General features: G+C 37.2%; 4 protein-coding genes and 1 pseudogene across 9 annotated transcripts; 2 read left to right on the forward strand and 3 right to left on the reverse strand.

Annotated features, from left to right (window-relative positions):
- Nucleotides 1-7,984: 7,984 nt before the first annotated feature.
- Nucleotides 7,985-11,293, reverse strand: LOC103930287. The gene is made up of 2 exons (XM_009339599.3): nucleotides 10,417-11,293; nucleotides 7,985-8,463 (listed from the first exon to the last, which is right to left on the reverse strand). The coding sequence occupies exons 1-2, from the start codon at nucleotides 11,267-11,269 to the stop codon at nucleotides 8,069-8,071; spliced, it is 1,248 nt and encodes a 415-aa protein (XP_009337874.2). The 5' UTR covers nucleotides 11,270-11,293; the 3' UTR covers nucleotides 7,985-8,068.
- Nucleotides 11,294-15,766: 4,473 nt separating this feature from the next.
- LOC103930292 (outer envelope protein 64, mitochondrial) lies at nucleotides 15,767-21,582 on the reverse strand. 2 transcript variants are annotated; one of them, XM_048581024.1, is made up of 13 exons: nucleotides 21,223-21,581; nucleotides 20,960-21,112; nucleotides 20,724-20,848; nucleotides 20,318-20,443; nucleotides 20,047-20,229; nucleotides 19,708-19,852; nucleotides 19,402-19,570; nucleotides 18,287-18,421; nucleotides 17,991-18,191; nucleotides 17,464-17,591; nucleotides 17,327-17,378; nucleotides 16,267-16,336; nucleotides 15,767-16,067 (listed from the first exon to the last, which is right to left on the reverse strand). In XM_048581024.1, exons 1-13 carry the CDS (start codon nucleotides 21,486-21,488, stop codon nucleotides 15,985-15,987), a joined length of 1,836 nt encoding a protein of 611 aa, XP_048436981.1. In that variant the 5' UTR covers nucleotides 21,489-21,581; the 3' UTR covers nucleotides 15,767-15,984. The 2 variants fall into 2 exon arrangements, with proteins under 2 accessions (XP_048436981.1, XP_048436982.1); XM_048581025.1 differs by lacking the exons at nucleotides 15,767-16,067; nucleotides 16,267-16,336 and adding an exon at nucleotides 17,062-17,094 and having other exon boundaries at nucleotides 21,223-21,582.
- Nucleotides 21,583-21,685: 103 nt separating this feature from the next.
- On the forward strand, nucleotides 21,686-24,314 carry LOC103930291. 4 transcript variants are annotated; one of them, XM_009339605.3, is made up of 5 exons: nucleotides 21,686-21,797; nucleotides 22,055-22,316; nucleotides 22,450-22,582; nucleotides 23,563-23,731; nucleotides 23,904-24,314. In XM_009339605.3, the coding sequence occupies exons 2-5, from the start codon at nucleotides 22,107-22,109 to the stop codon at nucleotides 24,118-24,120; spliced, it is 729 nt and encodes a 242-aa protein (XP_009337880.2). In that variant the 5' UTR covers nucleotides 21,686-21,797; nucleotides 22,055-22,106; the 3' UTR covers nucleotides 24,121-24,314. The 4 variants fall into 4 exon arrangements, with proteins under 4 accessions (XP_009337880.2, XP_009337879.2, XP_048436984.1 ...); XM_009339604.3 differs by having other exon boundaries at nucleotides 21,711-21,863; XM_048581027.1 differs by having other exon boundaries at nucleotides 21,742-21,802.
- A 6,793-nt stretch (nucleotides 24,315-31,107) lies between these two features.
- Nucleotides 31,108-34,215, forward strand: LOC103930306 (annotated as a pseudogene).
- A 171-nt stretch (nucleotides 34,216-34,386) lies between these two features.
- Nucleotides 34,387-42,742, reverse strand: LOC103930289 (calmodulin-binding transcription activator 2). 2 transcript variants are annotated; one of them, XM_009339602.3, is made up of 13 exons: nucleotides 42,609-42,742; nucleotides 42,396-42,515; nucleotides 41,849-41,964; nucleotides 41,556-41,644; nucleotides 41,275-41,317; nucleotides 40,077-40,254; nucleotides 39,803-39,916; nucleotides 39,360-39,658; nucleotides 38,396-38,896; nucleotides 37,095-37,786; nucleotides 36,146-36,725; nucleotides 35,314-35,637; nucleotides 34,387-34,936 (listed from the first exon to the last, which is right to left on the reverse strand). In XM_009339602.3, exons 1-13 carry the CDS (start codon nucleotides 42,646-42,648, stop codon nucleotides 34,802-34,804), a joined length of 3,231 nt encoding a protein of 1,076 aa, XP_009337877.2. In that variant the 5' UTR covers nucleotides 42,649-42,742; the 3' UTR covers nucleotides 34,387-34,801. The 2 variants fall into 2 exon arrangements, with proteins under 2 accessions (XP_009337877.2, XP_009337876.2); XM_009339601.3 differs by having other exon boundaries at nucleotides 34,387-34,939.
- Nucleotides 42,743-55,652: the final 12,910 nt, after the last annotated feature.

Raw genomic sequence — 55,652 nt, forward strand, 5'->3', positions numbered from 1 at the left:
TTTTTATTTTTTTATGTTTCATATAGAAAATATATGTGTATTCTGTTGTCATATTCTTATTCAGAGTATCTTGAATAGGCCTTTTGAATAAGCTCGTAAGAGAGTAAACCCATGAAGAACCTCCGATGCCAAAGTTAGAATTTAGAGAGAAAAAGTGTTTGGAGAGTTTTTGGAGTTTTACAAGAGTGTGGAACTAGTCTTTCAAATAAAATGGAGTCCTATTTATAGAGCATGGCCGGCCCTTGGATGTTTTTTGGGGTGTAATGGTGATTAATTTGGTGATTAATGGATTAATAATTAATCCATTAATTAGCCTAATTAATTTAATTTATATGGAAGGTTTTGAAGGTTATGAAATGATTTCCTTGTAAAGGATATGGAGTAAAGATGGATGAGATAAATTTGAACTTGTTACCTATTTTGGGCACTCTTGACTCGGTTGATGGATAATTCTCCACTGCTCATGTGTAGGAAACCCAGTGTGTGTCGAGGGTAATTTTGTCATCTTCACCTAAAAATTCACGTGTCGCCTCTTGATTATTTTTGGCTCCACAATTGCGTCCCCACCTTGTATTGAGCTTGCCTCTAAATGTGGTGCATGTTGTGATTTTGAAGTCTTTTATGAGCTAGTTGTCATGTTTTGGCCTTTAACAGTGTTTATTCATAGATTGTTGAAGATGGGAGGTTTAGGTCTTTATCTTTCAAGAGAATTCTAGTGTCATTTGAAAAGCATATTAGCCACGTGTGAAACGTCTATTAGTGGGGGCTGTAAATCCTTAGCTGGTGTTCCAGATAGGTCAAAAATTGTCTCCAAAATGTAAATGTAAATATACTTGTGATAATCTTGTCCGAAGTACTTTATTTACATGAGCTGCGATTGGCCATTTTAGGCGTACGCCAGTTCTTGCTTCACGAATTATTTGGCGCATAACATTGGGCAGATAGTCGTACGTCAATCTGGGATCATTTTCCATTGCTTGGATAAAGCTACAAGTCAAGGTGCCGGTTGAAATGTATCCTGATAAAGCTTGAACAATCCCATCAAATTTGTGTCATTTTACCTTGCATTTGTTTTTTTATTTAAATTCAATTGTGGAAGAAAGATCTCCTATCCCAACTGCTATGGTACTAATACAAAATTCAAATATGGTAATGGTAATATAAACTAACACAGTAATGGTAAGATCTCCTCCCCCAACAACCCCACCTATTTGGTGGAGTAAACCAGTGCAATTTTTCCCCTTTTCTTGTTTAAGGCATGCTCCGCCCTAAGCAAACCAAAAATAAAAAATAAAATACAATTTCGTATAATATAATGTGGAAGAGAAGACCAGAAGCTTTTATATGATTAACTACCTAGCACCTGCCCTACCCCTTACGTACAATTACTGACGTCGTTAATTATACATCATGCATGGTGGTGCACCCAAAGTTTTCGAGAAGCGTTACAAAGCGAGCATAGGAGGCATGGAGGTTGGGCCAATCAGAAGACGAGCAATGTGTGAAGTGGTGTTGAGTTTTGGTTTTAAATCTTGTATTGTATTTCTCATCATCTTTACAAGAGTGAAAGGCAACTCTTATAGAGAGCTGAAAAGAAGACTACAAAAGGAAGGTTAACAGCCATACCTCACTACCAAATCAGTCCTAACAAGTGGACAAGATAAATATTAATAACAAGTAAAATGGTTCCTAGAAATAAGGAAGAAAGATTGACAAAAGACCTATGTGGTTGAGAAAATCACTTTAACCCATGACTTAGCAAGAGTGATGTTTACAACCATACTTGTGACATTTGCTTTACAACCATACTTGTGACATATACAAGCAACTAGCAACTAGTATTCAGTTTGTTTCAATACTCCCCCTTAAGCTAGATCAATGGGCTTAACTGATCCAAGCTTGCACAAGAAACGCTGGAACTGAGTAGAATCTAGGGCTTTTGTTAATAAATCAGCCAGTTGATCGTGGCTTCGTGTGAACACCGTGTCGATCACCTGGATTTAACTTGAGCACGAATGTAATGGAAATCAACTTCAATATGTTTAGTCCTATCATGAAACACTGGATTAGAGGCAATATGCATGCCAGCTTGGTTGTCACAAAACAAAGACATTGGTGTGTTGATTGTGAAACCAAGATCAAAGAGATGACCTTTTAGCCATATAAGTTCACATGTTGTCGCTGCCATGGCCCTATACTTAGCTTCTGCACTGGACCGTGCAATTACGGTTTGCTTCTTGCTCTTCCAAGTGACAAGATTACCTCCAACAAATGTGCAAAAACCTGTGGTAGACTTTCGATCAATGGCATTTCCAGCCCAATCAACATCGGTGTAAGCCATGATGTGATTTGAATCATTGTTCTTCATAACTATTCCTCTACCTACTGAGCTCTTAAGATAACGAAGTATTCTTTTGACAATTTCCCAGTGAACTAGTGTAAGAGAGTGCATAAACTAATTGGCTAGGCTTATTGAATAAGAAATATCAAGCCTAGTAATGGTGAGATAAATGAGTATCCCAACCACTCTCTGATAAACATTAGGATCCTAAAAAGGTTCACCTTTTTCATGCAACTAAAGTTTGCTAGTTAGGGCTTTTGAGCTGGCTTACATTCCATCATGTTAGCTTCATCCAGAAGATCTAGAACATACCTTCTTTGATTCAAGAATAACCCTTTTGAAGAGGTGGCCACCTTAATTCCAAGAAAGTATTTCAAGGTCCCCAAGTCTTTAATGGAAAATTTTTGATGAAGTGATTGCATAAGAGCCATGATTTCACTCACATTATTACCTATAATAATAAGATCATCAACATATATAAGTACCACTAATTTCCCAGTATTACCACTTCAAACAAACAAGGAAGAGTCAACATGACTCCTTTTGAACCCTGCAGCTTCAAGAACTGAACTAAGCTTTGAATACCAAGCTCTAGGGGACTGTTTGAGACCTTATATGGCTTAGTAAAGTCTGCAGACCTTGTTGGATTCCTTTTCTCTTAGATGACCTGAAGGCAACTTCATGTACACTTCTTCTTTAAGCTCCCCATGAAGAAATGCATTCTTCACATCCATTTGGAATAAGGGTTATGCATTATTGACTACCACAGATAACAATATCCTAACAATGTTCATTTTGGCAACTGGAGCAAAGGTCTCCTTATAGTTAATGCCATAGGTTTGTGTAAAACTTTGAGCTATTAACCGTGCCTTGTGTCTCTCAACGCTTCCATTGGAGTTGAACTTGGTCTTATATATCCACATACTTCCCACTGCCTTCTTGTCCTTTGGAAGATCCACCACACTACAAGTCTAGTTTTCAGTCAGAGCTTAGAGGTCTTGAGTCAAGCATCTTGCCACTTAGGCATGCATGAGGCTTCATGAAAATTCCTTGGTTCAAAAGTGTTGGATAATTTGTTAAGAAAATAAGCATAAGATGATGAGTTTTTGTGATAAGAAATGGTTACAGAGATATAATGCCTTTCGGTGTAAGTAATGTACTCTTGTAACCTTACTGGTGGATGTTTGTCTTGTGCAGGATTTCTTTTGGTGCACTTATAGCTTGCTAAGTTGGTTCAGGTTCTAATGGTCCTGAAGAGCTAGGCATGCCCTCATTTACACTCTTAGTGGGGTAAGACTTCTCAGTGTTGGTATGAGCAAGAATGACTTCATGAACTTCTGCTAGAGTAGGCAATGGAAATAGGTCTATAAGATCTTCCCTATTGGAATTAGTCTTCAACCTTTGTGGAAATAAGGTGAATATTCATCAAATCAAACATCTCTAGAAATTGCCAACTTCCCAGTATTAGGATTGTACATTTTGTAACCCTTTTGAGAACTGGAGTATCCCATAAACATACATTTGATAGCCAAGGGTTGAGTTTGTCATGATGGGAAGCTTGAATGTGCACATAACAAGTGCAACCAAAGGTCCTGAGGCGAAACAAGTCTATAGACCTGCCCTTCATGACTTTGAAGGGAGATTTAGTATTCAAAACACGAGTTGGCAATCCGTTAATGATGTAAGTGGCAGTGAGTAGGGCTTGAGACCAAAATTTCTTGGGAACATTCATTTGGATCATAAGTGATTGAGTATTTTCCAATAAGTTTCGATTCTTTCTCTCTACCACACCATTTTGTTATGGAGTACCAACACAACTAGTTTGATGCAAAATTCCATGAGTGCTCAAGTAACTACTCATGTTATTGAAAGTGTACTCAGTGCCATTATCTGATCTTAACATATATAACTTAGATGAGAAATGATTTGTGATTCGGTTGTGAAAGTCTTTAAAAGTATCAAACAATTCACTTTTAAACTTTAAAAGATACAACCTAGGTCACTCTAGAATAGTCATCAACAAATGTAAGATAATATCTATACCCATCACAAGATTCTACACGAGAAAAACCCCAGATAGCTGAATAAACAACCTCAAAAAGTCTACTGGTTCTAGAATTAGAGGAAACAAAAGGAAGCCTAGTGGCTTTTGACATTTGACAAGTTTCACACTCAAGTGTGTTTTCAAAAAAAGGGAAACAACTTGGTCATCATAGGTTCTGAGGGATAGGCAAGATGTTGGTGCCAGAGTTGGTGTTCCTGAGCTTGACTTAGGTTAACACTGAGTTTTTTGACAAATTTGGACTCCTTTGAGAGGTAGTAGAGTCCATTAAAGAAGAACCCTTCACCAATCTTCTTATGTGTAACTCGATCCTTAAACACAACATTGTGAGGGGAAAATATGACAAGACAGTCTAAAGTTTTTGTGATTCTTCCTATGGCAAAAAGCTGAAAAGGAAAGGAAGGCACATATAGGGTAGTGGAATCAGTATGCTCACTCAGCAATCTAACTTTCCTTTTCCTTAGAATAGGTTCCCCTTTCCCTTTTGCAACAGACACATGAATTGGATCACTAGTTTTTTGAAATTCATGTAGACTAGAGGATTTATTAGTTATATGATTAGTGGCACCTGAGTCAATAATCCAAAAATCATGTGTAACATTAGCATTAAGAGCAGTGGAAATGGCACTAATTATACCTGGAATATTGCCTTTCGATGTGTTCTCCGAATCAACCAAGAAACCAGCAAATTTCTCTAGCATTGCAGTACTATTTTTAGTCATCACTTCCTCATGCTCAATGCTTCCTTGCTTCTTTTTAAGAAAAAAAATGCAAACTCATTGATCAAGGAAATGGGGTTTGTTGAGAAATTTTCCATCCCATCAACTGAGGAACAAGCTAAGTGAAAGGCTTTTGGAGTGACTATCTTCACATCTTTGATCATTCGGCCTTCCCTATCAAACTTAGGTTTTTACTCCTGATGTAGGATCCAACATTTTTCTCTCAAATGTCCCTTCATGTTACAATAAGAACATTTCCAGTCTGCTTTCTTCCTAAGCACTCTATCACCAGTTGTCTTGTGATTAGTTGTGAAAACCCTAGCCTTAGAGTGGGATTTGGGCTCAACATTCTTCACTCTTCATCGAGTACCCTCTCTCTGGACTGTATGACACACACTAGTAAATAAGGCAGCTCTGGAGTCATTAACAAATGACTAAGCAAGTCTTTATACTCATCTCCCAAGCTTGCAAAGAGTTGAAACACCTTGTCTTCATCAGCCCTATTCAGAAGCACAACGGAATCAGTCGTGTGTGGATAGTACATATCAAGTTCATTCCACATGGATTTCAAGCTTCTAAGATGTTGAACAAAAAAGTGATCACCTTGCTTTAGACTAGCAACATTCTTCTTTAGTTGAAAGATACGAACTGAGTTGTTTAGGCTACCATACATGTCTTTGACAGACTCTTTTAGAAGAAGGGAAGATTCTGAGTAGCTGAAGAGCTTAGACAACTTTGGCTCTATGGAGTTAAGTATCCAGGACATGACCAGCTGGTCAGTAGTGTGCCATGCATCATAGGTTGATGAAGTGAATTCTGGAGCCTCCGAGCTTCCATTGATAAACCCTAGTTTCGATCTTCCTCCTAAAGCAAGCGATACAGCTCTTGACTAAGGTAGGTAGTTGAACTCGTTCAGTAGCACCGAGCACAGTCGTTGATTTGGGTTGTTCTCACCCCCTTGAGTTAAGTTGGAAGGTGAAGATGAGGAGCAATCAGCACTAGAGACATTTTCTTCTGCCATCTCTTTCAATGATGAGAAAACGAAGAAGAAAAAAAAATGGACAGAGTCAAGACCCTATGGTTCCTACTCTAATACCATGTTGAGTTTTGGTTTTAAATCTTGTATTGTATTTCTCATCATCTTTACAAAAGTGAAAGGCAACTCTTATAGAGAGTCGAAAAGAAGACTACAAGAGGAAGGTTAATAGTCATACCTCACTACCAAATCAGTCCTAACAAGTGGACAAGACAAATATTAATAACAAGTAAAGTGGTTCCTAGAAACAAGGAAGAAAGATTGACAAAAGACCTAAGTGAGTGACAAGGTATGGAAGACTAGAGTATGGTTGAGAAAATCACTTTAACCCATGACTTAGCTAGAGTAATGTTTACAACCGTACTTGTGACATTTACTTTACAACCATACTTGTGACATATACAAGCAACTAGCAACTATTATTCGGTTTGTTTCAATAAGTGGTGAAGCCACAATGATAGCACTTTCTCTTGATCCTTTTCCTCTTCCAACATCTCTATCGTCGCTTCCAACACTCTCTCCAGCTCAGCCTTCCATCGATGCTCAAAACCAGGACATCGGTTCCGTTGCTGGCTCGGCATAACAATGGCAGCCACAACATTAACGTCTGCACCTCTGTTAGCTTGTGTTGCTCTTGCTTACTTTCGTCGTCAGTTTCATCCATTCCCAAGTGTTTAGCCTGCTTGAACAACAGTGATGCACGAAAGGGTTTATCAGCTAGGGTTATATTTGGCTAAATGTAAATAAGTCAAGCCTATATTTAGCTCAATAAAAACAAGGGGTGTGCTATCCACACACCCCTTTTTACTTCTCGCACACCATTTGTTAAATTCTGTCCGTTGATCTTCTTTATTTCATCCGATCTGACGTCCGAAAATTAAAGGATGTGTGAGTGCAAAAAACACTAAACAAGCCAAACTCGAGTAAGGTAATACTCGGTTGAGTAAGGTAGTACTCGGTTGAGCGCAATAACGATCCCAATTATAAATGTGTATATCGAAAATATGTCATGTCGTTGTTGAAGGAGGAACGCCTCCCTCCTTACACATAAAGAGCCAAGCACTTTCCAGTATAGAATTCCTGAATGAGGTGATGTCTTGTACGAAATTAATATTCTCTACAGGAAATGTGGACTTCTTTAAATGGACAGCTTATAGGACGCAAGGTACTTTAAAAACAGAAGTGTGTTCTTCTAAACATAAAATTTGATTAATGGTGGATCAACCAGTAAGCAGTTTTTCTTTCTTCTTGTTTAGCACCCCCTTCCCCCACCCCCCAAACAATTAAGCAAACTAAAAATAAAAATACAATTCAATTTCATATGATATAATGTGGAAGGAGAAGACCAGAAGTTTTTATATGATTCACTACCTGGTACCTGCCCTACCCCCTATGTACTATTACTGACATCGTTAACTATACATCATTCATGGTGGTGCAGCAAAAGATTCCGAGAAGCGTTACATACAGCGAGCATAGGAGGCATGGAGGTTGGGCCAATCAGAGGACAAGCAATGTGTGTATCGAAGTTATGTCATGTCGTTGTTGAAGGAGGAACGCCTCCCTCCTTACACATAAAGAGCCAAGTAGTTTCTAGTATAGAATTCCTAAATGAAGTGATGTCTTGTACGAAATTGATATTCTCTACAGGAAATGTGGACTTGTTTAAATGGACAGCTTATAGGGGTTATAGGACTCGAGGTACTTTAAAAACAGAAGTGTGTTCTTCTAAACATAAAATTTGATTAAATGGTGGATCAAACAGTAAGCAGTTATTCTTTTTTTCTTGTTTAGGAACCACACCCCACACCCACCCCCCCTCCCAATAAAAATACAATTCAATTTCGTATGATATAATGTGGAAGGAGAAGACCAGAAGCTTTTATATGATTCACTACCTAGTACCTGACCTACCCCATACATAATATTCTGACGTCGTTAATTATACATCGTTCATGGTGGTGCAGCAAAAGCTTCCGAGAAGCGTTACACCAGCGAGCATAGGAGGCATGGAGGTTGGGCCAATCAGAGGACGAGCAATGTGTGAAGTGGTGAAGCCACAACGACAGCACTTTCTCTTGATCCTCTTCCTCTTCCAGCATCTCTATCGTCTCTTCCAATACTCTCTCCAGCTCAGCCCTTTCTTTGATGCTCAATACTGGGACATCGGTTCCGTTGCTGGCTCTGCATAGCAATGGCAGCCACGACATTAACATCTGCATCTTTGTTTGCTTGTGTTGCTCTTTCTTACTTTCATCGTCAGTTTCATCCATTCCCAAGTGTTTGGCATGCTTGAACAACAATGCTGCACGAAAGGGTTTATTAGGGTTATATTTGGCTCCATAAGAAACAAGTCAAGCCTATATTTGGCTCAATAAAAAACAAGCCAAGGTTGAAAATTGGTATTTAAGAGGGAGATTGATACTTTATCACTTCATCTTTCTTTTGTTACTAAATAAACTACACGCATGAAAAAAGAAACGGACGTTTCTGTGACTATGTTAACAAGAATAGACTAGCTTATTGCAGTCATTAACTCGAAACAGTTTGAGCTCAGCTCAGTATTGAGCTCAAAGTTTATAAGCTTGCTCCGCCCATATGAGAAGCAAGCCAAGCTGAGTTTGCGCTCAAAAAACACTAAACAAGCCAAACTCGAGTAAGGTAATATTCGGTTTGATTTGACTAATTTACAGCCTTAAGCACACCTGAGGTCCATCGAGATGACATCTGATGAGTGCACGGAGTGCGGTGTTTCAAAAGCATGGCTTATTTCAAAAAAATTAATAAAATAGCCATACGGAATACTCGATAATAGACTGTTTTACAGCTTAACGTGAAAATTAAGAATGCACAAGCTTATAGAAGTTTTTCTCATAATTTTGGTTTAGCTCCATAATGACTAAATATGGGATTAAAGATGGTTAAAAAATGCAAAAAATTTTGTAGCTCAATTAAGTAAATTGTAATCGAATTAACGAGTCTGATTCCTCACACTCCTTATTGTTTGTGTAAAGAAACAAATGTTAGGGAGATCAAATTTTTAAATCATCCACATGATGCGGCGGTTGATGATTGGACTCATTTTTTTAATAATTTAAAGAATAAATCCAACCATTAATCGTCGCATCATGTAGTTTCAAAATATGATTAAAATTTTGATCTCTATAGCATCACCTATAAAAAAAAATAAATATAAAAAAAAATATATATATATATATATTCCATTAACTGTGAAAGTGCTATAAATTTTGATTTCAGTAGCTTTACCCTAAAATCAAGAAAACTTATTTTCCCAAATTGAAAAGTCAAACAGAGAGGAGATAGCCGTACGTAATTTATGAAACTTTCCATCTACCACTCCAAATCTTAAATGGCGATCTCAAATTCTTAATCATCAATTCTAACAAATATATAAATATATAACAAAAGAGAAGAGATATTCAAAATTGTAGTGCTCCCACGCCAGCAGAAAATCATAATTTTTAACCAAGAATGCAAGTCCACTATCATTCGCTAATGAAGATTCCACGTCACATCCCGGTCCGGGTGGGATTACTTTGCGGGCCCGACTCCACCGTAGCACAATATTGTCCGTTTTGGGCCCCGACCACGCCCTCACGGTTTTATTTCTAGGAACTCACACGAGAACTTCCTAATGGATCACCCATCCTGGAATTGCTCTCGCACGCTACTCGCTTAACTTCGGAGTTCCTACGGAATCCGAAGCCAGTGAGCTCCCAAGAGGTCTCGTGCTAGGTAGAAATGAGAATATACATATAAGAATCACTTCCCTGGGGATGTGGGATGTTACAATCCACCCTCCTTACGGGCCCAACATCCTCGTCGGCACACACGCGACCAGGGTTAGGCTCTGATACCAAATTGTCACATTCCGTCCCGGGCTGGGATGTGACATTCCAGATTTCTTCCTTTAGCTAAATATATTGTATTTAACGTAGATTGATTTGTATATGATTTCCATCCTCGTTAGGAGTTAGGACTTTATGTAATTTCTTCTATATAATGTAATATTCAATAAATCAATGAATAATGTGGAAAATAGATATGCACATGAAATTGAATATGTAATATATTTTTTTCAACAGTAAGTAATACGAAATAATATTAGTAATTTAAGTTTTTCCTTTCAATTTTTTTGTGTTTCTCTTAAATGGAAAAGATTATCTCTATCGCTATTTAAAAAAAAATTGAAGGAAGAAAAACTTGAAAATTAAAATGATTGTGTAGAAGAACTTACCCGAAACCTTGACCAAGAATGCTTGTAAGTGCGGCTCAACCGAAAGAGAGAGCCAAGCTAAATTAACGGCCGCAGCCCATCTCCGCACAGCTTCATCAGCCGAATCACAAGCTGCCAGCTTCTCAGCCAACCAAAGCACCTCAGCCGCCAGTTTCTCCGCCGAGCTCCTCGTCCCGCTCGCCCTCGTCCCTCTTATCCACGTCACGTCCCCAATCGATCGAACCGCCCGTAGAACCCGCCTCAACCGGTATTCTGCCGGTCGAGCGGGCCCCAACAAATCAACGCCATCACCTCCCCGCACATCTCCTTGTTCGAGGGCGGCGGCGGCTTCAAGCTGGCTAAGAGTAGTGGAAAAAGCCGCGGAGAGAACAGTACGGTTGACTTGACGTAAAGCCTCAACGCCCTCTTTTTGGTTGTCGTCGATGAGGCTCTCTGCTAAAGATCGAACCACTTGGTACTTGCGGGAGGTTACGGGGATGTCGTTGACGAGGGACAACAGCTGCGAAAGCGCTCGGCCGATAGCAGAGTCGCCGCCGCAAGTAATAGTAGCAGCACCGCCGCTTGAGGCGGGAGTGTAATCGTAATGATCATGAGTAGTGCTGTGGTTACTAGACTTGTTGAAAGTGGGAGGCTTATAGTGATAGGGTTGGGTATTGTTAGGGTTTAGAGGAGGAAGCAAACGGAGGAGGAAGATGAAGGAAGTGACGAAAACGTAGCGAAGGAGTTGGAGGAGTTTGGATTTCTGAGACAAGTTTAGGAAGGATTTGTCTGCGAAGATAAAGACGGAGGCTACAAGGTTGCGAAGAAGCAAAGGAGATACGGTGGTTGGAGACCAGCCTTCCATCATCACCATCCTCCTAAATTAGGGTTTTTCTGTTCTTTTTTGTTTGTTTGGTCAGAAAGGTTGTTGGGGTTCAGATTACTTGCGTGAGTATATACAAGGAAGGTAAGGTGTGTGGTGTAAACTTTAGAGGAAGAAAATGAATGAGGATCGAGTGGAGGGATTAAAAATGGGTGGTGTTCTTTTATCCGGCCAGTTGTTGGACCATGACGACGACAATTATGTTTTCTAGTCAATTCTAGGCCTATTTTGTTTTGTTTTGTTACGTGGTTCTGCTGCTTTCCTGTGTACGCACTCCTCGTCGTAAGGAAAGTCAAATGTTGCACCTACTGCCAATTCTTAGTATCCGGATCTCATCCTTATCTTTAAAAACTGCTAAGCAGGCAAATATGGTCATTAAAATTTGATCAAATAACTACAAATAAGGGATTCTTTAAAAGTTATAATAATTGTAGCCGTTGGATTAAATTTCAGAAGCCACGATTGCCTGCTTAGCAGGCTCAGTTTTTTAAGGTCAAGAGGGGATCCGGATCCCAATTCTTAATCCCTTTGCGTGCTGTTCGTCACACTTGCACTGGAGGGCATTAGCATTCGTTGAGAGTGTAATATATAATTGAGCTACTCTGCATATTGTTAATTAATATTATGGTAGAATCATAACTTTTTTCATGATATCATAGCTTAGTTGTTCTGCGTGAAGTCCATCCACACTTGCTCTACATTAGTCGATTTGTGTAGTCCACATAGTAGGTTTGAAAATTCGTCACATATAAAGGAACATGTAGAAAGTATGAATCTCTTATTGCTTAAAGAAGCATGAGTTGGATGATATTAATTTGACTTCTAATTATGCGTTTCTATGAACATTACTAAACTTTTTGACTACTAATCACAATGGCCACAGTTGTGCCAAAGTTCGCCCATAAGTGGGCCCTTAAGCATGATGCTATTGGTGTTGGCCACACCAAGTACTGGTTTGGTACTAAGGTGCTTTTATAAAAAGTGAGTATTAAAAAAAGCTGAGCTCAAAAAGGTGTTTGGTAAGCACTTAAAAACAACTTATTTTCACAGTTTTGAGTGAAAAATAACTGAAAATGTGAAGCAGCAAAATGAGATTATTCTCACAGCACATTAGAAACAATTTTGTTTCAAAGCACAACAATACCAAGTTAGATAAGAAGTTTCCAGTTTGTTTCCGGTGGTTTTAAGACCATGAGCTTCAGTTGTATGAACTAGCAATAAAATGTTATGAATTTACTTTAATTTATTTAACTTTCTGCATTTTTCTTTCCCGTATTTTTCTTTTTGGGTTATGTCGATTGAAGGAGAAAAATCAAAATATTGGAAGAGGAGAGAAAAGGCTTCAATATTTGAACTTGAGAGTGGTAGGAGGAAGAAGCAGAAGATAAAAAGGGAAAATAAAACAGAAAAAGTAAAGTGCGGCGCTGGAAGAGAAGAGGAAGTGAGACAAGGGGCTATGGAATAGGATTTGTTATTCAGACACATTTCTATTTTTTATATACTTATCTTAATTTTTTACCGTAAAATCAAATAAAGAAGAAGACTAATAGATAAAAATCTACAAAAGTATGTTAAAAGTAAAAATTGATGTGTGAATAACACTAGTCTATGAAATAATGGGAACATTATGATTTATATCAAACTAATATTTTATATCTTTATATTTTGGGAGTTCCTTTCAAAAAGAATAATTTGGATTAAACTTCCCCGATATATTTTAAGCGGCAGGATTTCGGCTTCAGAACAACAACAAAAAGGTGAGGGAAACGGAGACACGTCATCACAAGAAAGTAGAAAAACTCCAAAACTATGGTTGGCCGAAAGAGGTTGAAGTTATAACCCCTAGGTGTTAGTGTACACGTAATTAAACTAAGGGTGTTATCCGCACATCTCATTTTACTTCTCACACATCTTTTGATAATTTATGTCTATTGATCTTCTTTAATTCATCTGATCAGATGATCGAAAATTAAAAAGATGTGTGAGAAATAAAATAGAATGTGGATATTACATCCCTTAAACTACTATGTAATCCCAAAGGCAACACTCAATGTGTGACCTAAATATGAACCAATGGTACTACTTTTGTAAATAATACAAAATAGTAACTCTTTTGAAATTATTTTGTTGGGTCAAATAACATTTCGTCGGGCAATGTTCGTCATTCAAAATTTTTCGCCCAAATGTTTGCCCGACGATCTGACGAAATAATCTCATCGAGCAAAGTGCATTGACTAACTTGGCAAGACGAATGAATATTTTCCTATGCCATTATTTCTTCGAGTTTCTAGAAATAAAAAAAATTTAAAAATATTTTCCCCATGAAATATTCTTCGGGTAATGAATTTAAATAAAAAATACAATAAATACATGCTCGACAAATGTATGCGTTGTAAAGTGTGTAATGATTTTCAGAAGTTCGTAATTAAAATAATAGTTAATCTAAATAAATAAATTATATTAATCTAAACAGTTAAAATAAATCACAATATTTTGTTCAAAAAATAAATCACAATATTAAAGAAATTTATTTAATTATATTAAAAAAAATAAAGTATTTGTACAATTGTATGTTAAAAATACTAAACTAACTGGGGTGGCTACTGTGGCGGCTGGTGGGATGGCTGTTAAAGGTCGCTTGAGAATCAGGAAGGCGAATGCCAGAGGCTGACATCGCTTGGGCCTTCGTAGAGGCTGACATTGCTTGGGCCTTTCTCGCTAGCGCACAGTTGTTTTCCGAGCTTATTCTCGCTGGCATGCAACTTCTTCTCGTTAGCGTGCTTCTTCTCTAACTTCTTCTCATTGGCACGCAACTTCTTCTCATTAGTGTGCTTCTTCTCTAGCTTTTTCTTCTCACTGGCGCAAGACTGCTAACTCCATGTTCAACTACTGTAGTTTGGCAAACGTCTTGCTTGTAGTGTGACAGCTTGATGAAGAAGATCCCCCGAGATCCCGAACACGAGCCGCTCCTAGGTCGCGGAGTTCTTTGCCTTTCCATTTCCCAATCCGATAATGATTTGCTTGATTGGTCAATAAATTTAAGAAATAATTACGATATTTTGGGTTGTCATTGTTTGCCCCTGTTCTAAACTTAAATATACATCAGTATGCTATGACATGAAATACTATTTAGCTAAATTGTTCCTGGTTCGATCTTTTCCAGTGACTGCTATCACTTTCTTATTACTAATCTCCTTAAGAGATTTGATCAAAATCAATAATTTTTCCAAGATGGCTGAGACAATTATTCGAAGTAGAGTAGGAGTAGCAGAAATTGAAGGAAAGATGAGAGAAAATCGGTTACAGTGGTTTGGACATGTGAAACAAAGGCCTACTGACGCTCTTGTTATAAGATACGATAACGAGATAGAAGTTCAAGGCCGAAGGGGTAGAGAAAGACTTTGGAAGAGACTCTAAGAAAATATTTGGAATACTTGGATCTAACGGAAGACGTGGCACAAAACCGAGCGCAATGGCGTTGTAGTATTCATACAACCGACCCCACTTAGTGAGAAAAAGTTTTGTTGTTGTTGTTGTTGATGATGACATGGCGAGGTGAGCCAAATCTACGCCACAACATCAATTAATGAAGCACTTGAGGGAAAGACTAACGGAAATATAAAAATTGTAGAAAAATCAAACTTCAAGTTTAACAGTGATATGAAAAAACTAATGTTGTCACATCCCGGCCCGAGCCCCCACCACCACATCCGGGGCTCAACTTCAACGTAGCACGATATTGTCCGTTTTAGGCCCCGACCACGCCCTCACAGTTTTGTTTATGGGAACTCACACGAGAACTTCCCAGTGGATCACCCATCCTAGGATTGTTTTCGCATGAACTCGCTTAACTTCGGAGTTCCTACGGAACCCAAAGCCAATGAGCTCCCACAAAATCTCGTGCTAGATAGAAATGAGAATATACATATAAGGCTTACAGGATCCTCACCCCTGGGCGATGTGGGAAGTTACAATCCACCCCCCTTAGGAGCCCGACGTCCTCGTCAGCACACTTCCGGCTAGGGATTGGCTCTGATACCAAATTGTCACATCCCAGCCCAAGCCCCCACCACATCCTAGGCTCGACTCCACTGTAGCACGATATTGTCCGCTTTGAGCCCCGACCACGCCCTCACGATTTTGTTTCTCAAAACTCACAAGAGAACTTCCCAGTGGATCACCCATCCTAGGATTGCTCTCGCGCAAACTCGCTTAACTTCGGAGTTCCTACGGAACTCAAAGTCAGTGAACTCCCAAAAGGCCTCGTGCTAGGTAGAAATAGGAATATACATATAAGGCTTACAGGATTCTCACCCCTGAACGATGTGGGATGTTACAAATGTAGTAATGTCAGAATTTTGGGAAACTTAAGGATAGTAAAATGAAAATTACCTAAAGAAAAATTAACAGGTACAACATTGGCTCTTTCTTGGGATTTTTGATTTTTTGTTTTTTTTTTTGTTTTCCTATAATGATTTTCCTGTGAGATAAACAAAGTATGTGCTTTTCATTTCTCAAAAGGGGATGATATATTAAGTATATAGAGGCCTCTCAACATCAGTCCCAAACAGATTAATTACAAAAGATAAATAATATGCACATAAGTGGAACAAAAACTTATCGCGGCCGCCAAACAAAACATCACCTCTTTCCCTTAGTTTTCTTCTGCACGAGTATTACGACACATAATTGTTGTTGGCAGGGACTCAAGTCATCAGTTTCCTTAGTCTTTTTTCAGCAAGATTGGCAACCTTATTTTGAGGTTCAAGAACAAGGGCATGCTTGAAATCTTCAAATGCCAAACAAGAAAATAAGAAACAAGCTAAACCAACCATAATTGCATATTTTTCGATTGAGCTCAAGTAGTTCGTCTTATAATCATACGATTGAGCACAAGTGATGATACAAGATATGTCATATATCAGAGCAGCTTTCATAAATATTGAAGAAGCAGCAGAATGCAACAAAGCATATGAGTGGGTTCTGACCTTGAGCAGCCTCCTTATAACAAAGAAGTGATTCTCTAGCTGTTCCACGTCTAAGATATGCCTTCACATTCTGCAAAAATGTCAGAAAAATGAAAAGATAAAAATGGTCACAAACAATGAAAAGTTTGTACAGCTTCGAAGAGACAATTTACATTCACAGCCATACACACAGCGCAAATTCTGTTAGAACTAGGAGTCGACCCTCATGAAGTAGGCATACTCAATAAAGGGTCGCAAGTAATACAAGAGATAGATAAAAACAACTATGACTGAGCTGAACACGTGGATCAACTGTCGGCCTATTACACAAAGAACTGTCTGTAAGTCATTAATAACTACTTTCGCTTCAATCTCTAGTTCACAACGCTTCCCGGCACATGTGGCCAGACTGAGCAGAACAAGTGGAACTATACTGATTGACATGAAACTTGTGTGGTCAAATTGAGCCTGATATGCCATGTAAATAATATGCTCCCTACCATATGAAACTAAAAGCATCTAACTCGACCAATTGGCATTCAGTGGAGAATCCCAGAATTTTATGAATTTGTGATGCATGGCTTCAAATTCTCTATGTGAGATTTCTATTCTCAACACAAGTGATTTGAGGATTCAACAGAGCCCAAATTTCCACCATGGCCAGGTGTGTACTGGGGAGGTCTATGAATTTCATCGATTAGCTTGAATTGGTATTTTTCTATTCTATTGAAAGGATGCTCCTGGAAACAGTAAGCGTTGAAGAGTAAAGAACCACAATCAACAAATAAAAGGAATTACCCTAATGATTGTTGGTCATCCAGTTTTGATAGCTTACTCCACTATAGAACACTGTTGAACAAAGGAAATCCCTAAATGACTTTGTGGTAACATAATATTGTTGAACAAAGTAAATCCCTAAACGACTTAGTGGTAACCATCAGAAGGAGGTAAATTGAACTCCCAACTGCACTAACAGAATTGATGACAATAAGCATAACATGATTTGGTTTGTAGTGCTTTGACCAATAGTTATAGAAACAAAGAATCTAAGAACATGCATGCAATAGAATGACTTTATTACCTTTTTGTCAAGTGATATTGCCTTGCTGCAGTCCTCTTCAGCTTGCTGGAAGCTGCATGATTGAAATTGATAAGCGCACAGATACAAATGAAATGCAACAGAAGGATAAATTGACAGATCAGATGGGCATTTCTTACCACCCCAACTCCAAGTAAGCAGCTGCCCTGTTGGAGTAGTAAGTTGCACTCATCATGTTCAATTTGATAGCTTCAGTATAATAGTTGACAGCCTTATTCCATTGCCTTCCCTTAAATGCGGCATTTCCCTGGAAAAAGTTGAGTAAACATAGAAATTGATATAACAAAATAATACTAATTGATAAAGTAGTTTCAAAATTTTTTTGCTGGTAGAAAATGAAATTAACAGAACTGAGCAAAATATTCGGCATAGCAAAAGGGGAAGAACAACACACCCTGATCTTTGACCCTTGTCTCACTTTTGTCCATATTTTATGCCAATGGAAATTGAGACATTATGCACACTAAAGGGTATCGTTAACAGGAAGGGACAAAGATTCAGACCCAAAATATCGTCCTATAAAGGTGGGAAGTACCATTCATGCAGAGAATGTGTAAAGATGACAAAAAATAATAAAATATTGAAGAGGACTTGACAAAATGAAGCATTGAAAACTAAGATGAAGAGATTTTAGCGGTGAACAAACCTTCTCTTTTAAGAGTTCTGAAGCATCCATGTTACCATTGGTATCTGGCAATGGCGATGTATGGGATGCAATGCTGACTTTCTCCTGAACTGAAGAGTACATGTCCAAGACTATATCAAGGAGAAATTTATCGGCACCATGGAACGCGATGAATGAAACAGAGATGGGGCAGTCATTGTGCTTTCCTACTGGTACTGTAACCTGGCCATGTGCAAATATAATCATGAAAATAAGTTTCAAAGCTACAGATACTCAAAGATAAATTTGAATGTTCAAACTTTAAAGTACTCAGTTACCTGACAGCACCCAGACATGCTGGCAATGCTTGTTAATGCTAATGTTCTATCATTAAACTCAGATGACCGCCCTTTCTTTGTATTAAGCTTTAACGGAGGATCTGCAATTGTGGGAATCACTAATATTCCATCATCCTGGGACACCAAGAGGTTGTAAGAAATATAGATACATAAAATGAGGTATTGTGTATATAAACAATCAATTTGAAAGAAATTGAAGAAGAATAACAATAAAGCAAGGCCAACTCAATATTTTCACATAATAACTTTGTTCAAAACAATTTAAAATGTAAACTATGCAGGAGTACTGGAGCTGCAGACAGTTATTCCCCCTTTACTGGTTTCATAAGGAAGGAGGGGTGGGAGGAATAACAATATAAGAGAGCTCAGGTTGTTGGAGCTCAATACGCCAGTGAAAGTAGACAAGAAAGCTAAAGCTGACCCACCCCTTCAATATTTGTATTTTTCAAATTGTTGGCCATAACAAATCAAAGGAACAAACTTCGCTGACTTCTATTATTATTAGTACAAGGTTGGAAAGATTTGCAGCTATGTTAACTAAAGTGACTAAACTGGGAACTAAGTTTTAAATATAGTTCATATATCTAATTGTCCAACCGAAGCAATACAGGAAAGAGAAGAAGAGGGAGAAACCAAGAGCATCAAAGATTATTCAAGCTGACTCCAAATCAACAAAAATCCATTTCAGCTTCTCTTTATTCAATCAGACTTGATATTTCTTATCCTAAAACCTAATCGCGTACTTTGGAATCAACTCATCAGAGAAATATTCCAGCTCACTCCATATACTGATATATACACTACATTGAAGTTTTCACAACCAACTCTCCTGCCTCAGATTAAAGACTTGCTAGATTTGGTCTTCTTAGAATACCATAACAAACAACAGTAATAAAAGAATATTTATATTTAGAGAAAGATACTGCAACAGAAAAAGAAGAACATTTCATGCAGTTTACAATTCAGTGACAATTAAAACATTTCTAACCTTGATAAAATTTCTCTGTGGGAGTCACTTTATTACTACTTAACACCAGTGAACTATATATCGATTGAAGCCAAATAAATATAACAATCTGTACGGAGTTGGATACCTTTAAAAGACTTTGAAGGGCAGCTCTCATCTCAGTCCTTACTTTATATAGGGTTTTCATGTTTTCATTTGTAAAGTTAATTGCTGCACGAACACGATCTGATACATCAGGCCCTAGCTTTGGTTTCGCTGACTTAACCCACTCTTCATGATTGGTTTTGAATTCACAACTGAAACAAATTTATAGATGTCAAATTAGTAGAGAGAGAGAAAGAGAGAGACAGAGAGCTTATCAAATTTCCTTTCCCATAAAGGTAACTCAAAGGAATTTGAGAAGATTTAATTGACCTGAATAATCTTAGAATACCTCTGTATCAAAAGCATCACAGAAGAGAGAGTTTTCAAGGTAAATACTCCATTTTGATGTTTTGTGGATTCTTCACAAAATCCTTTTAAACTGGGTACACTTGAAGCAATATACTGACTAAAATTCATATGCTTTGGAGGTTGGTCTGCAGAGGCAGAAAAAGAAGTAACTTCAACATAGTTATAGTTGGTTTACTTGTGTACGAACTCCCAACGCATTATGACAATAGAGGGACTGCATAGCTGACTTTAACATTGATCTATAAAGATTAAAAGAAATGGCAATGACTCTGGAGCTCTATATGTGTGTGTGTACATATTCTCAAGTGAAGTAACTTACACCCGGATAGATGTTCGATTGCTTTGCTGACAACATGTACTGTCTTCTCAGTAGGAACTTTAGAAAGCTGAAAGAGATCATCGGCAAAAATAAGGTGTCTCGCCCTTTTAGGTTCCACAGAATTCAGTTGAAGCAAAACATGTCCAACACGACGTAGAATAGATGGATCGCGGGCAAAGATTCCTAAAAGACCACAACAATGTCAAATAAAGAAGGTGAAAGAACTATAAAAGAGAAACCATAAACCAGAAGTAGAAGTGCCCAAGCATACCAACAGCGTCTAAACTTTGTGAATTTGGCAAAACTCCAAGCATAGATACAGCCCCATGGGATGGTCGGTACCCAATGACACCACAAAATGATGCTGGAATTCTAACACATCCAGTTGTATCAGTACCTATAAAAGTATAAGAACTTGAAAGGATCAGCTGATACTATAAAAAAGCCAAACCACGAGGGTATGTTTTTATGTGCATGATTACAGAGTTAGCCTGATCTCAGTGCCCGAGCAGGTGATTTGATAGCTACAACCTTTTTTCATTGCGACTTGAGATGAAACATAAGAGTATGAATCTAATTCTAAAATATAGGCAAAATTTTAACCGAACCAAGAGTAAAATGAAGTAGAAATTCTGCAACGACAGTAAAATGAAGTACAAATCCTCGGAGGAGCTTACCAAGAGCAAAGTCAACAAGACCGGCTGCAACAGCCACGGCAGAACCACTGGAAGAACCTCCCGGAATATGGGATTGTAATTGGGGATTCACAGGCGTTCCATAATGCACATTCTCACCAGTAATCCTACAAACAACAACTAGGTATCAAAAGTTCGTCACTTTTATACATTGTTAGTTGTTTTTGACATTTTAATTTGAAAGGGAATGCACAAAGTAACAGAAAAATGATGAGTACCCAAAGCTGAGCTCGTCCATGACGGTGTGGCCATAGCAAGTAGCCCCATTTTTTAGCAGAGTCGTCACCACAAACGCCGTCTTGGTCGCCGCTTCATGCGTTCGCGCCCAATCGGGACTCCCAAACCCCGTCACATTTCCCTTCACATCAAATCTGAAACAAACCCATCCACCCATAAACCAAATCAGAAAGAATCACCACAAAAAAAAAAAAAAAAAATGAAAGTAAAAGCAAAAATAACTGAGATAGAGCGAGAGAGAGACATGTCGGAGATGGCGAAGGAGAGGTTGGCGAGGAGCTGAGTGGCGGCAGGGGGAGGGGGCTGAGGGAAGGGGATGAGCTGGAATCGAGGCTCCATAAATGGTTCGGATAGAAGGATTTGGGTTCCGGCTCGGCGTCGTCTTCGCCTGTGGGTCTCGGCCAGGACCACGATCCCTGCGACGGTGAGACCGATGATGATCCAGGTTTTTGGGTTGGAGGAGACATTGGCCTTGATCGCCTGCAGAGGCTGCGGCTGAAGCTTCCACATGATCAACGATCAACGATCGCGACAAGGACAGCAGTGAGCCCAGCAGCCAGCAGCAACAAGGGGTTTTGCGGGTTTGGGGTTTGGCAGGGTTTTACATGGCAACCTGCGACCGTGGGTTTGACGCGCGAGTCCTGCTCGTTCTTCTTTTTTCCTTTTTTTTTTTTTTTTTTTTTTTCTTTTTCTTTTTTGCCTTTTTCTTTTTTTTTTTTCTTTTTTCTTTTAATAAATAGAAAAATAATTGGCGTAATGATAGGGTCTCCTCCTTCGGTCCGACTTGGTGGCGACTGGGCTCTCCGTCCTCACTTGCACGTGAGGTCACTGCTTCTCCAGCTTCTCCAGCTTCTCCGTCCTCATGTTTTTCCTCTAATTTAATTTGTAAGCTTCTTTACAAATGGAATTAGGGTTTTCGAATCCATGCTCCCTCTGGGAAATTAGGATTTGACAGGTTTTAGGGATTTAAAGATTCAATCTTTCGGGGTTTTATGGATTCAATTTTAGGGTTTTGCAGCTCAGATCTCAAATTTGTGGGCGTTTTACTAAATTTGATATTATTTTTCATATTTCAGCGGCGATTTCCCACCCAATTTTCCCTTCCTCGATCCGTCCCTGCATTAAGCAATGAGCTTGGCGTTCCTCCAGGGCTATTCTTCCCCTGAAGAAGAAGAGCAAGATCACCGCCTCCATGACCATGGCTCAAGCTCCACTGACGATGATGATAGCGACGACGGCGATGACCAAGCCCACAAAGCCACATCCGTCTTTGACTTTCCAAAACCCTCCTCCTCCGTTGCTTCTACCCTACCTTCTGCATCCGACGTCTTTTCTGAGGTACCATTTTACGCTAATTCACCCCATTTTTCTTTCAATTCTTTGCAACTAACCATACACTTTGAATTTGAATATCTCTTTTGCTGATTTTTTTTTGGGTTAATTTTCTGTCTCTTGGTTTGGATTAATTGAGATTTCCGGACCACCCGAGTTTCTAAACAACTGCGTACAAGAAGACCCTTCCGCAAGGGACGCCGGCCCTCAGCGAGGGAGGCATGGTGTTCGCAACGGCAAACTTCAGAAGGAAAAGAAAGATTTACCTTCTGGTTGGTACTATTTCATTTATATATCAATGCTATACAATTTATCAGTGAGTATTTGGTTCTCTTATTATGCATAAGATTCACCTAAAATTGTATTACTGCAGTCAGAGATACTCTATTTTAAGTCATAGAAAAATTAGTTTTAAGTTATAGCAGCGGCTAACAACATCGTGATTATCAGTAAATACAATTTTTATGCTAGGCACGGTGGAAAAAAAAATTGATGTTAGAATACGAATTTATATTCTGTCTAGGAACAATTGAGGTTAATTATCTACTAGATATGCATCTTATCTCCGTACATCTATGGTTGAGATGCATGTCCTGAACTTAGGTCCTTGTTAGATCCGAACCGGTAGTTCTTATAATGGAAGTGATTGTGGCAGTAGACGTTATACTATGATGCTTATTAGAGATGTATTTTCTACATGTTTCAAAATTCAGTTGTAATCGTATACTTATTGGAGTAGAGTAGATGATACTTTCTAAGTTTTCTCATGAGTTTCCTTGAGCTGTGTTGCTTAGAGATGACTTCTTCAATATGATATGCTTTATTTTGTAATTAGAATTCCTAAGTTAGGAAAAGCATAGCTGTCTATGCAATATCAACATGAAATTTTGTGGTGTCTTGGATTTGTGTTATAAAGCCATGTCTATTCGACTTTAATCTCAATTCTCTTGGAACAAGAATTCCAAAATATATATATATAACTGTTAATTGCGCCATTATGTCAAACTGATGGACGTTATCTGTGTTTTGGATGCTCATGTCAGTGTTTTCTTCAGCGGGAACAGAAAGACTTTTTGCAGTCAATAAACTAATTAGAAAGATATGGAAGAGGAATTGGTTAAATGTCGATAAAATTTTACAATTAAGTGGTTATGCGTATAGTACTATGAGTTTGTCTAATAATTATCTGGTTTTTTTACTTTCTGCATAAGTGTACTGTAAAAGAATTCACTCTTGTTAAATTTGTGTACAGGTGCTGTAGTGGAGTCCAAAGCTCATTTAGTTGGAATTCATGAGCGAGTAAGAAGTGATTTTGAGGGTAAGCAACCTCCAACATCAGTGGTTACGAGCACCGCGGAAGGTGCCAAGCGTGTGCCAACTGCAACAAATCCTAGTGCAGAAGATGCTGCAGCGCTTCTTAGGTATGTATCGCTGTATCTCCCTCTCCCCGACCCTTTTTTCCTTAAAAAGAAAACTTTCGTGATTCCTGCTAGTGCTGAGAGACAATGGCTGGTTGAGATATTTTTGTTTAGGAAGTAGGTAATTTGGTTGGAGTTCTTGTAATTGCCTAAATTTAAATATTTCTCTTGATAGGATGTGTTTGCAATGTGGAATACCCAAGACCTACTCCAATGCAAGGGGAATGGTCTGCCCAACATGCGGAGATCGTCCTGTAGATCCAACCAATGATTCCAAGAAGAAGGGATCTACGGTGAAAGATAAGGAGAAGAGTAAGAGGATGAAGGGACAGTCGTCTCATGCTACATGGAAAAGTGAAACTGAAATGCATCTTCGACAGCAGTTTGACTAGCTGAGTAGGCGTAACGTCTTTTAGGTTTAATGGATGTATGATGTAGCTTAACCATCAGTTCAGTTAGCGGACCTAAGGCACTGCGGGTGAATGCGAAGTGCTGTGTTTTTTCGGATTCATGACAGATCCAAAGTGTGATTTTTGTTTGCTTTTATCCTTTAATCGAGGTGACAGATCCAGTTCATGGAAAAGAATTTAAATAGTGCTCACAGCAGCTGGTTGAAGACCAAAGTTACCTAAATCTCCATCTTTTCGAAGTCCCAAAATGTGACCTAAGAATTTGTTGCCTTAAAAGAAAATTTTAAGAGAGACGGTTCTCTCATGTTGTAATAACCTGAGATTTGTCGACTGTCGTTAACTCCTAAAGGGCAAGTCATTTGCAAAGAAAAACCCTCAAATTTTCAAGCTAACGTACAGGTGACATTTGTACATTTAGGTTTAGCCTAGCTGGTTAGGGCAGTGTGTTTTCATCTTTGTTCTCAAGTTCAAAACTTCGTCTTTGTAACTTAAATGATTTTGATGTAGAATTGCGGTTGTATTAAAAGAATTTTAAAAGCTGACGTCAGTCGACCATTTTTTAGTAGTATTATTATGTTCGTTTCTTTCATTTATTTAAATTTAGTAATACTATTCTTATCATGTTTTTATATTATACTTATATATATGGACAGCTATATCATTTAAATTTAATTTAAATAAAAACCATTAATAAACCAATAATTTAAAATTTAAAAAAAAAAAAAAAAAAAAGAAGAAGCTGTAATTAAATGTTGATTGTGACATATGAGGAGTTTTCTTCTTCCTTCTGTATTCAATCTTGCTTCTTCTCCCGTTTCTTCTTCCACGCCAGTTCTTTCATGCCATTTTTTTACCCCAATTTTTTTTCACGTTAGTGTGGTAGTATTCTCAACTAATTCTCATACGGCAAAGATTCATCGACACTCTCCTATTTGGATTATTGGTAAGCATTTACCATTATTTTTTAATGAGTTTATATTTTTTTAGTTTGTTTAATTCTTCTTCTTTCTCTTGATCTCCATTGGAATATTTACATAAATCTTTTTGTTCATAGAAAAATGACACTAGGGGTTGAAGAAGAAGCCGAAAATTTGAAGGACACTAACCATGTGATGGTTATTAACAGTCCAATATATGAAAGTAATTATTTTTATTATTTATTGGCATTTAGTTTCTACTACATAATAATTTTAAGCAAGTTACAATGATGAGATGAAGGTTAGTGGTGTTAGGATGAAGGTTAGTATCTATAATTGGCTTAGTTCCTCAATAATGCATTAGAGACCTTATTAATGGCAAACAAATAAAGAGACATTTTTTCACTTTCAGATTAGGCTTTCTAATCACGTTCAAATTAGGTTTTCTGATCACGAGAAACCTAACCATTACAGCAAAGATGAAAGAAATAGTATTACATATTGTAATATTGTTGTGATCGACATTATACATCACTTCGTGCTAGGGATAAAAGATATTTTGTTCTGGGGTTTGTTTTTTGAGCCATTGTAGTGCATACACTAGAATTAAGAGACTTGCACATATGGCAGGTGTATTTGCATTGATAGTGTGGTGTAATGTATAAACTTGTATAATTATGTTTTATGTTTTAGGAACTGGGAGTTCTTTTAATGAATTTACTGAAGAAGATGATGTAGTTGAAGTCAGTTCCTGTAATGAAACAGAAAGCAATACGGTTCATACAATAGAAACTTCTAATGAAAGTATTGAAGAAGATAATGTAATTGAAGCAACTTCTGATGCCATTGAAGCAGAAAGCAATGGGGTTCATGCGATGAAAAATAATGGGACTAACATGGAGAACACAATGAATGTGGAAGAAAATGTCCAAGAGCCTCGATTGGAATGATCCTTGACAACGCGGATCAAGTGGCTACATATTACAAGAAATATGGGAGACAATCAAGATTTCCAGTGACAAAGAGATCACCAGCGAAGGGAGATGATGGAAAATTGAGGTATATTACTATGTGCTGCACTCGATCAGGTACATCAAAAAGTACTTCAAGTAATCATCTTAAGCCATATCCAAGTATAAAGAATTATTGCAATGCTCAACTAAGGGCAGATTTGTACTTGGATGAGAAGTGGCAAGTGAATTATGTAAAGCTTGATCATAATCATGGGTTGAGTCCAACAAAAACTCGTTATTGGAAATGTTTTTGGGAAGTTAGTTCTTCTGTAAAAAAGAACCTTGAAGTGAATGATAAAGCTGGAATAAGGGTCAACAAAAGTTATAATTTAGTGGTGGTTGAAGTTGGGGGGCATGACAACATGAAGTGTTTAGAAAAAGATTGAAGAAATTATATTGAAAAAGTACGGCGCTTACGACTTGGAGAAGGGGATGCCACTGCAGTTTTGCTTTGTAAACATGCAAGTTCATAATGCAAATTTCTTCTATGCAATTGATTCATACAAAAATGGTCATTTAAGAAATGTATTTGGACAAATGCAAGGCGTAGAGCAGCATATGAAGAATTCGGTCATGCTTGACTAATAAGTACGATATGCCATTTGCTCCATTTGTGGGGGTTAATCATCACGGGCAATCAATTTTATTGGGATGTGGGTTGATTTCAAGAGAAGATACCAACTCCTTTATTTGGTTGTTTAATACCTGCTTGCTTGTATGGATGATCATACTCCAAGTCGAATAATTACATATCAAGACAAAGCTATGAAAAGAGCGATTAAAGTTGTTTTTCCTAATACTAGACATCGGTTGTGCTTGTGGCATATAATGAAAAAGGTTCCTAATAAGCTCAAAAGTTATAAGGAATATGAGTCCATGAGCTCTTCCTTAGATAGCATTGTTTATGACTCAATGACTTCTGAAGATTTTGAAGAACATTAGGCTGAGATGATTGGAAAATATAAATTTAAAAAGCAAGCACGTAAATGGTTAAGACACCTGTATGCAAAGAGACATCATTAGGTGCATGTGTATGTGAAAAATAAACTTTGGGCTAGAATGTCAACGACACAAAGGAGTGAGAGTATGAATGCATTTTTTTATGGCGACGTGAACTCCAAGACTACTTTAAAACAATTTGTGGAGTAATATGAGAATGCATTAAGGAGTAAGGTGCTAAAAGAGGCATTTGCAGATTCTGATTCTTTCTCTTCAAATGTTCGTTGTGCAACTCATTATGACATGGAAAAGCAAGTTCAAGTTGTTTACACGATTTCAAAATTCAAGGAGTTCCAAAAGGAATTGACAAGTATAATGTATTGTGACAGGGTTTCAGTTGAAATTGATAATACAATTTTGGAGTACCAAATAGTTGAGCGTATTCTAATCAAGGAGAACAAAAAGAAGACCGTCATTTTCAAGATCCAATTTAATGAGCGCGACATTGCAGTTAATTACAATTGCTGCAAGTTTGATTTTAGAGGCATATTATGTAGACACGCGCTTTATGTTTTAGTTCATTATGATATTGACTTTATTCCAGATAAGTATATTATTCGGAGATGGACGAAGGATGTGAAACAGTGTCTCACAAGGGTTTTGATAAGTTACAGTAATTGGGTTGCTACACCTGAAGCACAAAAATCCGATAAGATGCATAAAACCTTTAATGACATTAAGGAATTTGCCAATGATTCTGATGATAAGTGTATGCTAGTGGTGAGATGGATGCATAAACTAAAGGAGCAAATATGTAAATGTGACGGAGCAGTTAATAGCACTCAACCAACACCACAATCGACATGTTGCTATGAACTTTGATCCTCTCCCTAACCCAAGTCAGCGTATACTTACGCCATTGTCGACTAGAGGTAAAGGTCGTCCACCATCTAAAAGGAAATAATTCAAGACTGAGCAAGTAATCAAAAGAAGACAAAAACGACAGAAAAATATTACATCTTATAAGGACAATACAGATGAGGAAGGAACAGGTAACAAACATATTTTTTTTATGTAACTAATAAGTTGATAAATCATAACATGTTTCACTTGCAACTTTTGTAGAAATCCATAGAAGGTGATGCAATATGCCATATTGATGGTCCACCTCCTTGTAGAAGTGATAACATATTTGCAACACAAGAGAGTAATGTCGTTATGAAGGTGTGCGATAAATATATTGATCTTCTTGTTATCTTTTTTCTTAGTTAATAATCATTGTCATTGTAGTTACAATTAAAATCATACTCTTTGTAATTGTAATTATAATTACTTTTATTCTTTGGGATTTAGCATTCTTATCTTGCACATGGTGTTCAAATTTGCATGTCTGCCAACCAATATCCTATTTTCCCCCATACTAATGTAAGTTGTGCATTTTGTCCTATTGATAGTGATTTTTAATTGCTTTTGTGTTAGCTATTGAACAAATATTACATATTGTAGGAAAACATGACTTTGTTATTGGAACTCAGTCAAGGTGGTCATCCAAGCCTGTTGTACAAAGAGTTTGACATTGGAAATATAATTTATCCTACTATGCATGGAAATAATGTCCAAGTAAATATTGAGAGGTTGCATATAATTCTTTTGTTGTTATTAATTAAATATTTATTTACATCACATAGTATAATGCTCTATCTGTAGTTCTTATGGGTTTTTTTTTTTTCTCTTTATTTAGGTCAACAATTTCAATACTAGAATGGAGGTTATAATATATACAATATGCATGACTCTATTTCAAGAGGAAACGATGACCAGGAGCTCAACTAAGCAATAGAAGCAAAAATGAAAGAAATTTCTTTTTGTAGTTTGAGTTTTTGTGGATTTGGATCCTATTTCTTCTAAACATAGATTTCAATGCATTTGAAATATTTTGTAACAGTAGCCAGTATACAAATGTGTCACTCTTTTAATTCTTGTTGTACTGAAACCGGAGTCATTTACATTGTGCTTGCAATTCAAGGACCTTAAACAGTCTCATGTTTCCATTTGCAACAGAATTGATACGAATTGAATTATGAGATTTAAAGTGTAGGAAGAGAACATTAACGCTAAATGTAAGTCAATGATACACGGTTATATAAACTAGATGCCACTTCTCTTACAACAATTCATAAACGAAAAATGTAGGTCAACGATAAACGGTTGTATGAACTCTTTACTATGTAATCAAGAATCAGCTAATGACTTTCAATTGTCTATTCAATGAAACCCATCGTAACAATTGAAAAAGTATACTTGCATTCTGAAATAACCATTCAAAAATTCCAAAGAAACTAGGTTTAATACTCTTGAGTCATTAAGGACTCCATCTTGTTCTTACTATATGGACTCCATCACAGGAATATAAATTGGTTTGTACTTGGGACAGTTAGGAAGACACAATGATTGAGCTCGTCATCTCAGGAATATAACCTAGTTCCTACCATATGGACTCGACCATGTTCTTGTTCTTCTTCTTGTTTGTTTTTCATCATCTCTATAATCTCCGTGGGCCACAAGAAAGATTTGTTGTGCTCGCCAAATGCTTCAGTACCTGTTTGCAGAAACATTAATGTTATCAAATGATACAAATAAACAAGACTGGATGAAGAATACCCCCACAATATCAAGAAACGTAGTACATACATATACAGGGTAATATTTCAGATGAAATTATTCTCAGATCCATCTTGGCATTCATAAAAAATAAAAAAAATAAAAAAAACATAATAAACAATAATCAAACCACGAAATGTAACCACTAAACGCATGGAACTAGACTTGTAATTTGAATTTCTTACAGTTTCCATTCTTCTTCTTTTTATTTTCAAAGCGACTGGTCTTTTTCTAGCTTACATGCACTTCATATAATCATATTTCTTGCGATTGTGAGCATACAATATAAAGTTCAACGAGAATATAACCTCTCTAATTTATGAACCTATAATCAATTAAAGGAATCTCAGGTAAGTGTCGTTAGGAAGCCTCCACCCCTTCATCACGACACCACTAACGTCAACTCTGATCAAGACCCGAAGAAGAATTTATCTTGCTACACAATGGAGATTGAGAGAGAAGAAGAAATAAACAGACTAAAAAAATTAAATTCATTGAAAAAAATGATAGATGTGTACCAATAATCCAAATAGGGGAGCGTATGAACCTTGCCGTGTGAGATTTAATTTAGATTGTGGTGGATTTGACTGACCTAAAAAAATGGCGTGAAAGAACTGGTGTGGAAGAAGAAACGAGAGAAGAAGCATGATTGAATGGGGAAGGAAGGAGAAGACTCCTTGGATGCCACAATCACTATTTACTTCCAGCTTTTTTTTTTTTTTAAATTATTGGTTTATTAAATGGTATTTAATTTAAATTAAATTCTTATTAATTTAATTAATGTGATTGTCCACATCAGATACCACATAAAATGTATAAGTATGGTATAAAAACATGATAAGTATAAATTTAAATTTGGTTACCATATTTACAAGTACGCAGTGCAATCACTTTGACCACGATATATGATCGTTGTATGTCAATCCAGCATATTACCGTTAGATTGTGGGCTATTCACCAGCATAGGGATCTCTTGCTGGTAGTGATGTGGTGTATGGGAGGCCGTTGGATTATTTGGGTGGTGAAGATGCTATCAAATGCATGCAGATCAAATGGCAAATGCACTCACTTAAAATTCATATCCGATTCCATTGAGGATGAGTACTTTGTGCAGTCGATGAACATGGCTGACCTGCACGTGGTCTAGTCCAGCTACGTGTCCTAGTTCTCCTTTCTCCACGTGTCAGTTCCCTTGGCTCTGTCATCTTGCCAAGTTTCTCTGCTTCTCCAAACAGAAATCGTTTTCCTAACTAATTAGTTTCCTCTGTGAATAGCAAAAAAGAAGACGACATAGTTTGTTTGTTTGTTTGAGAGAATTGAGAGGTGGTGGTGGTGGTGATCATGATAAGCAGGAAGGGCTTGGTGTTTAATTGCAGCGGTGGCGGGGGCGGGGGCGGTGGTGGAGGCTCATATGATTGGTGGAATCAGGATCAGAAACAATGGGAGAGTACTGTATCTTGTCTGCTTCTTATGGATTGGTTTCCCTTGTTGCACTGGTACAATTAACAGCATTATTATTCTCGTTCTATCGTTTTTTCATTATTATAAATGGAAAATTTAAATCAATCTCGTTCACGGTAGTCAAGTTGACTATAGCAGTGTGCTCAAATCATAATAAAAAAAAAAAAAGTGATTTGCAGGTACAACTTGGGCGCATTCAGTTAAGAGTGCCAGAATATGGGTGGACAATACAAAAGGTTTTCCATTTGATGAACTTTCTAGAGAATGGATGTAAGCTTTTAGTTTATTTTTATTTTTAATTTTTGGTGTTAATTTATTGTATAAGCATTTTTTTTTTCTGAAAATAAAATGCATTTGGGCAGTGAGGGCTCTCCTATTTGGTCTCTACAAGACGGTCTTCCTTATTAAACCTAAGGTATGATACTATGGCATATTTGATTTGCACGCCTCAATTTTTCATGTTTACGCACATGCACACATAAATGTTGTCCTGTTCTAGGATTAATAAATGTGTTTTTGGCGAGCGTACTATGATGTAAGTACAATCGTTATTTTATGCGAATCTCTACACTAAGGAGAGGGGTGACGGTTTGAACCCAGGAGGCAGTGGGCGAGTGTATGATGTTTAACAGTTTAAGTAACAATTGTTCATATTTTAGGATTTTTAATATTCCATGGTTAACACTCGTGACTCACAAGGATGTGAAAATTGTCCCCACCTCAAAGAGTTAAGAAACTTTGCGATGGGCTTATTGGTTAGGGTGGAACCCGTCTTCTTTTCATGCTTAGTGCGGAAAATATACTTGAAAATGCATAGGGTTCATCAATTAAGTATGTTGGAAAATTATAAACAGGATGTGCAAGGTCCCCTTCGTTCGTGGAATGCAGGCTCGTAGCACAGGAATACATTTTCGACTTTGTGTAGAGTTTCCCTTTTGATTGGTGAAACATGAACCTTCAACCTTGTATAAGTAGATTAATTTTTATTAGCATGTATAATACACTCCAAAAAGCGTTGAGCAATAAAAGGTGTAGCTTCTCGAGTCATCAGAATACGAATACTGAAGAATTGCACAAGCAGTATTAAGATGGTATATAAAACTTGCAAGAAAATCTAATGTATATTGTGAATGCTCTCCCACATTTTCAACTAAGTACGGCGTTGTTTAGTTTTTCTCTCTTGTATTGTGAGTGCATTGACAATGCATGTATAAGTTTTTGTTTCTCCCACACTGTGAAAGTAGGCTTCGGGCTTGACCAGGCTCCTTTGTTGGTGGAGCAGTTCAATTATAAGTGCATGATAACAAGCCTTCAATAGCCTTGGTTTTGTTCTCCAGTAGCATGCATCATGTATTCTACTCTTCATGAGTCATACGTCAGCATTTCTTAGATTTGAAAGCAGAGTTCGATTTATCATAACTTTTGATCCCTAATATCAATTTGTTCTGATGCTTTGCATTATCTTAATATATAACCTCTTCTGATTACGCTGCCTAAATGTTTCGTAGGCTCTTGAAATGCTGCTTATGGATCTTCCTGGACTTCTATTTTTTTCCATGTATACGTTACTTGTCTTATTTTGGGCTGAGATCTATCACCAGGTACATATACCAATGTTTCTTTGCCTTTGGATCCAATGTGAAATATTCATTGTTCATTGCTAATTACTATCATCTGATTCGTTTTATGATTTTTTCAGGCCAGAAGTCTTCCGACAGATAAACTTAGACCTGCATATTATGTTATAAATGGTTTTGTATACTTCACGCAGGTAACTCAAAACAAGGTTTTTCCTGTTGAAAATGGTTAGACTCTTGCAATGTTAGATTAATTTTAATTTGCTACTACACTGCGAGCATCACTGTTTCCTGGTCATTGTGTTATGATGATAGGTGTGTATTTGGATTTTGTTGAGGTTAAGCTGAAGTCCTGTTGCCATAGAAGTTGCTACAATCTTCTTTTCAGGTAAAAGTCGATACTATATATTAGTTTTTTGCCTTTTGTTAATTTATTTCCAATAATTTCAAGTGCTTGCCAAACGTTTATGCAGTTTGAATAGTAAGTTCATTGCCGTAGGCAATTATTATCCCTAGTCAGCGCATGAAGTCGATTGTGACTTTATTTGCAAGATAAACGATTATGCAGACAGAATAACTAAAATTATATACATTGATGTTCGTTTTGTTTGCAGTCATTTCATTCTGTACTGCTCTGGGATTCTTGATATATGGTGGAAGGCAAGCACTTTTGTCAGCTCAGAGAAAGCACCCGAGTTTTTCGTGTTTTTTATTCTTCTTTTTATTTTTAAACAAGTGTTTACTTTGACGTGTTTATGACTTTAGGTTGTTTATCATGCCAAGGCACTTCCCCATTGAGTCAAGAGGACGTCAGAAAAAGCTAGAGGAGGTTTGTGCTTATATTTCACTCGTTTTCTTTATGGCCTTCAACGAACCGAAGATATGAGATGTACTCTTACTCGCAGTTTTCAAGCGCAATTCTTGCAATTTGTGTAAGGAGGCACGGTGCCTAACTTATTTACATGGCAGGTTGGATGGGTCACAGGCATTTGCTGCACATGTTTCTTGATAAGATGCAATGTGGTAAGTCCCCTTCAATTGCAAAGCACATGTAACCAGTAAAGTTATTGAGTTCTGAGGGCTTCTTTAGTGATTGTATTGCAGCTCGCAGGTTCTGCATTTGACAAAGATGCAGATGTCGATGTCATTGGTCATCCCATCCTCAACCTTGTTTATTACATGGCAAGTTTTAAATACTGAACTTCTGAACTTTATATGCTAGAATTATCGCCTGTCCGGAAGGACCAAAGCCTCAATGGACTACTTGTGTTTTTGACTGCTTGTTATATAAGCGCTTTTGATTATGATGTAAATTACTTTCACTTCTTTTGGCAGTCGGCGGAGATTGTTCCATCGGCTCTGGTGCTTTTCATCCTCCGAAAGCTGCCCCCGAGGTATGTTTCTGATCAATACCAACCCATAAGAATACTTGCATATTCTTATTATCTCTCCTGTATGTTCTTCTTTCTAGCAACGGGAACGGTATCCTATCGACACCCTCTGGAATAACAACTGAAATGCCGGTAATAGCTCGTAATCTAGTGATAAAAAGTTACTTTTCTCATTGATCGGGAAAGAAAAAAACATAATTTAGACGATAATTATCTCTCTCGCGTTCAGTTCAACCTAGAATCTTTGGAGATGCACAATACTAGTAGAATCCGGCTGCACCGATACATATACATATCTACTGACGATTTGGTACTAGATTTCAATGGATGCATGAGTTCATCTGCCGAGCTTAGTTATACAAAGATTTTCGGGTCATAAATAAATTAGTGACTACAAAGTCTTATGCGATATTGAAAATCAATCTAGATACGTATTCCTAAACAAACTGAACCATAATACAAACTACACATTTACCTCCACTACGGTAAAAAAACATACATGAAATTACAGCCACATTAAAATTCTGTAAGCCGGAGTAAATTTCAGATGTCACGACTACACTCCGGCGCGATCCTGCAGAATGCGGGATATCATATACGATTGCCTAAAGTCATCAAACATATGCACAGATGAACCAGGATCTCCAAACCAGGACAAGGATGCCAATCATGTAGAATGTACAGGTCGAGCAACTCAAGTCGGCTCAATCAAACGCTATAGACATGAAAGTGTCATCATCCAACAACTTGTCGATATCAATTAGATCATCGCCACCCTCGGCCTTTTCATCACCACCCTCGGCCTTTTCTTCTGATACCTCGACAGCCATGTCATTTACCTGCTGATAGTCCACAACATGCAAAACGTGTTATCGACGTCCAATAAGCATCGTGGAGATGAACCATGCTTTTCTATAACAGATTCAGACACTGCAAAGTAGAAAAGTAAAATATCTGCAAGAATATAAGAAAACTGAACCAAAAACAAACGTGTTAACTAGCGATACAAACATGTTAATTAGTGGGTACTAATGATCGACAAGAAGTGAAAACGTTAGCAAGAGAATCATAACATAGTATCATAAACTATATACATCATCGGGGATTAGCAAGTAAACTAACTAAAGCCAAAATGAAGCGCAATCAAAAATTCGATTCTACAGTAATTTACATAATAATATGAAAGCGAAATGCACAAGTTAAGATCCATCAATACCTTTGTTTCACGGAATCCTTCAACAACATTTAGCAGTCTACGGTATTGAGCTCTTCCCTCTGGATATTGAACCATAGACTTTACCCTAGTAAGTGCTTTTTGTAATCTTTCCTCTGTTTGTTTTCTTCCTTTCTTGAGAAAATCATAATCATCCTCACTTGAGGCCACAGGTTGGGGGTCCGGAATCTTGGCAACTGCATCTGGTCGGAATCCTCGTAAACCAGTCCCCTTACGTCTCCAACGCAAAATAACTTTCTCCAGAATTCCAACTGACCAGGTGATTGCCTTGTATTGTTTCCTTACCTGGTGTCCCCTTACATGGGCCTTCATAAAATGAAAAATGGGAAATTAACATTCACTTCCATGGTCAAATCTTGCAGAGAAGCAATACCCAGAAAATTAAGAGGGTTTTTCGAAATGTTCATATAAAAAAAATTCACATAACTGCTGCAAAAGTTAACAGCATGGGAAATGGAGGAAAATATACAATTAGGATTCCGCTTAAAATCAAATAGTTAATAAAAGTGGAGATTCAGACCGCGATCTAGTCGAACCCTGAACTCTTAAAAGTGGTCCAAAAATTAACAAGTCTACAACCCTTTCCATCATTTGTCTAAGAAAACTAAAAGTAGAGTTTTTATATGTGAAACAGATGGTAAAGTACTTTTATAGAGAGCTCTATATGGATCATTAGTGACCCAAAATTAGAGGCACCAGTAGAGGCTATCCATGATAAGATTGTTTTTTTCTTTTCTTTTTAATGATGATAGTATATAATGATAAGTTGAAAATGATAATAAATAATAATCAACGTCAAAAAGTTGCAACGGACCTGGATTTTAACAATTCTCTGACGAATTATCAGGAATTCTTTTCTCTTTTTCCAACCACGAAACTTTTTCTGTATCTGAACTGCAGCAGTATGAGCATTTCCGTTGACCGGTCCCTTGTGTGATTTGGAAGTTATGAATGAAATTGCTCGCTCATCCGGCACTCCGAACTCATCACTGTCATACTCAGTTGACCGTTTCCTCTCAAATGACTGCATCCTGAACATTTGCTGTATCCGATCAGCAGCTTGGGTAGCATTAGTTATAGCAGTAAGTGAGTCCTTCAGTGACAGTGCATCGGGCATATCACCGTAACTCACAGGTGTAGCAATCCGTTCTGAAAAAGTTTTGACAACTTTTGTTCCAGATATTCCTGCAGCACCATCTTCCTTTGCATCGTTCATTGTAAGTGATTTAAGGTACGTGGTCAGGGAAGACTCTGCAAGGAAGCCTGAGATTCCTTTGTGACTGCTAACAGATGCCAGATCTGCTGGTGTTCTACCCAAAGGAACCTCTGGAGACGGATCGGTCAGTGCTCCAGGATCTGCACCAAGAGATAAAAGGACTGCAACTGTATGCTCTCTGAATTTGGCATAGGTTCAAGAAAGCAAAAACAAAAGAGTAAAATGTGAGTGGTGTTGGAAATTTGCAAGAAATTTATAATGGTGAAAGCTAAATGACATATATAGCTTAGAGCTTAAGATGCGGGTTAAAAGCAATTTTAGACGTTTGTTACATGTAAGATTACTAGTTAACTAGTGGCAGAGCACTCCACCTCACATATTTTAGATGAGATCTAGCATTGCAAAAGTTGCGGTAAAACAAACTTGGGATGCTTTAATGGGCTCCGAGGGAAGAGTACAAGTCAAGTCCCATGGTATACAACAAAGGTAGAGCAGATTCAACAAAAGCTAGACTAAAATAAAATGAAAAGGGTTCTGATGTCCTTGCCTGCCATAGAAAGCAGCCCAATGAAGGGCAGTCCAACCATTAACATCACGAAAATTGATGCTAACTCCTGCAGTTACAGTGGGTTTTATGGCCCAATCGTAGCCAAGGGCAGCTGATAAATGTAGGACACCTTGTCCCTCAGCATCTAATACACTTGGTCCTTTACCATCTTCTATTGCTTTATAAAGGAGCCATGTGTACAACTTCTCTTTCATCAGCTTTATAAGATGTTCCATCCCTTCATTTTGGAGCAAATAATTCACTGCCGTTGGCTCTGCTGCATGTAAATAATCCTCTTCCTCCTGGAGTGATATGATTTTACTAATTAGGTTTCGATTCTCCTTAACACCTCCAAATAGTTGACCTGAAGGGCTTAAAGATCTCAGAGACAGTAAACTCTCAAGACGTAAGTGAAGACGCATTTCATGTGCAGCGCCATCACCTATATCTGTCATATCTAAACCTTTAGTGGAGCCCACTTGATACTTGAACTCCCTTACTTCACTACAAGCTAGCCTGTTGGAACAGGTTACATAGAAAGGGACTTGCCCGGCACTGTGAGGTGGAGCAAAACAGAAAAGAACTCCACTGGCTAAAACCTGTGCTGGAACCTCCACCTCCCCGAACATACAAGACCAGCTGTATTTTGTTACCTCCCTTTGACTTACCAAGAATGTTCCGAAAACCAGAACCTGTTTCACGTTAAGAAGAATGAGATAACAACTAATACATCGAGCACATGTTACAAATAAATGACAACCATCTGCTCTGCAATAGACATGTCAACACATTCAGTAGCCCTTTACAAATGAATGGAGACTAGCCCTAATTATTGAAATTGAGTTGCAAAACAGATACCAAAGAACAAATATAACAGAAAAATTGATTAACCAATCAGTTTAAATGGGGACAGAGGAGAAGCAAAACCAAAATATGTCAAAAATCTCCAAGTATAAAAATAATGGAAATTAAATTGTAGGTGTCTTTCTTTTCTAGACCGTAAGTGGAATATGTTAGTATTGCAAGAAGTTCTAAGCACAACGTACAAAAGTCTAGCTAATAGTTACAGACTTGTTCAGAGTAATCATGCTTATGAAACAATGGCATGTTATAAAATACATTTTCATCAAGGAGAAATTATTTGGCGCAAAAACCATCATTAAGAACAAATTCTAGTGAGCTTCTGACAAGATGTATTTACGTGGCAGAAACTCAGTCCAAGATACAAGTTACTATTTTTCTTCCTATGTTTTAATTTTTCTTCTTTAAGGTGTATGATTATATAGTTCACAATTTTGTACCTCAATTTCAGAGTCTGTGTACGCCCACTTTGGTGAAAAATCAACTATGCTGAAAAGCTGGTCCTGGGAGATGGAGGGGCTCAACGAGGAATCATCAACTACATCTCCACATTCAGCCGTGCTCCATGGAATACCAGATGAAGATTGCATCTGCAGATCATCTACGTCTTCGAGTTCCTTGGAAACCCACCTAGAAAAGCTGTCAACTTTCTTCAAACCCTCTTCTCGATCTAATAATTGCTGTCTCAAAGTGAAAGCATAGTTGACATTCCCATCTTTGGAAACATCATGCTCAGAACTTGATATGATTAAACATTCAGATTCTGCATTTGTAAGCTGTGCTTGAAGGTCGTCCTGCACAAGCTGCTCATTTCGCTGATTGAGATGAGCACTAACAAGGTCAGGAGTATTTCTCAGATTCGCTTCAAGAGTTCTTTGCAAATTCATTGACTGGTCCAGGGAACACTCAGGCAACTGCAGTGAATTGTCTCCCAAAGGCAGCTGGATAAAGAATATAAGAATTAGAAAACTAATGTAATTCTTATTTCTTAATTTGAGAAATCTGTTCTGTTTTATAACATACAAAAGGTGACAAATAAATATATGTAGCAAATGAGAGAATCCATGAAATGAAATCACGCAAATCAAAAAATGAAATCCAAACTGTTGAGCAGTCAGTTACCAAGCTGAGATGCTCTTTGTTGATACACCATGTTATTACTGTATACTTATAGTATTGTTCGGACCTTATAAAATTCAATACCTCAGCTGTTTTGGATGTCAATATACAAAACTTAGGTAGTGAAAGTGCTGCAGTTCAACAAAACATTAAAACCCAGGACATACACATGGAAGAAGCATTGCACCTCATTTCAGCAATTATCTGTATCAATAAGCCCAAATGATATACAGCTAAGGAGCATGCCTACCATAGATCAAAAAAACCACAGAAGCTATTAAATACCTGCCAATTTGTTTGAAATGGCATAGAACTCCCAAACTCCTCCTTTAAAAAACTATTCCCTAAAGTTTGTTGTTCAACAGGAACTTCACCAGAACCAATTTGGGTGGTAGACATTGATGCATGAGAAGTTCCGGTGTGGAATCCTGTTGTGCATTGTTCCAAAATTTCTTCCCAGGATCCCGCGCCAAGTGTTTTTTGACAATCAATCACACCAATAGAGTCAGCACTGAAACGATGTTGATCATTCTCAAATTGTGGCCTGTAGACTCCATGAATTGATGACTGGCCATCATAATTGTCTGGTAAGAATGTAAAATCAAATCACCATGTTACACCACATAAGAGGCTATTGGACGAAGCCATTCAAACAAGGAATAATAAACAAGTAAGATCTTTTCCCCCAACCCTGCGGAAAAAAAATAATAAGAAAGAAAGAAGATTACTCAAACTTGGATGCAGTGAGGGATCAAGCTCTGCGTTGTCCATCAGAGGACCATTCCCCATTTTTGGTGACTCAAAAACTGAGTCAAATAAGGAACTCACTTGGTGACTATCTCCTGCATCAACTCACATGTTAAATGAAAATTCTAATGCAAATTTAAGAAGTGTGCAAATCAAATTGTCTCAAATGAAGACAAAAAGTTCTCGACCCAAAATAAGAGAAAACCCAACAAGTAAAAGATGACCTCTTTTAACAAAGTCAGAGAAACAGAATACCGGAATCAACATCTTCACATGCTGATGTCAAGGTGCTGCTTGGGCTTGCATAATCTGTATATCCTGAAGGTGTTCTGCCATTACTATTAGAAGGGCTAGAAGTCCAGGGGCTGCCCTTTTTCAGATCCGGTGCAACCTCATCATTCTCTATAATGCCTCCTGCATTTGCCCTATGACCCTGATAACAAAATAACCAAAAGGTAAATCACAAACAAATATATTTTATGCATAAAAAATTTCAGAAGAAAGCAGCTACAAAAAAAAAAAAAAAAAAAGCATCAACAATAAAAAAAGAAGTATGCATAGCAGAGATAATCTGGGTTGAGAAACTTAGACAAACTTGAATCTTGACTCTGACGAAACTTACACCCAATGTCTTACCAACATAAAATCGCAAAGTTGAGAAAGTACACAGCAAAGGTCAAATATCTGAACTGCGCAAGGCATTTTATCATGCAAACCGCAATTGTGAAACTACAGGCCCTCCTCTCATTCCTTGTACCTTTTTCTTTTGTACACTTCCTCTATTTCTATAAACCTATCCTTCAGATCAATATTTCATGCGGTTTCACTCCTATTGTAATTTCTTACTTTCTTGACATTGTGAAGATTACAACAATTGCTGCTATTTGGAATTTTAGATCATGTCACTCAGCCGTAATGCCATTCCAAATCAACCTAAGGAGTCCGTTTGGTTATTTTTTTTCTAAGCCACTCTGTACTGTTCCAGATCTTCCAAAATTACTAATTTGATTTTAGTACCTGAGCCTTGGCTTATTAAAAATGGTGAGCAGGGACTAGGGCACGTTCTACGTTAATTCACACCAGTAGGAAGAGAGATTTGAGAAAACTTAAAAAAAATAAAAAATTTATACATACATACATATATATATATAGGATTACGTCCAGAATAATGTGGCTCAACAACATTTTATGCTTTAAGGAGAGGTCAATGAAGGGAAATTGTGGCAAGTTTGGCAACTAGTGATTGGAACTTCGAAATTCGACGAGAAGATTATTTTTACATGAAGTAAAGTTGCAACCGTGCTATTAATTCCTTAGATTAACTGTTAGGAAATAGAAGAACTCAAGAGACTAGCATGAGCAAGTACTTTAACTGGATGAAAGTTGGTCTACATAACAGAAACAATAAAGGACATGAAAAGTAGATAAAGAACAAGGAGGAGAATAGTAATACCTTTACTTGCAAGTAATGAACAAAAACTATGTGCATCAAATCCCTGCAAATTGAACAAGTAAATAAAATTAAAAACAGAAACCGTGAAAAAAGAAAAGAAAAGTTTTAAAAGGCAGAAAACTGTACAAAACCTAACTATATTTATGCATTCCGAAAAGAAATATAACCAGATAAATTTGAAACTTTATGGAAAGGCATGAACAGTCAACTGTGAAATACAAAATTTTATACCAAAACGTAGAACACATATAAATAAATAAACATATCTAACTCAGACTTACTGCTCAAGCAGCCAATAGCAGCGCCTTTGAAAATTTTCATCATCTTCTCCATGGGCATAGTAGCAGTGTAGAACATCCACACTGCCAACCTGAAATAAACCAAAGAGTGTTACCTCGCAGACTCCGGTAACTCTTTGTTGAGTTTAATGAAGATGATTTTAATATTTCTCTTCAGAAAACATCCGATAAAGAAAAAAGTTTGAGTCCAATTATACATGAGCGTTCTTCAGTACATACAGAAAAAGTATCGTCTTTAACAGGAAATTTATTACAAACACACAAACTCCAGATACCTTTAGCTTCTCATGGGCCTCCTTCACAGTCTTGCCGTCTCGTTTCTTCCTCCAGTTATGTCCATCCTTTCTAAAGTATCTCAGAACCTTCCTGTCAAAAAGATAAAGCGAACCGCCTGGCATGGCAGAAAAAGTTCCACACCAGAATGTTCTCTGTGTGTAAATACTACAACTGACACAACAACCCGTAACCACGTTTTATGTACAGAAAGAGCTAGTGAGTTTGCCTAACATGATCAAGGGGTTCGATAGAAAACATACGAAAACGATATCCCGAGACATCAGGGGGCACTGAATATTCATTCTAATCTAATCTAGTTTAAACTAAACCACGGGAATGGGGATTCGAACTTAGGTGCAGAGTCTGCAGACAGCTGATCTGTTAAAACCCTAACAAATTGGAAATTTTATTTTTTTTAATAAACCAATTAAGAGGAAATAACATGTAACTTTGCAGAAGCAAACATGAGCAAAACATAAAATTGAAAGGAAAAAAAAACACATATATTGTTAATTAATTACAAGGTCAATGAACAAATAACCGTACTAGGTGGTTTGTTCGGAGGCTCTGGTGAAATATGGAACTTGTGAAAATTGCTAAGAATTTCACAGATTTCAGCAGGGCGCAGCCATCGGTGCTGGGCCTCAACCAGTAACTGCCGAAAGTCTGCATACACACGAAATCAAACCAATCAGAAACTGATCGAGCAGGAATTTAAGTTCCAGATAATTATGGGTAATCGAAGTATGGAAATCTGACCTAATCGAGAACCCTGAGCGTCCGATCCGCGTTCTGCCATGGAAAGATTAGTTGAAGCTAATCGAGTTGATACAAAGTAGACTTTTACTTTCCTGTTAATTTGTGCTTTTTTTATTATCTTCAATTCATTTGGATTCGATATTTCCGACGAAAGAAGTCAAAGTCAAACTTGTACAGATGTCAGCAAGAAAATTTTATATAGGGCCGTTTTTATTACAAATACAGGTTGAAATTGAGTTACTTGTCAAGATAATTATTGAAATCGAAAATCAATCAACTAGTCTTTAAAAATAAATGTTGCAAACCATTACGATGCTTTAATTATAATTTTGTTAAAAATTATATTATGTGCTGATGCGGCACATAGATGAATCTTACAAATCTAATTAATATTAACACAAATAAAATATTTAAATAATAAAAATAATAATTTTTATTTTTGTAGAATTAATTTTTTTTTTTTAAATGATACGTTCATCTTCTTCCCCATTACCACTAAGGGTGAGGTCAGTTTTTGTTAAAACTGAAATCAAACCAAAGTTTCGATTCAGTTTGGTTCGGTTTAATTTTCTTTCGATTTTTTCAGTTCAGTTTTTTTTTTTTTTTTTTTTGGTTTTATTCAGTTCGATTTTGGTACGGTTTCGATTTTTTTTATTTTATAAAACTTGATCATTTTTTTAATATAGAATTTAGAAAAGAGGTTTATATTGGTAGATTAATAATATGAAAATGGGGAAAGTGGGAAAGTGGGAAGGTAGTTGTACATATACAAGATCATATAAATCAATCATATGCTATCAACAACCTCAATTGCAAAGAAAAATAATCACCATATTCATTCAAAAAACAAACAAATAGAGAATCTATTCCAAGTTCCAAAGCCTTCCAGAACTTTCCTCTATAACCAATGAAGTATCCTCCTGAATTGAACGAAGTATGCTTCTTGAAAAAGTCATAGGCTTAATTCAAACTTGGCAACAAAGTTTCACAAAAATGGGCATACATTCATAAAGTGTAAAGGGATTTGATTCGGTTCGATTTTTTCTTTTTCGGTTCTTTTTTTTTTTTCGATTTTAAATTTTTTTATTTCGTTCGGTGTTCAATCCTATTTTTTTTTCGATTTTTGTTTTTTTAAACCCACCCGTAATTACCACATACCAATGTAATTTAATTAAAAGAAAATAAGAGTGAAATTTGACCACATTGAACGACATACTCAAGTGCAACATAGCAATGTTCCATTAACCCAAAAGCTTTACAATATCATCAAAAGGCTAATTACTCTCCCTTCTCGCCGGCCTTCTCTGGTGCTCAAATTTCAAAAGTATCTTTCAATTGCTGCTCAAATTTCAATATCTTAGTCAATAGAATTTAGTATCTTTTATTCACACGTCTCAGTCAAAATTTTCTATTCTTCTAAATTATTATATAATTTTCAAACTCTTCCTCTTTTCTTAATAATAATAGGTTTTAAAATATATATATATATAACAGCTTTTTTCTCCAACTATGGTGTCATAAAATTCAGCACCTTGTTCCCTAGCTATATTAATTGTCAAACAATTGCTCCAACTGTTATAAATAGATCAAAGTTAGAGAGATAACATTTTAATGATAGGTGCAAGGCAGATGTAAAATGTCACACTAAAACTATAACACAAGAGGATAACAAATAAAAGACGGAGGAATAGATGATGTTATTGATCTTTTCTCTCGTTCTCTTCTTTTATATTTTTCTGTCACTTGAAAGCATACAGAATGCTCTATTTATTGAGCAACTCCAAATTAATGCATTAACTGCACATTGAAGTTTACAGCACTTTCTTTGACAATACAACCTTCATGCATTTACAAATTCAATTTCACTTTGCATGGGCATTGAAATTCTACCAATGCTGGAAAACTTCTACCCATCTACTGTGGGCATTCATTACCCACCAGTCTTTTCAACACTCCCCCTTGGATGCCCACATATCAACATAAATTGCCTCGTTAAAACCTTGCTTGGAAAAACCCAATGGGAAAAAACAATAGCGAAAAAAAAAAAGTACAACTTTTCCTGGATCGTTGATATAATGTCAAGTATGCTTATGTTGCCTCGTTAAAACCTTGATAGGAAAAACCCAGTGGGAAAAATCCTAATCGAAGGAAACAGAGTACAACAAGCATGTATCTCCTCCTGATATGTATCTCCCCCTGATTCCGCATTCTCCAAATTTAGTTGTTTGGTAAGTCGACGTAATCCAATACTTTGCACTAACTTCTGAAACGTGCACTTTGGTAGAGATTTGGTGAACAAGTCTGCCAGATTTTCATTCGAACGGATTTGTCTGACTTCAATAACTTTAGCCTTCTAAAGCTCATGTGCACTAAAAAACTTTGGAGATATGTGTTTAGTCTTATCGCCCTTGATGAATCCTTCCTTCATTTGGGCAACACAGGCTACATTATCTTCATGGATGACAGTTGAATTGTCTGTCTTCGAAGTTAAACCACATGAATTCTGGATATGATGGACCATTGATCTTAACAAAGAACATTCACAACTTGCTTCATGTAAAGCAAGTATTTCTGAATGATTTGAAGATGTAGCAACTAATGTTTGCTTAGTTGAGCGGCATGAGATTGTTGTATCTCCATTCTTAAACATATATCCAGTTTGTGAGCGGGCTTTATGCAGATCAGAGAGAAAACTAGCATCTGTATATCCAACAAGGACCTGGTCATTTGTGGAATTCTTTAAGTAGAAAAGACCCATGTCTGTTGTCCCACGAAGGTATTGCAATACATCTTTGATACCCTTCCAATGACTAATTGTTGGAGCAGAGCTATACCTTGCTAACAAGTTAACTGAAAAAGTTATATCTGGTCTAATACATTGTGCTAAATACAACAAAGCACCTACTGCACTTCGATATGGTACTTCTGGACCAAGGACCAGTTCATCATCTTCTTTTGGACGGAATGGATCTTTCTTAATGTCCAAAGAACGAATGACCATTGACGTGCTGAGTGGATAAGTCTTGTCTATACCAAATCACTTCAGAATTTTTTCAATGTAAGCTGATTAGTGGACCAAAATTCTACTAGCACAATGCTCGATCTACAGGCAAGACAAAATTTTGTTTTTCCAAGGTCTTTCATTTCAAATTCGTTATTCAGATATTCAGCAGTTTTATTGAGCTCTTCAGGAGTTCCAACTAGATTTATATCATCAACATATACTACCACACTATCGAATCGAGAATTGGATTTCTTAATGAACACACAAGGGCAAATGATATTGTTGATATACCCTTCTTTGATCAAATACTCACTGAGACGATTATACCACATTTGTCTAGATTGTTTCAACCCATACAATAATCGCCTTAATTTGATCGAGAGCATACCTTGTGGTTTGTTACTTATTTCAGGCAACTTAAGTCCTTCTGGGACTTTCATATAGATGTCAGTGTCTAATTCTCCATATAGATACGCGATGATGACATCCATAAGTCACATGTTAAGTCTTTCAGAAACCACTAAACTTATTAAGTAACGGAACGTAATTGCGTCCATTACAGAAGAGTATGTCTCTTCATAATCAATTCCAAATCTTTGAGAAAAGCCTTGTGCAACAAGTCGTGCTTTATATCTTACAATCTCGTTTTTCTCATTGCGTTTCCTTGTAAATACCCATTTGTAACCCACGGGGTTTACATTAGGCGAGGTTTGGACTACTGGTCCAAAAACATTCCGTCTTTCCAAGGAATTTAATTCTGCCTGGATTGCTTCTTTCCACTTAGGCCAATTCTGTCTCTGTTTGCATTCATCAACAGAGCGAGGCTCAATATTATCACTTAAGATGATTTCAGTGGCTACTACGAATGCGAACATATCATCGATGATTATTTCATTCTGATCCCACAATTCATTTGTACATGCATAATTTATGGAGATTTATTTGCTTTCATGTACTTCTGTCTCTTCAGGGACATGTGTCTCATCAAGGACATTTTCTTTTTCTGGAATTCCAGAATCATGAATTATGGATTTATCATTCATTTTCTCTTCCTGAATGATTTCATTTGGATTCAGTTGTGCCCTCGACTTTCTCTTTCGATGGGCTGAATCTTTTGAACCTAGGGGTCTACCACGCTTCAGGCGTGCACCAGATGAATCATTTGGGTCTACCACGCTTCAGGCGTGCACCAGATGAATCATTCGCTACCACTTTATTTTGTCTAACAAGGACATCAATTTTGGTAGGTGCATTTGCAGTTGGTATATATGATTTTGTCACTTTCATAGCATCATTAAATGCATCTAGTATTTGATTGGCAATGCTTTGAAGATGAAAGATCTTTCTCACTTCATTTTCACATTGAATGTTGCGAGGATCAAAATGAGACAAGGTGGGAACAACCCATGTCAGCTCTTTCCGTTCTTCTGGAACGGTCTTTTCTCCCCCTAACGATGGGAAGACTGTCTCATCAAAGTGACAATCAGCAAAACGAGTTGTAAACATATCACTTGTCAAGGGTTCCAAACATCTAATGATGGATGGTGAATCAAAACCCACGTAAATTCTCAGTCTACGCTAAGATCTCATTTTAGTGCGTTGCGGCGGTGCAATAGGCACATAAACAGCACAACCAAAAACTCGTAAATGTGAAATGTTTGGCTGATGTCCAAACACGAGTTATACTGAGGAATAGTGATGGTTAGCTATAGGTCTCAATCGAACCAATGATGCAGCATGTAAGATGGCATATCCCTATGCAGAGACTGGCAATTTGGTTTTCATAAGCAGAGTGCGAGCTATTAACTAAAGCCACTTGATCAATGCTTCTACTAAACCATTTTGAGTATGGACATGAGGAACAGGGTGTTCAACATCAATGCCCAATGTCATGCAATAATCATCAAAAGTTTGAGACGTAAATTCACCAGTGTTATCAAGTTGGATTGACTTATTGGGATAATCTGGGAACTGTGCTTGTAACTTAATTATTTGAGCAAGAAGTCTCGCAAAGGCTACATTCTGAGTAAACAATAGACAAACATGTGATCATCGGGTAGATGCATGAACCAAAACCATAAAATATCGAAATTTTCCACATGATGGTTGAATAGGCCCACAAATATCCCCTTGAATTCTTTGCAGAAATGATAGGGATTCAGCATGAACCTTTAGTTGTGATAGTCTAATTACCAACTTCCCTTGAGAACAAGCTTTGTAAGGGTTATCATTTGAGATAACAATGTGTTTGCTCACTAATGGATGTCCATTAGAGTTGGTAATGATCCTACGCATCATGGTAGATCCTGGATGACCCAGACGGTCATGCCAAAGCATGTAAACCTTTGAATCAATGAACTTCTGGTTCATGACAGTATGTGATTCAATTGTCCTTATGTATGTATAATACAATCCACTCGACAAACCACTCAACTTCTCCAATATACGCTTCTGGGTATCATTGGAGGTAATGCATAGATAATCAACATTTTCTGCACTTTTCGTTTCAATATGGTATCTATTTAAATGTATGTCTTTGAAATTCAACAAATTTCGAGTAGATCAAGTAGCATACAATGCATTCTGTATAGACAATATTGTTCCATTTGGTAACATAATCTGGGTTTTCCCTGAGCCTTCAATTACATCTGAAGGTCCTGATATTGTTGTTACCCCTACTCTTTTAAGTATTAAGCTTGAGAAATACTTTCGATCACAAAGTATTGTATGTGTGCTTGCGCTGTCTGCAAGACAAATATCTTCGTCATTTCTCATGTTCTGAGAATAAACACAGTTTTTATCCATGCTCTCTGAGTAAGAGAATCAGAGTTAAAAGCAAGTTATAACAAGAAATTTACATGCCACTTTTATTGAATTTAAAATACTACAAGTTCAACATAATAAAAGTACATCAATGATTCAATAGGACCGGTATACTTCATTTCCCCTTTCCACAATAAAGTCTGGAACATCTAGGTGGGTTGTGTTCAACTGCCCTGATAAGTCAAACATTAGATCAGGTATATCCATTGGTCTAGCCTGGTCGAGAAAATTGGTCTCGACACCCTTTTCATTGAGGGAGGCTTGATGCAGATCCACCAGATGTTTTGAGGTACGACAAGTACGAGCCCAATACCCATTGCCACCACACCTATGAAGGCTCATTCAGAGTTCCTGTGAGCATTGTTCATATGAGCTTTGCATTTGTGACGATTCATATTTTTGAAGCTCGGGCCTGAATTATACCTCGGAACCTGGTTATGAAATTGAACTCCATGGTTCTTGCCTTTTCTGTTCCACCGACCTCGTTTGTGGCCACGTTCTTGTTTATGATTATCACCACCAGAGGATGTGGCGTTCACTTCGAAGGAAGCAGCATTCATTTCTAGGAATGGTACAGATCCAATAAGTCAGGAATAATGGTTTTTCATCAGGAGCTTATTGTTCTGTTCAGCTACTAAGAGCACAGATATCAGCTAGTTGTACTCAGTGTAGCCTCGCGCTCTATACTGATGCTGCAGGAGCACGTTAGAGGCATGAAATGTGCTAAGAGTCTTTTTTCAGCATATGTTCTTCAGTAATAGTATCCCCACAGAGCTTCATCTGAGGGGTAATTCTAAACAACGTAGAATTGTACTCTACCACTGACTTGAAGTCCTGGATCCTCAGATGAGTCCACTCATAGTGAGCCCTTGGAAAAATCACCGTTGTCTGGTGATTGTATCTATTTCACAAGGCATTCCAGAGAGCTAACGAATCTTCGACCATTAAGTACTCGCTCTTTAGCGCCTTATCAAGATGACGACGAATGAAAATCATGGCCTTTACCCGATCTTGAGAGGATGAGCTGCTCTCTTTCCTGATGGTATCTCCAAGATTCCCTGCTTCCAGATGGATCTTGGTATCCAGTACCCAGGTCAGGTAATTCTTCCCAATAATATCCAGGGCAGCAAATTCAAGCTTCGCCAAGTTCGCCATTTTCTTTTCTGCAAGAAAATGAGATGTGTAAGAACTTGCAATAATATGTGTTCCTGGAGGAATATGATGTTAGAACTTCTGGTTCTTACAAATTTTTCATTTTGATTTTCAGGCCAAAATGATAAGCACTCGAAACTTCTGGCTCGAGATTTTCAAGCTGAATGAGGAGGGCGATTGTACCGCACCATTCTCATTAAAATAATGTAACATAGAATGGGCGATTATTCCGCACCACTCAAGTAGCAGAAAATTTAAATACGCAGAGTAGGGTCGGCGATTATACCGCACCACCTAAAATTGCAATGAAATTAAACAGCAGGTAAATTTAAATATGCAGGGTAGTGTGGGCGATTATACCGCTCCACCTAAAATTTGCAGTAAAATTAAATCTGCAGTCCACGATAGGCGATGATACCGCACCATCTTGGATCGCAGTAAGAATAAATTTGCAATTCAAGATGGGCGATTGTACCGCACGATCTTGGATTGTAGTAAAATTAACATAAATAAATACTGGGTTAGTAATCAATCTTTAAACCAAACAAGAAATCAAAGATGTATGTAACCGTCAGGTTGAGAACTAAGAGCAGCCATGGAGCAAACAATTCGTCGCGAGGGTATACCGCGCAGTTGAGGCAGTGGAAGAAGATGAACAGTAAAAACCTTAGAGGAAACATTTTTTCTTTCTTTTGTTCGGCGAAGAGAGATGAGAGAATAATTATATTTAGAGACTCGTGCTGATAACGTGTTATAAATAGGTCAAAGTTAGAGAGATGAACTTTTAATGGTAAGTGCGAGGCAGATGTAAAATGTCACACTAAAACTATAGCACAAGAGGATAACAAATAAAAGACGGAGGAATAGATGATGTTATTGATCTTTTCTCTCATTCTCTTCTTTTATATTTTTCTGTCACTTGAAAGCATACAGAGTGCTCTATTTATAGAGCAACTCCAAACTGATGCATTAACTACACATTGAAGTTTATAGCACTTCCTTTGACAATACAACCTCCATGTATTTACAAATTCAATTTCACTTTGCATGGGCATTGAAAACTTCTACCAATGCTGGAAAACTTCTACCAATGTATTGTGGGCATTCATTAACCACCAATCTTTTCAACACCAACGACAATTTTTTTTCAAGTTAACTATGTTTGTTAACTTTTTGTGTATATTTTTTTTAACTAAAATGTAGGGGTGGAAAAAAAATACCAAAAATATCAAAGCATAAAGAAACCGAACCGAAAATCCCAAAAATTTTGGTACTAAAACCGAACCAATCCCAAGTTGTTTGGTATGGGATTCGGTCTCATACACACACACAACATATATATATATATATATATATATATATATGTGTGTGTGTGTGTGTGTGTGTGTGTGTGTGTGTTGGAATATGTGTAATAGGCTATTATATTATTAGAATAATTAAAATGTGGAGATAAGCACGTAATCTATGGTGTCTAAGTTCAATCAAGCATTAGGTACTGCCTAAAGTTTGTGTTGGTTTGTGTGCTAGCTAGAACTCTTTCTCTCTCATTCATGCATCTCGAATTAGCCATGTGTCTGCAACCCAGAAACCACCCAAACCTTCCTTCAACTCTACCCCAATCCAAACCCGAACAGACACATCCTTACTCACTTTCTCTCGTTTCATTTCACCTTTCTCACCTCTGCCTTCACTTAGAGTCTCAAACTCTCTATGTCTCTCCTTCTCGAATTCGAAGCTTACCAGCCACCCACCCACCCTCTCACAATCTCACTCCAATGAACTCTCTCCACTCCGGCCACCACCACACCTCACGACTTCATCCTTACCTCTGATTCTCTCCAGCAATTCTCTCTGTGTTTGGGGTTTCGAATTAAGATTAAGGTTTCAAATTGAGGGTTAGAATTTCGAATTGGGGACTCGAGTCATGAGGAGCACGTTGGTCTTGCTATCTCTTCACCCTCTTTCGACCTCGATCCTCACTGATTCACTATTACTCCATCTCTGATTTTCAATTTGGGGTTTTAATGAATGTTCGAATGTTCAATTTCAATCTGGATGATTTGGATTTTGATACAGGTTCGGTTTCGGGAAATCCAGAAATATCGAAAATATTTCATAATCCCTAAATTCAAGAATACCGAAATTTTGGTTCGAGATCAATCGTCAGATTTCTATCCTGAAAATGATCGGTTTAGGATTCGATATGCTGTTTTCGGTTCGATATCCCATACCGAACATGGGAATGAATTTTTCATAAGCATAGAATTACTTTAGTGTTCTCTGCAACAAATAAAAAAAAAACAAGTAAGACAATGATACACCAGTGTGATGTGACCTAAAGGTCGTCCGATGTTTAAGTTAGAATTAATTGTGAAAAAAAAAAAATCATAAGCTAAGTATCTTGGTTGAGGAACCATTACTTTCCTATGTAGATGTCCATGTCTTTATTTAGAGGCATTGATTGAACTTTAAGACGATCCATTAGGGCATGTGTAGCGCTCGCTAAGTGGTTGGTTTGAATCATAAGTTATCCCAGTCATTTACCCAACAATAGTTAACTATATGAAACTTAATGAGGGGCACCAATTGAAATTTTTGTTTAAGAATGATTCATAATAGCATCGTTGATTGTGGTCTATGTTGAATTTGGTGAATCCTAATCAAGTTTTGGTCAACAAAGAGTTGAAGCTATGCATGCACTAGAAATTTGAAAGTAATAGTGACATGCCCGACCCTGATATCCATCCTCCAACTACCAAGGTAGGCACATGCTGGCCGACCCCGAAGATGACGAAGCCATATTAGAATACATGAGAACAATAAAGAAATAACTAACATAAATAAAACTTATAAATTTAAGTATAATGAATATGTAATTGTGGAACGTGTTCAGAGCATACAACTAATCCAAGATACTAAAAAGGAATAATATAAAATTGAATGAACAAAATGATGGGTCCTACACCGAAAGGACTTGAAGATGTCAATGTGGAAGTGCCTTCCTACTGGGATTGTATGCCTTGATTCTATGTCCTGAGGGAGCGCAAAACAAAACATGAGTGGACCAAGTTTATATGTATAAGTAATACTAAGACAGTTATTCAACAACGTACTATCCACCAAAGTTATGAAAACTCAATAGCGTAGCATGTAATAGGTTTTCTGAAAACCCTAGCATGCCATAAAACCTTTCATAAAACATATATTATATATAGTGTGCTAAGTAGTATTATCATAATCGACCGAAGCCACTACATCACCCAACCGAAGCCAAAAATATATTTCTTCCGACCAAAGCCACTACATCTCCTGACCCAAGCCAAATATAAATACCTTCCGACTGAAGCCAATATAAGTATCTTCCGTCCGTAGGCACTACATCTCCCCACCGTAGCCATATAAGTATCATTTGCCCGTAGGCAGTCTCATTCGAATAACCACTAAGTAAGCACATAAAAACATTAACATAATATTTCTAATATATATATATATATATATATATATATATATATAACTATCTCAATTCAGAGCTCAGTAACTAAAACATCATATCATAAAACCACGTTCATAAGTAGGTATATAGTCATCAATCATATATACCACAAAGAATGTAAAGTCGAATAAGCATGATAATTCATAAAGTGTGAAACCAATTTACTCATAAACGTTTCATAAAACATAAACATAAAATTATGCTTTTCATGTATGCATTTCTAATGGTAAAATCATGCATTTTAGAAGGGGTCCACTCACAAATACTTTGTTGTTGAAGAGTCGTGTAAACAAGAGAGGACAAAAACGCCATACACAATTGCACCAATTTCAAGATGTGTGGTGGCCGAAGTTGGCCAAAAAATGGCCTGAAAGCCACGGGTTCTTGCCGAAAAACTAGGGAAGTCTCCCCGAGGTGGTTTCATGGTAGTTTCGATGTCGAAGACACACAAATACAATTAGAAACTAATTATGAGGACCAAAGGGAAATGTTTAGAGTGTTTTCGAGGCTCACCTACGTACCATGGCCTCTGCCACGATCGAGTTTCTAGGTCCTTGTCCAGGGTTCATGGTGACGAGGTCCAAGTTATGGTGAGTGAAGGGCCTTGCCGAGACTGGTGGTTTTCAGATAGGGCTTTCCCTTGGCACTACCTCAGTGCTTGCTGAGAAAGAAGGGAAAGAAGCGAGAGTGAGTTTTGGGAAAGAGGTGAGAGAAAGGACCTTAACGGGGAGAGAAAAGAGAAGAGAGAAGAAAGTGGACCGGAGGGGGGACAACACCAAAAGTAAGTGGGCCCCACAGACATACACATTAAGACCCAAAAAGTAACCCATTTCAAAAATATCTAGCCCACAAGGTGAAAATACCAAAATGCCCTTACGTTCTAAAATCGGTAAAATTATTCGGGATGGGTTGTTACAAATAATTCTTTAAATTACTTGATAAATTTCATTACGCAACAAGAAGAGAGAAGTGGTTTTAACCTCTTCAATCACAACCTTGATTTTCATCAAGGTTGATCACCCTAATAGAGAGTCTTCTTCCCTCTTTTGCAAGCTCTATCTCCATAACTGAAAATAGGAGGATTTAGAGACCTAGAAATTCTCTAAGCACCAAAGATTTAATGCCTCTAAGACCACACCTTTTGTTTAAGATAAGTGATGGAGGATGAGAAGGGGTGAGTGGCTAGTACACTCTTGCTCTTGAAAGTGGTGGTGGTGGTGGTGGTGGTGATGTATCTTTCTCTTGTTTCTTTCTTTTGTGAAGTTACCCTCACATGCAATTGATTTCTCTTGGAAGTTCGCTCATATGACATAATGAAAGAGTGTGGTGTAATGGGAGCAGAGAATTCATGTTTTACATCATGATTCTCACAATTCTTGGAAGTTTGAATTCCCAAACTCAGTTCCACAATTAGAACAAATCCTATCAAGATTGTTATATTAATACATTTGTTCATTCATCAACATAGTGCAAATATCTTGAACTACTTAAATGTCTCACTCTTCTCTTTGAGAAATGCTACCTAAGTAAAACTGAAACACAAATCATGTGCAAGGCACATGATTTATTTTAGATGAGAAGTTTAGGGGTATTAGTGTGAGATAACAAATCAACAATTTCGGAAAATTTAGATGACAATTCACTTGAAATTTTAGTTCATATGACAAATTAAACATGTATATAATATAACATGTCAATCATCTTGCTCCTATGAAAATTTGAAAATTGTTTTTCCTTGGTTAGTTAAGCATCGAAAATTTAAAGGGTTTTTTATTAGCACTCCAACACTTTGTTGAATGCACCCCACATATTGTTTTGTTATTAAATAATGATTTTTTAGCCAAAATAGTCCTTGAGATTTGAAATCAATAGAATTGGTTTCTGAGTTTGTCCATCATTAATTATTTTGGTTATTATGTGAAAAATCTCCATTAAATAAGAATAAAATGACCAAAATACCCTTACTTTTTGTCAAATCATTTTGGCTCATTGTTTTTTAAATTGAGGTTTTATTTGTTATTTTGGCCCTTATTTAACATAATTTTGCACATAATGACTAAAATGATTTTGTTATTTCCGGAACCACTTCTATTGATTTCAAATTTCAGGGACCAAAGTGATGTGTTATACAAATCTCAAGACCATTTTAGCTGACAAGCCTTAAATAATTTATACACTCTAATATAAAATAACTATTTAGGCCCCATAAATTTTATAATAGAAATTATTTTACGGATACACCCCAAATCATATTCAATTTGTATACTCTAGTCAATGGCATTGTTGATTCCACGAAAAAGGCAATAGCCAAATCTGCCTTTTTATTTTTGAACACATTTTTCCAAACAACATGTAAGTGACGTTGGCATGGTTGATTCATCAGTGATCAATTCAATCCTAAACCCCTAATTGGAATCCCAAAATGGATGGACCTAAACCCTAAAATTGACAGAAATCAAAACGTCTAGAAAAATCTAAGAATTATTATTTAGGCTAGTCATTTGATATTAAAAAAAAAAAAGGGGAGGAAATTTTTGTTTCACTTGCTGTAGGCCATTTCACATGTTTGCGA

The sequence above is a fragment of a genome, unplaced genomic scaffold, assembly GCF_019419815.1.
Source record: "Pyrus x bretschneideri cultivar Hongxiangsu unplaced genomic scaffold, Pyrus_bretschneideri_v1 Contig16, whole genome shotgun sequence".
Taxonomy (NCBI): domain Eukaryota; kingdom Viridiplantae; phylum Streptophyta; class Magnoliopsida; order Rosales; family Rosaceae; genus Pyrus; species Pyrus x bretschneideri.

Coding starts and splice junctions, on each gene's coding strand:
- LOC103930289 (XM_009339601.3), bottom strand. CDS start 42,648: ATGGCAGAACGCGGATCGGACGCTCAGGGTTCTCGATTAG. Junction 37,787..38,395: donor ACACAGACTCTGAAATTGAG/GTACAAAATTGT, acceptor AACGTGAAACAG/GTTCTGGTTTTCGGAACATT. Junction 36,726..37,094: donor TGGGCTGCTTTCTATGGCAG/GCAAGGACATCA, acceptor TGCCAAATTCAG/AGAGCATACAGTTGCAGTCC.
- LOC103930292 (XM_048581024.1), bottom strand. CDS start 21,488: ATGTGGAAGCTTCAGCCGCAGCCTCTGCAGGCGATCAAGGCCAATGTC. Junction 20,849..20,959: donor ATGGACGAGCTCAGCTTTGG/GTACTCATCATT, acceptor TGTTGTTTGTAG/GATTACTGGTGAGAATGTGC. Junction 20,444..20,723: donor TCTTGTTGACTTTGCTCTTG/GTAAGCTCCTCC, acceptor ATACTTTTATAG/GTACTGATACAACTGGATGT.
- LOC103930291 (XM_009339605.3), top strand. CDS start 22,107: ATGAGCTTGGCGTTCCTCCAGGGCTATTCTTCCCCTGAAGAAGAAGAG. Junction 22,317..22,449: donor CATCCGACGTCTTTTCTGAG/GTACCATTTTAC, acceptor GGATTAATTGAG/ATTTCCGGACCACCCGAGTT. Junction 23,732..23,903: donor GATGCTGCAGCGCTTCTTAG/GTATGTATCGCT, acceptor TTCTCTTGATAG/GATGTGTTTGCAATGTGGAA.
- LOC103930287 (XM_009339599.3), bottom strand. CDS start 11,269: ATGGTGATGATGGAAGGCTGGTCTCCAACCACCGTATCTCCTTTGCTT. Junction 8,464..10,416: donor ATTCTTGGTCAAGGTTTCGG/GTAAGTTCTTCT, acceptor CCTTTCGTGCAG/CATTGTTGTTCAAGCATGCC.